Genomic DNA, 71,393 nt, shown 5'->3' with positions numbered 1-71,393 from the left:
CTAGTTAAGTCCACTTGTTTTGCAAAGTAATCTAAACTAACATTTGCTTGCATAACGAAACTGGTTTGTCTGCTCAGGGAATTTTCAAGTCTGATCTCCATTTTGTCTTTGACTTTAACAATTCACCATTTTGGTCATGTTCTCAGCCTGCTCCACCAGTGTAATGTTACTCTCACTTACCACTATTGATGTAGTCAGGCCTAAGATTCACATATTCGCTGTTTCCCCTGGTTGAGTCATCAGGATCGAGGGTCCTGTAGTCACATTATCATAATTTATGTGGTTATTGCTGAGTTCTTCCAGTTGTCCGATCCTGATGGATACCATTTGGCTTGTGAGTGGCTGCTGACAGGCATTTAAAATCCTTGAGTGTACACAACACAGAGAGGTTAATAGATGGCCCTAAGGAGAACCATAGCCAAGGACTGAAAAAGTCCCCGGAGCACAGATTCCCGGGAGCCAAAATTTAACCAGATAACAGGTCTACAGAAGATGTGTCTCTTCCCTTTTGAAATATTTTACCTGGTCTTTAAGATCTTTTAGATTTTGAGTAACACAGAAACAGTATTTTTCATCAATTGTGCCACTGAGCCTCCTGCTGAGCGGTCAGGGCATCAACCACGGGAGCGGAGACCGTCCCCATCCCCATGTTAGCGCACAAGAGCTGCTCCCTGGCCCCCAGGTAAGGGGCTCAGCCCCGTGCAGGATTCAATGCATAGTAAAAGCAAAACACCAGGCATGACAGACAACAGTGCCGTGACTCGGATTCGAGCCGAGGTTGCTGCGGCCGCAACGCAGAGTACTAACCACTATACGATCACGGCGCGCCACAGTCCCAGGGACAGTCTCCACCCTTGCCCTATGCATTTTCACGTAATATCATTCCAATTACATCTCTGCTTTGTCTTTGCACAACTGCAGGTACTCCTATTCTTCTCTCCTCCATGCACGTTTTTCGTTTTTCCCTCCCTTCCTTCCAATTCTGATATATGATTTTCAAAAAACAACCCAATCAAACAAAAAAAATTCTCATCTCTCCAAAGCCGGCCCACGCCTCTCCACAGGCCTCCTGGGAAGTCTCCTTGTCCTCCGTCCACGCCTCCCCCACATCTTTCCCGCCTCTTCGCTTTTGCCCCTTTCGGCCACCCCCACTCCCTCCTTCCGGCTCCCTCCCCCCATCGACCGCAGCCGAGCCGAGTGGAGTGAGCGGAGCGCCGGCGTCAGATGGTCGTGTGAAGACGGAGCAAACGGCACGAGCCATCACCCGCGCCCACCTGGCATTCAGCTTCCCTTGGGCCCCACTCGGCCCAGGCCCGGGGGGTCGCGGCCCCAGGCGTCTCCGTGGTGCTGGCAGCTGAGGCGGGTGTGGAGCAAGGCGGGGCGAGGCCGCTTGGCTGCCCTTCTGCCTCCGGAATCACGCAACGCGCGGGTCTCAAAGGCGATCAACACGCTGCGCCGACTCCGCCTGTCGGGTTTTCCGAGGTTCTGGAGCCGGCACTGCTGTCCTGCAAGGGCGGGTGGCTCGGCCTGGCGTTGAATCAGTACCTGCTCCCTGAGGGGGGCAGGCGTAGGCCTTTTGTGTGTCTCTGTGGCGCAATCGGTTAGCGCGTTCGGCTGTTAACCGAAAGGTTGGTGGTTCGAGCCCACCCAGGGACGAGCTTCCTAATTTTAGGTTGTCCCTACTTCACATATCATCTCGGGTAAAGGTGGAGAGAGGCCTCCTCCACTGGTACCCTCCTGTTCTCTGTGTCTTGCGCACAAAAGGGGACCTAAGTCAACATAAAAGGTCCTCACAGATCCTCGCAGAAGAGCTCTGGAGGAAAACAGGTCTCTGGGAGTACGGAAATCCTTGAGAGAGTACACACATCGTCGTGACTCGAAGTTCTTTTTCACAATGTAGTTTCTTCCATCATTGGTTTGGACTAGTATTTAACCCTTTCCATACACTTTTTAAATTCACGAACTCTTCCAGCCTGGGCGACGCTTTGGGCTCTGAGGCCTGACCACAGGGGAACTGGTCTGTCTTCCCTTCTGGTGTAGCTTTAGCACTGTGTGCGGCAGAGCCAAGGACGTGCTCTTTCCGAACCTCGGTTTCCTTCTGAGTAAGGGGCGCCCTTGGCTCTGAGGGGGTGAGGAGGGGAGCCGGTCTGCGCCCTGATCGCTGAACTGGCTCAAGCGGCTCTCCTGACAACGGCACGTGTACAGGCTCCTTTTCGTGCCCAGACCAGCTTGACCGGGGGAGCACGAGGCTCCATCTACGTGCCTTTGGCTGGAGACCCGACTTCTTCGGTTGGTTTTCTTTTGCTCCGTCAGGCAAATGAACCTGTTGTCCAAGTGTACTGGGAGGGGGAAAGCCAAGTGTGCTTCACAGGAAAGAAGTTCTTGGTTTTTAGAGACATGATACTTGTCAGCCTGTAGAGAATACTTCAGAGACAGATGAGAAGGTTAGGGACTGTCTGGATCTCAAGGTAAGCGAAGCCAGCCTAGTCCTGCGCCCGCCTTGGACTCACTGACTGTGTCCCGGTCTCCATTGTGACTGAGAGCAGACAACCGAGGCCGAGTAACTGGCCTAGGGCTGAGTAACTGAAGTTGTGCCACGTTTCTTGTGAATGGAAAATGTAGTTGCGGCCGCACCTCCACGCCCGGTCCCTTCGTTTTGTTTTTCAAACGAGAAGGTAACTTCTGGGAAAAATGAGAATGTTTTTGCCCGTTTTCGAGCTGGGGACCTTCCGCGTGTGAGGCGAACGTGATAACCACTACACTACGGAAACAAGAACTGTGACAAGACACATGATATATCCATGAAAACCTTAGGTCCCGCCACAACCATTCTAGACACACTATTTTACCTGAAAAATGTTCTGGAAGCACCAGCGACCCCTCAGGCAAGGAGACTGCTGCTCCGGAGAGGCCCTGGCGTTCCGCGCCTTCCTCCGAAGCGAGGGCCCTGGGACCCCACAGTTTGACTTTGGGATCCAGGATCACACGCAGGGTTTCCACTTTCAGGACTAAGCGCCCCTGTGCAGGAGTCACCCGCGTAGATCGCAGCTCCTGGAAGCTGCAGGAGCCGGTGGGTTAGGTGTGTCTGAGCCCCGGGAGCCCGCCGCCTCCCAGCATTATGGACTTCGCCCCTGCGGGGCTGTGGACCTGCACCTCGGTGCCCTTTTCACAGCCCCAGTGGTCAGTGCTCTCGGCTTCACCCAGTGAGGTTTGCAAATGACCGGTGCTTCGAATTCACCCAGAAACCCTAGGACCCGCTCTCTCCTCTGCTCTGATGCGCCGGACCTGCGCGTTCTTTCTTCGCAAGCCCTGTCGCCAGAGCCCTTCTCTGCTGTCCTCTTGGCAAAAGGGGATCTCTTTGATATCCTGTGGGCAAAAGAGGTCCCTCTGGTTCCTGCCTGGGCTGATTTAAAGCCATTGAGAGAGGCCTGTGGCCATGATGGCCATGACTATCTAAGAAAGTGCATAGAATAAAATCTAGGCCATGGAATGGAGCGACGGCAAGCACGCCCAGGAAATCGCTTTTAGTGGCACAGAGCTGAAGAGCGGCACTGTGGAGGGAGGAATCACCTGACCCTCCTCATTTCATGGGCATCTATTCCTACCTGACGTCCGTGAGTCTGAGACTTGGGTGGGCTGCCTTGGAGTATCTCTCCATGGCTTTGCTGCCAGACCTGAATAGCCTGGTGGTGACACTTGGTGTGACCTCAGCCACCTTCATAGCTGCCATTAAGTATATGGAAGAAAGTGAAAAAGAGAAATCTCGAAAAATAGATTTTTTTAAATTACTGTTATGATAGATTACAACCTTGTGAGATTTCAGTTGTACATTTTTGTTAGTCATGTTGTGGGTACACCACTTCCCCCTTTGTGGCCTCCCCCCATCCCCCCTTTTCCCTGGTAACCACTGATCAGATCTCCTTGTCAATATACTAACTTCCACCTATGAGTGGAGTCATATTCAAAAAATAGATTTTTAAAGTTGTTTTCTCCGTCCTCCCCCATCTTAGTGTGTATGACATGACTGTGTGACATTGGCTGTAATTTAGCACAAACACTTTCCTAATATTTGACAGTTTCTCATGAAGTTAAAAGTATCCCTACCTTGTTACCTACTAATGTAGGTGCTTCTATTTACTCCCCAAGGAAAATGAATGCATACATCCGAAAAGGCTTCTACAAAACTGTTCATAGCAATGTCATTTATGCTAGGCAAAAACTGGACAAAATCCAAATGTCCATGGGCAGGAGAAGTGGTATACAAACCGTTGTCTATTCATATAAGGGATTAATACTCCACAGTAAAAACAACCAAACTGTAGAAGAGGCAATAACAGGAATAATCCCCCCCAAACAGTACCTTCAGCAAAAGATGCCTATCAAAAAAATGCTTTTCAACTCCTGAAACATATCTCTTTTAAGGTACTTTTCTGATACTCCTGCAGAAGTCGACTTCCATGAAGCGTCAGAACAGAAGAGTAGTTCCCTCTGAGAAAATTTGAAGGGAAATTTCCTGGGTTGATGGAAATGTTCTATACATTCGTCAGGCTGGTAATTACAAGGGTTTATACATTTATCACATTTCACTGTGTGCTGCTTACATTTTTAACATCAAAAATAAAGTTATTTTTTCAGACTACAGAATTATTTAAAAGAATAATTGTTTTAGTTCTTTATTTTACTCTGATATACATATATATATATATATATTCACTTTTATGTATTTTGTAAAGTCTGTGCAAAAGACTCCGATATGAATTAGAAATTTTTACATCTCTTAGACAGTGCTAGAACTCTGGAAAATCTTAATTCCATTTACTCTCCTCCTGATTTTTGAGTAATTGGCATTAATTTTACTTCAACACCTATTTTAAATCACGTAGACATTGTTATTTGCATAGTAATATTTATTTGACTTAACCACGTATTTAACTTATCCATTTCTCTTCATTCCTTCCTTCATTTTCCACATTTCCCTGGGGATCATTTAACTTCTGCCTAAAGAGTGACCTTTTGCATTTCCTTTGGTTAGGGTCTGCTGCTTATGTGGTCAGGTCTTCACTTCACTTTCCCTTGAAAGATATTCTGTCAGGGATTAGCAGTGCATAGTGGGTTGGAAATTACAGCCTTAGCCATTCAATAGTGTCTTTTTTTTTTTTTTTCTGCTGAGAATTCAGCTCCCAGTCTTTGGTCAGTGTAGTAGGAATTTCTCCCCTCTGGGTGCTGCTATGAATTTTTCATCTGTCTTTGATGTTCAGCCATTTGGGGTGTAGTTGTCTTGTCCTTATCTTAGTTGGAGTTCACAGATCTTCTTGCACAGATGGTTTGATAGATCATACTGTTTTTTCCTTACCTGTCAGTAATATCTTTCAATATTGTTTCTATCTCATTTTCTGACTGCTCCAACCTCTGACTTTAATTACATTCATGTTAGGCCTTTATGACAAAACCCATACCTTTCTTACACTGTTTTCTTAATTTTTATCCCTTTTAGATCTCTATGATTCAACTCTGTGGAGAGTTTCTTGCTAGGTACCTATTTTCAGGTTAATAATCAATCTGCAAGTGAGTCCAAACTGCTATACACTGATCCGTTGACTTTTTAAAATGCTATTATATGTATTATTTCTATAATTTCCATTGATTTTAAAAATAGATTCTCTTTCTCTAGTGAAAGAGAATTTTTATCATGTCATCTGTTTTCTGAACAGCTAAAATGAGTCATTTCATGTTTCTGTCTGATAGCTTCAACACCTCAATCACTTGTGAGTCAGTTTCCATGGTTTGCTTTTTCTCTCTAGCTTCTGTTCCTTTAGAGTCCTGGAATAGTGATTGAATGATGAACCTGTTGTGTGAAAAAATGATGGATAGTTTGAATGATGTCAACTTTCTCTGAAGATTATTCACCCTCTCCCCCAGCAGACAGCAGAAGGGCAGATCACCTCAGTCCAATCCAATCCTTGAATAAGCCGATTTGCACCTTATTTGCACTCACGGGAAGCATCAGCCTACAGCTAGTTTGCTCACACTGCTGTTCTGTACACAGCCAGGGCTCCTACCTGAGACCTTGGGGTGTTTCCTCGGCCCCTCCTCTTTGATGAATCCTGAACTTCAATTTTTATCCCCGAGCAGCATGATACTGCTGAAAATTCCACTCTTTTTCAGTCACCCTCTGCTTGCCTTTGTAGCCTCTTACATGCATGTTGTTTAATTTGCAAATGTCATCCAGCTCACTTACCAACCCACTCCAGGATCTTGACTCCTCAAGTCTGAATACTTGGACAACTCCAAGTAGTTTCTTCTTCTTTTCTCTCCAGATCCCTGCGATGACTTAATGTGCTGCTGTTTTCTCTGACTCTCAGCAGGTGCCCTCTCCCCAGCTTCTCAGTCTCTTGTTCCTTGCCAAAAAATGACAAATGCCCTAAGGGGAAAAGGTAGAGAAATAGTTTCACTCCAATGAGCTCCTTTCTTTCTCTGGAGCTGATCCTGTGGGTCCTAGCTGCATTGGGATTTCTCCAAAGGCTTCAACCAGAATTCCTTTAAGCCAGACTTTATTTAGTTGTTTTCAGGATGAATGCTGATTAACTACAAACACTCCATCATAACTGAAAGAAGAAATCTTCTATAACTTCCAGATCAGTTATATTTTCTTCCTTTGGTTTCTTAAAAATAAAATGAAACCAAAAAAAAAAAAAAATCAAAACATGGGATCACTGGTACATAGTTGGACATTTCTTATAACACTTGCAGTAATGTGACTGGATAGTAAAAGCTCTTGCTAGAAGCATGTGCAAAAGATAGTCTACTGTGAGCTAAACAATCAGCATATCTGTGTAAGGTCCATGAATCTGATGAAGCTGGATCCAGTCCCCTGCTGCGGTGTCACCACTGTTAGTCAAATCACCATCAAAATCATCAAGTAACCAGTTTTCCAGATGCTGGTTGCTAATATGGTCCTAATTTATTCTGGGGAATGTTGAAAGTCAACAGTGGTACAGTTAGAAGTGGAAACAAAACACAAAATAATAACAATAATAATAGCTTTCTCAGAGCTGTACTGTGTGACCAGCATAGTTACTCAGTCGTTCACCATGTAATAATTTATTTAGTCCACATAACAATCCTGAGATAGTATAGGTTATGAAGATCTCTAGTTGCAGAGAAGAACACAGAGGCACTGTCAGGTTGAGCCCTGTGATGGTGAGAGGCAGCACTCAGACCCAGGCAGTGTGCCTCAGAGCCCTTGCTCTTGGTCATTATGCTCAGTGGTAGCTGGGAAGACTTCACTAAGATTTGCATCCCCTCCAGCTTGCTCATCCTCCAAGATTTTAAAGAGAAAAAGAAGCTTAAAAGTAAGGCCTACAAAACACTCAGAACTGAGACTGCTGGGAAGATGGCTGCATAGGAGGACTCTGAACTCACCTCCTCCCACGGACTCAACAGACTTACAACTACTCTTGTAACAATTACCACTGAGAGAGAACTGAAAACTGCGTAAGAAGAACCCCCACAACAAGGGACAGTACTGACTGAGGTGGAAGGGACAGAAATTCCATTCTGCAGAAGAAAAAGCCACATTCTAGCTGTGGCACTTCATGACCAGGAGCAATCTTAATGTACAAAGCTTTTCCTTGAGGAGTGGGGGATCTGAGTGGAAGAGCTTTACCACAATAAGCAGCTTTTGGACTCAGCACAACTGAGACGAGTGTCATAATATCTTGCTTTGCTGGCTGTTAACAACAATGAGGAATACCTCCCCCCAAAATTATTGGACATAAAGGAAAGAAAAGCCTGCTCTTGAAGGGTCCACACACAAATTCACCCATTTCAGAAAGCAATGTAAAATCACCAGAAAGAAAGGGGCAGAGTCCTTTGGTGGAAAGAGATTTACTTGATAGGCTCTGGGCATGTCTTGGTGAGAGGCGAGACCTCCCCAGGACCACCTCCCCAGGAAATGAGTCATTGGTGGCAGCCATTGTTGTGACCTCGTACAGGAATGCTGACACAGCTGCTGGAAGACACCATTGGGGTTCTTCCCCTGGCCTGTTAGCACAATCCGTATCAAAGTGCCAAGGACATTTTTCACAGAAATAGAAAAAAAAATCCTAAAATTTAAATAGACCCCATAAAACCCTGAATAGCCAAAGTAATCCTGAGAAAAAAGAACAAAGCTAGGGGCCGGCCCAGTGACATAGTGGTTAAGTTCCCATGCTCCACTTTGGCAGCTCAAGGTTTGCTGGTTCGGATCCTGGGCTGTGACCCACACACTGGACCTATACATCGCTCATCAAGCCAAGCTTGGCAGCATCCAACATAGAAGAAGTAGAAGGACTTACAATTAGGATATACAACTATGTACTGGGGCTTTGGGGAGAAAAAAAAACAAGAGAAAGATTGGAAACAGATGTTAGCTCAGGGCCGATCTTTCTCACAAAAACAAACAAAAAAACCCCCCAAAAAACAAAGGTAGAGGTCACAGTCCTTGATTTCAAAATATACTACAAAGCTATAGTAATCAAAACAGTATGATACTGGCACAAAAACAGACACACAGATCAATGGAACAAAACTGAGAGCCCAGAAATAAACCCACACATCTATGGACAGCTAATTTTTAGTAAAGGAGCCAAGAACATACCATAGAGAAAAGAAAGTCTCTTCAATAAATGATGTTGGGAAAACAGGACAGCCACATGCAAAAGAATGAAAGTAGGCCATTATCTTTCAGCATACACAAGAATTAAAGCAAAATGGATTAAAGATTTGAATGTAAGACCTGAAACCATAAAAATTATAGAAGAAAACATAAACAGTATGCTCTTCAACATTGGTCTTAGCAGCAGATTTTCAAGTCACATGTCTGACCAGGCAAGGGAAACAAATAGAAAAAATAAACAAATGGGACTACATCAAACTAAAAAGCTTCTGCACAGCAAAGGAAACAACCAACAAAACAAAAGAAAACCTAACAATTAGGAGAAGATATTTTCAAATTGTATATCTGATAAGGGGTTAAAATCCAAAATATATAAAGAACACATACATCTCAACAACAACAAAACTAACAACCCAATTAAAAAATAGGCAAAAGATCTGAAGAGATGTTTTTCCAAAGATGGCCAGGAGGCACATGAAAAGATGTTCAACATCAATAATTATTAGGGAAATGCAAATCAAAACTACAATGAGATACCGCCTCACACCCATCAGAGCGGCTATAATTAACAAGAAAAGAAATAATAAGTCTTGGAGAGGATATGGAGAAAAGGGAACTCTGATACACTGGTGGTGGGAGTGCAAACTGGTCCAGCCACTATAAAAAACAGTATGGAGATTCCTCAAAAAATGAAGAATAGAGCAATCATAAGATCCAGCTATTCCACTGCTGGGTATTTATCCAAAGAACATGACAACGTGAATGCATGAAGATATATGCATCTCTATGTTCATTGTGGCATTATTCACAATAGCCAAGACTTTGAAGCAACCTAGGTGACCATCAAGGGGCGAATGGATAAAGAACATGTGGTACATATACAGAATGGAATACTACTCATTCATAAAAAAAGATGAAATCTTGGCATTTGCGACAATGTGGATGGACCTTGACGGTATTACACTAAGTGAAATAAGTCAGAGGGAGAAAGTCAAACACTGTATGATCTTGCTCACTAATAGAAGATAAACCAATAACAAACAAACACATAGAGACACATTGGATTGGTGGTTACCAGAGGGGAAGGGGGGAGGGAGAAAGGGGTATTTAGGCACGTGTGTATAGTGATGGATGGTAACTAGCCTTTGAGTGGTGAACATGATGTAATCTATAAAGAAACTGAAATATAATTATGTACACCTGAAGTTTATATAAAGTTATAAACATATGTTACCTCAATAAACAATAAAAATTAAAAATAAAAACGTACTCAAGGCCAACTCCAGTGTCCTAGTGGTTAAGTTTCCACTTCAACAACTGGCTTGGGTTCTTGGCTGTGGACCTACATCACTGATAAAGGCCATGCTGTGCTGGCGGCCCACATATGAAGAAATAGAGGAAGACTGGCATAGACGTTAGCTCAGGGCGAATCTTCTTCAGGAAAAAAAAAAAACCCCACTCAGAACTAATTAGTGAAATAGAGAAGAAGAGGAGAATGAGCAAACAAAACCACTTAGTCTTCCCCAGAATCAAACTCCAGGCTCCAGGGATGATGCAATCACATCTCCTAACCAGAAGAGTTTATGTGCCTTGATTCTTCTTTTTTAATTTTTTTGAGGTGTGGTTGACATACAACATATATTAACTTCAGATGTACGACATAATGATCTGATGCTGGTATATGTTGCAAAATGATCACCAGACATAGTTAGAGAATTTTTTCTTGTCATGAGAACTTTTAAGATCCACTCTTTTAGCAACTTTCAAATATGCAATACAGTGTTGTTAACCACAGTCACCATGTTGTACATTACATCTTTGTGACATTTATTTTGTAGCTAGGAGTTTGTACCTTTCAATTCCCTTCACCACTTCACCCACCTGCACTCCTCTGGCAACTGCCAATCTGTTCTCTGTATCTAAGAGCTTGGATTTGGGTTTTTTTTTGTTGTTGCTGTTGTTTGTTTGTTTTTAGATTTCACATATAAGTGAGGTTATATCATATTTGTGTTTTTTGTCTGACTTATTTCACTTAGCAGAATGCCCTCAAAGTCCATCCATGTTGTTGGAAGTGGCAAGATTTCATCACTTTTTCTGTCTGAATAATATTCCATTGTACATATATATCACATTTCCTTTAACCATCATCTGTCGATGGACACTAAGGTGGTTGCCTTATCTTGGCTATTGTAAATAAGACCTCAATTAATACAGGGTTGCATATATCTTTTTGATTTAGTGTTTTCATTATTTAAGATAAATACCCAGAAGCAGAATTCCTGGATCCTATGGGAGCTACAGTTTTAATTTTTTGAGGAAACTCCATACTGTTTTCCATAGTGGCTGCACCAATTTATGTTCCCACCAACAGTGCACAAGGGTTCTCTTCTCTCTACATCCTCAGCAACACTTGCTATTTCTTGTCTTTTTCATAATAGCTATTCTAACTGGTGTGAAGTGATAGCTCATTGTAATTTTGATTTGCATTTCCTTGATAATTAGTGATGTGGAGCATCTTTTCAAATACCTGCAGGCCATCCATATGCCCTTTTCAGAAAAATGTCTGTTCAGATCCTCTGCCCATTTTAAAATCAGATTGTTTGTCTTTTTTTTGTTCAGTTTTTATATATTTTGGATATTAGCCCCTTATCAGAGATATGATTTGCAAATATTTTCTCCCATTCAGTAGGTTGCCTTCTCATTTTGTTGATGGTTTCCTTTGCTGTGCAGAAGTTTTTTAGTTTGATGTAGTCCCATCTGTTTATTTTTACTTTTGTTGCCTTTGCTTTAGGTGTTGAATCCAAAAAAATCATCTCTAAGACCGATGTCAAGGTCTTGATTTTTCTTAATGGTCTGAACAAGGGAGTTGCCGAGAGGGGCCCACAGGAGAAGGTGACAGTGCCTTTGTGTTCAAAGTGCAGAGGGGACAGCTGAGCACTCCTGCCTTCTTGACTTACAGCAGGTGGGATCGTTCCTGGACTGACAGGGTGGGGGAGGGAGGTAGTACCGTCAAAATGAGTCCAAATCATGTTTTCCAAAGTTCATTAATGAACATAGCATTTTCACATTTAGTTATATCCATGTGCCTGTATCATTGGCTACCTAATACTTTCATTGCATTGATTTACACTTTTATGTAGAAAATTCATTTTTAAAATTAATTGTGTATCACTACCACAACAGAAACACCAGGATGAATTGCCAAAGCAGGACACAACTATAAAATTAGACAAAAGGGAGAAAAAAACAGTGTTGTTAGAGTTAATAAGCAGAGTTCATGAGCTTCCACAAGCATTCCCTGAGGCCTGGGCAGCGGCAGCCTTTAGAGCAGCCTAGAGCAATGCTGCAGCTGCAGTGATCGATATAAGAAAATCCTCATTATGCCCAGTTTACCACTGCCCCAAAGAAGCCAGGGCATGGAATGGTTCTTTACCCACCAAGGGGAAACACTACAGGCCCCCTCTCAGTCAAAGCTCAGGAAGCATCTAGAGATGAGTACAGACTCAGGAGCTGCTGGCACTGGGGATCAAATAAATGGGCTAATATGAATCTCATGTCAAGCGAGAAGTCAGAAACTTGAAACAAAACTTCTCACATGTAATTGTCTGGGTGAAAGAGCTAGATCTGCATTGTCTAAACAGTATTCACCAGACACGTGTGGCGATTAAGTGCTTGAAATGTGGCTAGTGCTGAGAAACAGTTATTTATTTATTTATTTACTTAATTTTAAGTAATTTGAATTTTAATAGCCACATGTAGCTAGTGGCTACAGTATACGACAGCACATGTTAGAGAATAACCAGTATACCATAAAATCATCTGCTTTCTTTCCTTGTGGCAATAAACAAATTTAATCTTGCACTTAATAACAATTTGAATGGCTTTCTCCACCTGCTTAGATACAGTCGAATGTCAGTTCAGTCCCGGGGGCCATCTCTTCTGCTGCCTTTGCCTCCTCATTGGATTGGAAGCCTCAGCCAGTGCTGATCTCACAGATGGGGTCTTGGCTGTCTTGGCTGGTCACAGAGCTCTACCCAAGTGATGGCTTCATGCCTTCCCTCCCAAGTTTGACTGATATCGCTGTAGCACTGTGTTGGCCCAAATGTTGTGCACTGAGGAGTCTCTGTGTTTTTGAAGGCATGGGGCAAGTGAGTGAATCCAGGCTCTGGTTGTCGGGAGACCACAAAGAGCTCTGCAATCTTTGTGTGGATTAGGTGATGTAGGAGTAAGACGGTCACATCAGCAACTGCTTGACGCGGGTAGAAGATTTGTCTCATCCCGAGGACACTGTGTTTGATTCCCAAGAACGGCATTTTACTGACTTTTGCAAAGCTAATTTCTCTACTGCACAGACAAGACTTCAGTATAAGAATGAGAGTCCCAGAAACAATGGCCTTAGAGGACAGGTAGGGAAAAAGTTTTGAGGTAGGACTTGAACGGTGATGGAGAGGTCTTGACCCTCCATGGGAGCCAAACAGCCGAGCCCAGAGAAGCTCTGGCACCTCAGGGGCTCCGATCTGGACGCTATTACCCTTCATCCCCAAGTCCCTCTTGAGAGCAAAAGAGCATCCTGGAGCAAAGCAAAAGCACAACAGGTTTCCCAGTTACACCAGAAACAGAGGGTGAGACACAACTGTTACAGGCTCTTAACATCAGCCCTGATATCAGTTGCCCCACATTGAACCCAGGGTATATGGGTTAAAACTAAAACCCACCACCCCCTTTCCTGCTTCTCTAGCTACACTCACATGTAAATACCTGTTTCTTTAACCTTGGACTCCTTGAGCTTTACAACTAAATGGGAGTTATAAATTGTTAAAAGCCCAGGTGGCCTGGAGTTGGAGGCACACTAAAGTTCAGCTAATCATGTGTCCTTGAAGTTTGCCAGGAAAGCTGCTGTCTCAAGAATATCAAGGAGCAGAGACTTCCCAGACCTCAACTCCTTGACTCCCGGTGAAGGATGCCCACCTGCCACCCTCCTATCACGCCCCCTGCCCCCCACCCCTTGCTGCAAGCAGCCTCTCAAGGCCAAACGCAGGCTGGTTAAAAAAGCACCGACCCGCACAAGCTACATGCGCCCCCTCCCCTACCCAAAACCCCAAATAAAAATCCCTACCCATTCCTCAACGGGGAGCTAGCAATTTTTAAGTCATGAGCCCTTTCTTTGCTCCCTGTGCCTGGCATAGTAAAAACTTTCCTCTCCACGCAAGACTCTGTTCTCGTTATTTGGATTGGCATCGGGTTCAGGGACCGAACTTTCGGTTACACAAGGACCAGAATGGAGGAGCAAAGAGGTTTAGACACACAGAGAATTGCAACAGACTTGTTAACTATATACCAACGGGCAACTGGCTTTATTTAAAGACTGAGAAAGACCTGTCTTCCAACGGTTCAAGGGCTAAATTTTCCATGGAAGAGTGTCCACCTATGACTGTGCTTTAAAGCCCCCATCATGTGTATACAGATGTTAATATTAAAATTATGTTTAAATGGTAGTAGTAAATGAGAGAGACTTTGAGTTATCTCACGTTTACTCATAAAAATTGGAAACAGTTATTAGAATGTTGTCATTAAAGAAAGACAAAACAGAATTTGTAAAAGACACAGAAGAGAGGAAAAAGAAAAAAATAAAGACAGCTTGGGAATGGGGAACGGTATTTTTCTTTTCCTGGATGAGCAGAAAGGCATCAAATGGCTCGTCTGACGGCTTGTTCTGGTTAAGCTGACAATTTCATCAGGTGAACAATTTTGGCTATTAGTAGATGCTCCAAAAATTCTTGAAGGCCTGGCTGTGGAATGAGTGGGGCGACTTTCTTTGTGTAATACCTGCCAGTGTCTTTCCTTTGGCACCTCTGAGTTAGTTAAGCCTAATTACGCTATTTTCCTCATCAGGATTTCTCAGTCTCATCTCTCCCTATTTTGGGTTGTAATTATTCATAAAAGAGCAGTGTTGACCATGAACACTTCAATCTCTCTTTGACACAATTAACAGTTGGATATCAGCTTAAAGTAACACTTGTGAGCAACATTTAGGTAATCAGATATTAGACAGTGAAGGAAAGTAAAAAACCTGAGGACAGCAAGAAGATCAAAATAAATATTTTGACCTTACTTTGCATCCCAGCGTAGGTCAAACCAGAAGAATAAGTATCAACATCACTTTAGCAAAAACCAAGAGACTTCCAACATTCATTATTGAGGCATAATAAAGGACGAAACATGTACAGTTCAAACCTTTACCGACATAAACCGACCTGAATAACTACTGATGTAGCTCAGGCCATGCTGAGGTGTAGAACGTTTCCAGACCCCAGAAAGCTTCCTCATGACTCTTTCCACGCAAGAGCTCACAGAGTCATCTCCACTCTCACCACCTGCTGACTTCTATCAATAAATGTTAGTTTTTCCTGCCTTTTATTTTGATATAGATGGAATCATAAAGTATGTACTGGCTTTTTTGTGGGAGAGGGGCATAAGTCTGACTTCTTTCATTCAACATTACGTCTTTGAAATTTATCGGTGTTTTTCATGTAGTTCTTTGTTTCTGTGTGTGTTCCTTGTATGAATATATCTCAACATATTTATTTATTCTGCTGTTGTTGGGCACATGGGTTATTTCCAGTTTAGGATATTTTGAATTGGTATGAACATTCTTTTATATGTCTTTTGGTGGACATACACATTTCTCTAGGGCAGCCCATTCTAATGGAAATATTATACCAGTCACAGGAATTTTAAATTTCTAGTAGATACATTTTAAAAAGTAAACTGAAAGAGGTGAAATCAATTTTACTAATATTTTATGAGACCTACTATATGCCAAAAATATTGCCATTGCAACATGTGACACTAGCAACATTTCAAGTGTTCAATGGCTACATGCAGCTACCATATTGGACGGCACAGGACTAAGGTATAGAGCTAAAAGTAGAATTTCTGGGCCACAGCACACAACTGTGTATGTATGACCCTTAGTTGATACTTCCAAAAATTTTTCCAACATTGTTGAACTTATTTATACTCTTACCAGAAATGAATGAGAGTTTCCAGGGCTCCCCAGCATGTCAACATTTGGAATGGTCAGTCCAAATGTTGGACTGACATTTTTTTTGGGCAGGTTTACTGAGGTGAGAGTTACATACAGTAAAATTCACCAACATTAGATTACACTACATATTTTTCAATGATATTTCTTTGCAAAGCTGGATTTTGGTGGTTGCTGTGATAAAAAGAAAGTACCATGCAAAAAAATCCATGTCAAATAGGAAATGAAGGTGGTAATCTGAGAAGCTGTGTAGTGCACAACACCAAGGTATACGATTTTGAAATGTCAGAACACTGAAAACAACAAACCGCTCTATTGGGCTTTTGCAGAGAGTCAAGAGAACCCGTAAGAACATCCACAGTGCCAGCCACATACCCACAAAGTATGGAAATCTATGGGAACTCAGCAAACAGCAGCATTCCCCAAGTAAAGTGATACTTTTGTTGTCAGTCAATATATCAGGACTTCAGTGCAAACAGGAAAGAAAGAGAGAAAGAGAATTTGCAGGCAAAGATTGATCATTAATTAAATGAATTTAATATTAATCAAATGTTTAAAGTTAACTATATATCTTGAAACTATAACTTAAGCTGACACAAGTTGGAACATGAGAATTTTGGAATCATATATTGGTAAATATGGAATCATAGAGCATATCTAAAAATATTTACCAAAAATTGTAAGTGAAACAATTAAGCCCCTCTGGTTTCTAGAATTACAAGAATTTGCCCACTTTTAGAAATATTGTCTGTTATATTTAATCTACTTGAACACATGAATTTAAAATTTTATCAATTGAAATACTTGTATATTCTCTCCAGAGGAAGATAAAGTATTCTGATTTGTTTCTGAGGAAATATATTCCCAAAAGAGAAAAATTCCATCGATCTACCGGGCATTCTAAAGGAACTAACTGTGGTAAGTAACATTATTTAAGGTGGAAACAGAGGAAATTATACCTATTAACGCTTACTGGTGAGGGAAACAAAAGGGAATAATTTTGCAACATGAGGTCCTTGAAGGACCCTCACTGCTAAAAATTGGAGTAATTCCATGATACCCTTTTGAGTCACACAAGACATTATCTTTTCCAGGGTATATACCTGTGCATGAAGTCATTGTTCTTTATCCATTTTATTAAGGGCTGAAGTTGCTTACAGTTCTGGAAATTATTAAATCTTGATTTGTATAGTTGTCAGAAGTGCTCATGTTGCTGCTTTAATTGCTTGTTTGTAATGTGAATGTCTTTCCTCTCCTTTCTGTAATCTGACTTAAACAATCCTTAAAGGACATTAAATTTTTTTTTTTAGCTATTTAGAAACTTGAGTATACCAGTCAAAGTAAATTCCTCTTTGCATGTTAGAAATTCAGTTTTCTTACTGTGCTAAGACCCCCTTTAATTGTAGAAATTGATTAAAGCTGAGAGTTCCTGTGGAGGGACCATGTGTATTCAGATGATCCTTATTTATAAATACTCCACTTTTTGCAGAAATTGACAACATCGCGCCCATAAAGTTCTCTCACTGGAGAGGCAAGATGTGAACAACTTCTCATTGCGACAGTCTCAAGTACCAGGAAAGAATCCACAGCACAACAGGCAATCAAAAAAGATTCACAGGGGCACCCCCGTGGTCTAGCGGTTAAGTTTGTGCAGTCCTCTTCAGCGGCCTGGGGTTCGCTGGTTTGAATCCTGGGCGTGGACCTACACACCGCTCATCAGGCCATGCTGAGGTGGCGTCCCACGTAGAAGAACTACACGGACCTACAACTAGGATATACAACTATGTACTGGGTCTTTGGGGAGAAAAAACAAAAGAGGAAGATTGGCAACAGATGTTAGCTCAGGGCCAATCTTCCTCACAAAAACAAAAAACAAAAGACTCTCAGACTGGATTAGCTGTCATCTACTAACTAACAGGAAAAGGATCCCTGTGAACCACTATTAGCTGTCCAACATATGCAGTAGAATATCTCTGTGTAATGTTCAAACATCCTTCTGTTGTGTCTCCCCCTTTGTTAAGTCAGAAGGGCACCACTCCCCTTATTAGAGTATCACAGATAGATGTATAGAAAGATTGTGGTGTTGGCAAGTAAATGAAGAAAGGGACATTGACAGAGTTGGAAAATAAATTGGAATGTAATTTGGTACCCCTTCAGTGGAAGGCAAATTTGCAGGATATACTAAAATTAGAAGCATGTAAACACTACAATATAGTAATTGCACTTGGGGTGGTCCACACTCTAGAAATACCTGCATAAGTAGCCAAAGATATTTGAACAAGAATGAGGGTTGCATCATTACTTGTAATCATAAAACCATGAAACCAACTTAATTTAAAAAGCAATATGAGGTGCCGGCCTGGTGGAACACCGATCAAGTTCCCACATTCCACTTCGGCTGCCTGGGGTTCGCTGGTTCAGATGCCGGGTTCAGACATGGCACCGCTTGGCAAGCCATGCTGTGGCAGGTGTCCCACATATAAAGTAGTAAAGTGGAGGAAGATGGGCATGGATGTTAGCTCAGGGCCAGTCTTCTTCAGCAAAAAGAGGAGGATTAACAGCAGATGTTAGCTCAGGGCTAATCTTCCTCAAAAAAAAAAGAGAAAGAATTGCTAGCTCTCCATTGAAAAGTGGACAGGGGTTTTTAAAGGTTGGGGAATGTGGCTGCTTGTAGGGAGGGGGGTCTGTGGCCTTGCTGGTCAGCACTTTCTCACTGGCCTGTGTTTGGGGCTGCTTGCATGGGGGAGGAGGATATAAGAGATTCTGCAGATAAGTGTACTTAGTTTTCTGTCTCCATGGTGGATGGTGGATTCTGGTGCCAGGAAGACAAGGAGTTGGGGTCTGGGAAGCTTTAGTTTCTCGACATTCTCTGGATATTATCAGTTTCCCTGTAATAAACTTCAAGGACTTGTGATTAGCCACAACTTTAGCAGGAGCCCAGCTTGACACTAACCCAGCTTTAACAATTTGTAACTTCTTTGCAGTTGTAAAGCTCAGGGAGTCAAAGGTTAAAGAAACAGATATTTACATATGAGTGTAACTAAAGAGGCAGGGGAAGGGGTGAGTGCTTTTAGTTTTAACTCTATATATGCTTGGTTCAATGTAGGGGAACTGATATCAGGGCCAGTATTAACTAAAAGCCTGTAACAAATCCAATACTAAGGGCCCAGACCCTTCAGGAATGAAGGTTTTGGTCACCTCACCTGGTAAAAAGCAACAACCAGCTGAGGTGCTTGCCAAGGGCAAAGGGAATACGGAATGGGCAGGTGGAAGAAGATAATTATAAATACCAGCTATCACCATGTGGCCAGTTACAGAAACAAGGACTATAACTGTCATGAGAATTTCTTCCTTATCATGTAACATAAGACGTAGTGACTTTCTAACACAGTATCCAAGTTTTGTTCGCTTTATATCATAGTATTTAAGTTATAGGATATCAAAGGGAAGAGTAATATCATCCAAGAACTATGCATCCTTTTCTGGGGAAAAGAGTTAGTGCTTTTCAGCTGTATGCAGGATAGTTGTATCACGTTAGGCAAGAGTATGACCTTGTTATTGCCTTTATTCTGAAATTAAGTATGGTTTTAGGAGACATATATGGGTGTCAAATTGACAAGGGGTGGACTTGTGATGGTTACTTTCATGTGTCAACTTGACTGGGCCATGGTGCCCAGATATTTGGTCAAACATTTTTCTGGATGTTTCTGTGAAGGCGTTTTTTGGATGAGATTAAAATTTAAATCAAAGAACTTTGGGTGAAGCAGGTTGCCCTCCATAATATGAGTAGGCGTCATCAAATCAGCTGGAGGTCTGAATAGAACAGGAAGACTGGCCTCTTCTAGTAAGAGGGAATTCTCCAGCACCTTGCCTTTGGATTTCATCTCCACCATCAGCTGTCCTGGCTCTCCAGCCTGCTAGCCTGCACTGCAGATTTTGGACTTCCCAGGCTTCATAATTGTGTGAGTCAATTCTTTATTACATAGATAGATAGGTCCAATTAGATCTGTTTCTCTGGAGAATGCTGACTACTACTCTTTCTTCCTTTCTTTCCTTCTTTCCTTCCCTTCTTCCTTCCTTCCTTCCTTTCTTCCTCCCTCCCTCCTTCCCTCCCTTCCTTCCTTCACCTTATATTCTCGTTTCATGCATGTTATACTTTTTGTAATTGCCCCACAGCTCTTGGATATTCTGTTCTAGTTTTTCCTTCATTTTTTCTTTCCTTTTCATTTTGAGGAGTTTCTATTGATGTATCTTCAAGCTCATTAATGCTTTCCTGGGCCATATCTACTCCACTGATTAGCCCATCAAAGGCGTTCTTCTTTTCTGTTTCTGATTTATATCACTTCCTTTTGATTCTTTCTTAGACTTTCCATCTCTCCGCTTAAATTACCCATCTGGTCTTGTATGTTGTCCACTTTTTCCATCAGAGCCCTTATAACATTCAGCATAGTTATTTTAAATTCCTGGTCTGAGAATTCCAAGTTTCTGTCATATCTGAGTCTGGTTCTGATACTCGCTTTGCCTCTTCATACTGTCTTTCTTGCATTTTAGCATGTCCTGTAATTTTTTTGTTGAAAGCTGGAAATGATGTATTGGGTAAAAGGAACCAAGGTATATAGGCCTTTAGTGTGAGGTATTATGGTTATCTAGCTAGGAGTTAGGCTGTGTACTGTTTGCTGTAGCTGTAGGTGTCAGAGACTTAAATTTCCTCTAGTGTCCTTGTTTTTGCCTTCCCAGTTGTCTTTGGGTTTTCCTAGAGACTGCTTTAAACGAGTCTGAGCCTTGTCATTCTTTCCATGGCTGTCCCCCATTATTATACAGGAGCCCTAATGATATGGTGGTAAGGTGTTGGGGAAGGGAAGTGCGCTGTAGTCCTATATGAGGTCTTGATCTTTTAGTGGCCTGTGCCCCTGGACTGTGATCTTCACAAGAGCTTCTCAGGTTTTTTACCCCCTTATGTGAAATGGAATGGCTACAGGGGGCTGGAATTGGGTATTTCCTTCCCCTACACTGGTTAGGCTCTGGAAAACTACTTTTCCTTGAGGGCAGCCTTTTAAGAAGGACAGAATGTACTGGGCATATTCGTAAATGGTTACTTTCCCTTCCACCTCCGGAAGCAAGAGGGGGTTTTTCTCTGATCCTCACCCTGACAGTCTCTTGAGAGTCCTAGAGATAAAACTCATGAAAGTATGGGAGCCTCCCTAAAGCTGGGCCCCCAGGAGTTTTTACCTCTCAAGCCATCCCCACTCAGCTCCAGCAAGTGGTCAATTACCCTTTAAGTGTTAATACCCAATGCTGCTGGCTCTAGTGATGTGGTTTCTGATCCAGGCACTTTGTGATTCCTTGTCTCTCCAGTTTTGGGGGTGTTGGCTTGCCTGTGACCTCAATTCTCTGATGGAACTAAGAAGAGTTGTTGATTTTTAGTTTATTCAGCTGTTTTTCAGCTGTTTCTTTCTTTCTTTCTTTCTTTTTTTTTTGCTTGGGGAACATTCACCCTGACCTAATATCTGTTACCACTCTGCCTCTTTTTTTTCTCCTCCCCAAAGCCCCAGAGCATAGTTGTATATTCCAGTTGCAAGTCCTTCTAGTTCTTGGGTGGGAGCCGCCACTGCAGCATGGCAGCTGACAGAACAGTGCTGTGGTTCTGTGACTGGGAACCGAACCCGAGCCGCCCAAGCAGTGCGAGCTTGGAACTTTAACCACTAGGCCATCAGGGCTGGCTCTATTCAGCTGTTTTCTTGTTGTGAGCGTGGTAGTGATGAGTTTTAAGCTCTTCTTACATCTGTTTGGAATTCCTGGGTCATTTGTATTTCCTAAACTGTCAATAAATATCACATAAACCCTCAGTTTTATTATTTTTTTTGAGACCCCTCGCGTGGAGTTCTCCATCCTGTTCACATCTGTGATTCCTCTTTAGGCTAACTGCATACCTGTCATCCTGAAGCTTCCTTTCCCTCTTCTATTATTTTGAATCTCCTGTTTCTTGGATGTAATGTCTTCCTTTTTCTTGGTTTTTGCTCTCATTTTACTCTAAGCAAACATCTGTAATATACCCTCACACATGTTTGACGGTTTTTCTGTGAGTAAAATTGTAAATTAAAAGTCGTTTTAGGGGCCGGCCGGTGGTGCAGCAGTTAAGTTCGCAAGTTCCGCTTCTCGGTGGCCCGGGGTTCACCGGTTCGGATCCCGGGTGCAGGCATGGCACTGCTTGGCAAAAGCCATGCTGTGGGAGGTGTCCACACATAAAGTAGAGGAACATGGGCATGGATGTTAGCTCAGGGCCAGTCTTCCCCCGCAAAAAGAGGAGGATTGGCAGTAGTTAGCTCAGGGCTAATCTTCCTCAAAAAGAAAAAAGTAGTTTTACTGGATTTTTCCCCTAACATTAATGTTATCAAGTATTTCAATGACATTCTGAGACCTAACCTTTTCTACAGAGCCTTTTTTTCTCTAGAGGTGGTTAGGATCTTTTCTTAATTCCTGAAGTTCTGGTAGTCCTATCTGATGTATCTTACTGTGGTTCCTTTCTCCTCCTTTGGTTGGGCACACCATCAGCCTTTCAATAAGAGACAGTATGTCTGTAAGGTGCAGGATATTTTCTTATCATGATTAGTGAATAATTTCCTCTCCTTTGTTTTCTCAGCAGGTGAGAGAATCGGTTTCCATTGGTAGTGGTTTATTATACCCTATTCACAAGAAACCATGTTTCTTTCATGAGAAATATTCATTTGCTGTCCTATGGAAATTATTGCCAGATACCAAATTATAAAACATGCACATAGAGTAACACCCCAAAGTCTGAAGAGACAGCAAAGGAGGGATCCCAATAGAGAAGCTCATTTTCACCCTCATTCCCTAATTTTCTAGGAGTTATTTCCAGAAATGCTAACCTATCCCAATACCCTGCCAGAAGAAAGAGAAATGTCATATTTTGTTATAGATAACGAGTTTCAGGATTGTTTCTTTCACACTCTTGAGTCCTTGGAACTTGCTGAAGTCAGTACACTTGTGCACCAGGAGAGAGTGGACAGTGTTTTCTACCTTTCAAGAGATGTGGAAGAGGCTTTTTACTCGGAGCTTTTGTGGACCATCTGTCAGTGCACATTGTGCACTGGAATCTATGATATCACTGCTCCCCCTGACTGCAAATTAGCCTTAATGTGCTTGCCATTAAAGAATAACATCACTACAGGAGCAGTAAAGCAATGTGAGACTCTTCTGGCACCTGCAGCCTCTGCATATTTCAGAAAACAAAATACTTCAAACAATGGATCAAATCTCCCAGCATCTCTGACTCCTAAAATTCAGTTTGGGTGGACATAACCCTTTGAGTTTTATTTCTTCGTTGGAGTTTGAAAAACTTGTTCTAGAAATGAATCAGTTTTTCTTTTATATGCTACATGTACTTTCTCCAATTTTACACTTTCCCTGCAATTGGGTATGCAGTTTTATATGTGCATAGACACATTTTCATATAGTCAAATAATTTTCCTTAAAAAATCTTACCTACAATTTGCTTATGGGCATGTGTCAAAGGTTCATTTCAAGCCTTTCTCAAGAGAAGAAGTTTATAGCTAAGCCAATTCAAATATTTCTGTGTTGATAGATAGAAACTATGAAGAGGTTCATTGCTAATCATCGTTAAACTGAATACAGAAGAAGAATGTCTGGGTAAAGACAATTACATTTCTTGTGAAAATGCTTCAAGGCTATTTGGTTCCATCCCAAATGAATAATCAGCTGAGTAGGGTTTCCAGAAGGAACTCTTAAACTTATTTATTTTACTTAGTATGTATTAATGTTTTATTGCAAATGACAACAAACCAAATACTAATGATCTCAAGCCAAGAAATGGAATTTATTGGTTCTCAGGAGAATCACCCAGAATGCAGAAGCCCCACCAACAAGGCCCAGCACTCTGCAGGACAGTGATGTGTGATGATGTAAGCCACATCCAAAGTCCCAGTCCTGGAGCGAGTTGTCTCTTCCTGGCGGTACCTTAGAACTGACATGGAGAGGATCCTTCGTGAGGTGCCCAAGTGCAGAGAAGGTCATCTGTCAGAGAGTGGACCAGGTTTCCTGGAGGAGGTGGGAGGGAAGGCACCTAGGGTGACAAGGGACCGAGCACCAGGACCCAGGCATCTCCAAACACCAAAAGGACTCAAGGATGCAGGAATAGAGAAATGCAGGAGGGTGAACACTTTCAAGCAAGGCTTCTGGGACCCTTAACTGGATAATGGATTTTCTCCCCATGACTTGCTGCACTTGCAATTTTCCCACCTTACTTGATGCTAACTCCATCTTTTCAAGTGCTCAGGCCAATAAATCTTAGAGTTTTCCTTGACTGATGTTCTTTCTCTCACACTCTACGTCCAATTAGTCAGGGACTCCAGTCTTCCTGAACACTCAGGTGCCAACTCTGATCTGTACAATCTCTTTTTCTGCTCTCTGAAATTTGGTAAACAATTCTGATAAAGGCAAATAGATAAATTCAACTCAGGACCCTGGGTTCACTCAGCCTTTAGGGTTTGACAGCCTTAATCACAGGATCATTGGGCTGGGCCCCCTCTGTGCCTTTTCTTTGGCTCAAAGTGAAGCCTTTTGAAGCCTATCCTCAAGATCAAAGTAGAGGGCTGGACAAGATTCACCAGGCAGGGCTGCTCTTGCTCCTTCCGGAGATTTTTAGGCACTCTTCCTAAATCCTCAAGAATCTAATTTTTCTTTTCCAGACATAAAGCTCTATAGGTTTCTCCCAGCATTAATCAGTGCCAGATCTGGAAGAGATCATCTAGGAGCATTATTCGCTTGGTCCAATACACTTTTCTAGAAATAGTGTGATGACAATTTACCTGGAATCACAACTCTTTTATGAGCATACTTTTTGTTGCCTAAAATATTCCCGTTGTCATTTATTACCTGTGTGACTTACACTCTTTTCTGTATGGTCATGCTTTCCAGCTCAGGGGTGCTTTTCTAATCATAGAACTAGCGATAACAGTGGCCTTGCTAACACTTTTTGCTAACACTTAGCCCCATCACCAGGAAAATGTCATAGGATTTGACAGGTAAAGGATCATAGGACTGTCCCTGTTGCTTGATGTTATGGATTGAATTGTGTCCCCTGCCAAAATCTTATGTTGAAGGCCCAACCTCAATGTGACTGTATTTGGAGGTAGGGCCTTTATGGTGGTGATTATGGTTCAGTGAGGTAATAAGGACGGGGCCCTAATCAAATAGGACTGGTGTCCATATAAGAAGAGGAAGAGACACCAGCGATCTCTCTCCAGGCACAGAGAAAAGCCTCTGCAAGGACAATGAGAGAAGGCAGCCTTCTCCAAATACCAGGAAGAGAGGCCCACCGGGAACTAATTCTACCAGCACCTTGATCTTGGACTTCTGGCCTCCAGAACTGTGAGCAAATAAGTGTCTGTTGTTTAAGCCGCCTAATCTGTAGTCATGCCAGCCCAAGCAGACTAATATAATTGATAATTGGGCTGCGTTCACCTATCTGGCTACATAATGGGAAGTGAAAGTACCTTTAGGAATAAGCACTATCAAATTGGATGGTATAAACATTGTGTCTTTTGCACTGATATTGCCTTCCTTAGTTACATGTACATTTAAGCCTGGGCCTGGGACCACAAGATCAGGCAAAATGAAAAAACCTGGAAGATGGGAAAGATATAAATTTGCATAATTGCATCCTGTCCTCACCTTCACATCTCAGCAACTTTTTCAGTGGAGTCTGCACCTTATATACCTTCAGACTCAATCTGAGTACACAATCATTTAAACAATGAAGCCAATTTTTCCAATTTTCGCCATGACGTGCTTGGAGAAACGAGTATTTCAGTTACCCGGTCCCATTTTCATCGAGAGCACTTCTCTGAGGGTGATAAAGATGTGGTGTGTCCATGTAATATTATGTTTCTTTGTCTTTTCTCCATGCCCAGAGTGTCTTCTTCACTCCGCTAGTCCACATTTGACCACAAACTGGAATCTCAGAAAATCTTAACTGCCTCTGGAAAATCTCACCTAACTTAACCCCAATTGCCAACTTGTACAAACATTACTATGGTAGTCAAGGAGGAAGAGCCCCATTACAATAATTCAGCTAGAGCTGTGGATGATAATTGTGTCAACTGGCCATACCAAGGTTTCTCTTCAGCACTAAGTGTATAGGGCTAGGCTAATTGGCAGGGATCTTCAGGGTGCTCATTACCCCCACCTAAAGCCCTCTTAAGAAGCTGTCATCTGTTAAAGGGATTTATGTGGTGTGCTGAGGGGAAATTAGTCCCAAAGTAGGTGAAAAGATAAGGATTCTATAAAACAGAAGTGTAATTCCATATATGCTTAAGATAGGGAAAGTTGTAAGTAAAAGAAAGTTGTTTCTGCTCTAACAACAAGATAAAAGCTGGGTGACCTACAAAATAATATCTATTTTGAGCCCACCAGAGAGCTGAGGTTGTAAGACCACTGGGTAAACTGAAGTCCAAAGCATCATTAAACCCCTCCAGGGAGGAACATGCACATGAACCACTTCATCTTTGGCAGTAACTGAAAGGGAAAGAGGGTGTCCATGTAAGTTAAGGAGAAAATAACGGAAATTTTAACCATTTCTTAAAGACCAAGTGTGGGCTATCATGATAGCCCCTCTCTCTGAGAGGCCCAGATACTAGGCAAGTTTTTGCCCATTTGCCAGGTTTTCTCCTCAGGCCTCTACCAGAGGCTCACACATATACAAAAAGTGGGGCAGAGCAAGTGACTCCCTCGAGGTCGCCTCAGTGTTGCAGGCATGCAGATCATGATCAGTCACCACTGTGGCAGAGGTACAAAACCTGGTCACTTCTCTCATATGACTTGAAAGTCATCTACCATTGGTGTTGGAGCTAGGAGCCCTGCCAACCTTTGGTCCCATGCATAGGTCAGCTGCTGCTGGGGCAGGGTTAGAAGCAAAAGCTGTTGACCAATGGATAAGGGGCAGGAGACCTGTTCTTGCCCAAGTCTTGCCATGACTGAGTGGCGGAGGCCCATTACCACAAGAGGGAGATCACAGAAACACTGGGGTTCAGGCACGCGTGGCCTTAGCTTGCTACACAGGGCCTGCCTAAGACTGAGGCTAAAACAGGAGAACTGAACCCTCCCTTTTCCTCCATGAGCCTTGGACTGAGAAATGAGCAAAGGCAGTCTAATCTACTTCTAGAGGAGAGGCAAGAATACAGCAAGAGACCCCTCTATGATGCAGGCGTATCAGAGCTGAGTGCAGCAGAAATGCCGAGAAAAATCCCTGCAGCACCTCAGATCTCACACTAAGCCCACAGTAAAAGCCATACACTGAAGAAGGAACTAGAAGCCTGTGGTGCACAGCAGCTAACTAGGGCAGCAATAAAATCCAACACCAGCTCAACTGCTTGCTTGATTTATTCAAATACCTGTACTAATGGCCTGACAGAAGAATAGGCACAATTACTTACAGGTGTAAATACTGTTAACATAATTCAATTGTTCTTTTTACACACAGTGTCTAGCATTCAGTCAAAGCTTATAATACACATATACACATAGAAATTACTATTGTCATGAGTTAAAGCAGTCATCAGAATGAGGCACCTAGTAGTTGGACAGGAATTGTAAAATACTGTACATTAACATCTAGAATCTAATGCTGTTCTTCTTAAGCAGGGTGATTGCACTCTTCAGCTGTACATTTGGCAATGCATGGAGACATTTTCAATTGTCATGACTGGAAGGAGTGCTACTGGCATTTAATAGGTTGACTTCAAGGATGCTTCAAAATATCCTGTAATGCAGAGGACAGTTCCCTGCAATAAAGAAGCGTCTGATCAAAAATGTCAAAAAGGCCATTGATTATAAATGCTGAGGGAGCAGAAAAGGTTGACCATGTGCATGAACAGTTGAAGAATTTCATCTGAGAGATGGAAAATATTAAAAAGAAGCAAATGCTAGTAACTTTTTCAATGACTTTAGAGATGAAGAACTTCTTCACCAGACTTACCTACAGAGTGGACACAGCAGAGGAAAGAATTAGTTACCCTAAAGATAGGCAATAAAAATCAACCAAATTATGATGCAAGGGAAAAAAGTTAGTGACAAAAAAGTAGAGAGTGCAAAAGATGTTCACCAACATTATATGGTTCCACGTTTGTATAATTGGAGTTCCGGAAAGAGAAGAGAGAAAATGGGGCAGAAAAAATATTTGAAGAATTCTCCAGAATTAATGAAAGACAAAATAAATCACACATCTAGAAAGCACAAAGAACCCAAAGTACAAAAATAGAAGGAGAACACACTGAGACACGTCCTAATAAAGCTGTGAACACCAAAAAAAAAAAAAAGAAAAGAAAAGAAAGAAAAAAGAAAATCTTGAAGATTGTCACTGAAAAGGAAACATGTAGATGAACAAAAATAAGGTAGACTACAGACTTCTCATCTGAAACTATGCAATCCAGAAGACATTGGAGCAATATTGTGAAAATACTGACCAGAAAAAATACCGTCAACCCAGAATTCTATACCCAGTGAAAATATCTTTCAAAAGTGAGGATGAAAGGAAGACTTTACAGACTAACATGGGCTGAAGGAATCCACTTCCATCAGACCTTCACTATGAGAAACGTTATCAGAAGTTCATCAGCTAGAAGGAACATGATACCAGATAAAAAGTATGGATTTACCCAAGGAAATGATGAGCACAGAGATGGTAATAATGTGCATAAACATGAAAAGCACTTTTTCTTTTTAAAATCTCTTTAAAAGTAATTGACTGGATAAAGCAAAATATTTTAAAGTATAATAGGGGGGTTATACTGAACGTAAAAATGAAATATATGATGGCAACAACAGCAAAAAGGGTGAGACAGAGAGAATGGAAGCATTCTGTTGTAAAATGCTTACCCAGCACAGAGACAAAGAAGGACACTACTTTGTGATATGGAGATCATTTTTCAAGAAGATATACCCATTCTGGGAAGGTATCTAACCCAATAACAGAGCTTCAGATTATGTAAAGCAAAAAATTAATAGAACAGAAAGGAGAATTAGGTAAGTCCAAAATTATGATTGGAGACATCAATGCTCCTATCTCAGTAATGAACAGAACAAGTAATCAGTAAGCATATAGAAGACCTGAACAACACTGTCAACCAGCTTGACTTATGGAATGGCCCATCAGCTACAGAAAAATACATTTTGCACATGAACCATTTACCAAGATAGACCACATTCGGAGTTGTCCAAAAAAAATCTAAAAAATCGTAAAAGGATTGAAATCATGCCAAGTATGTTCTCTGATGACAAAGAAACAACTGGAAACCAATGATGAAAAGTTTTTAGGAAATCTTCAAATACGTGTAAATTAAACAACATTTCTTAAATAACTACGGTCAAAGATGAACTTGCCTTGTGGTTTTCAAGGAAAATTTTAAAATATTTTGAAGTGAATGAAAAAGAAAGCACAAACTAGCCCAATTTTTCTGATACATTCCCTAGCAGTCTTAGAGGAAAATTAAAGCAGAAAGTGCTTATGTTGAGGGGGAGGGAGGAAGAAAGTTCTCCAATCAAGGATCTATGTGTCCACTTTAGGAGACTGGAAAAAGAAGAGGAAATTAAATCTAAAGCAAGCAGAACAAAATAATAACATGAGAACAGGAAAAATGGAAATGGAATATAGAAAAACAATAGAGATAAAACTAAAAGCCTATTCTTTGAAGAGATTAATAACATTGATTAACATCTAGCTAGATTTCTCCAGAAAAAAAGAGAAACAGCACAAATAATCAACATCAGGAATGTAAAAGGGTAAACTAATAGAGATCCTACAGACCTGCATTGTCCAATACAGTAACCACCAGCCACATGTGACTAATAAGCACTTGAAATGTAGCTAATCTGAGTTGAAATGTGCTGCATGTGTAAAATACATACTAAACTTTGAAGAGTTAACATGAAAAAATATGTAAAATATCTGACTGATAACTTTTATATTGATTACATGCTAAAATGATAATATTTTAGATGTATTGGATTAAATAAAATATGTCGTTAGTTTCATCTGGGTTTCAAAAGGGTTTTCATGTAGCTACTGGAAAAATTATATGTGGCTCATATTATATTTATACTGGACAGGGATGCTGTTGACCTTAAAAAAATAATACTGGAATATCATAAACAGCTTTATGCCAACAAAATCAATGACATGAAATAGACAGATTTGTTGAAAGACATAAACTACCAAAGTTCACTCAAGAAGAAATAGAAAAGAAAAATAGTGCTATATTTATTTTAAAATTTTGATTTGCTGTTAAAAGCCTTCTCACAAAGAAAATTCCAGGCCCAGATTATCGCAGTGGTGAAATCTATCAAACATGCAACCAATTAATAATAACAGCTCTATGCAAACTCTTCCAAAACTAGAAGAGGAAGAAATACTTCCCAATTCATTCTTTGAGGCCAGCATTCTGCTGATACCAAAAGCAGACAAAGACATTACAAGAAAACTACAGATCAATATTCCTCGTAAACGTAGATTCAAAAATTCTAAACGAAATCTTAGCAAATTGAATTCAACAATATATAAAAAGGATAATGGCTCATGTGGAACTTGGGTATATCTCAAGAATGCAAGGTTGGTTTAACATTTAAAAATCAATCACTTTCATTGATTGACATATTGAAAAACAAAAAAATTACATATCTATCATTATATATACATATATAATCATTTCAACAAATGCAGAAGAAGCAGTTGACAAATTACAACATCCACTCCTAATGACAGTTTTCAGCAAACTAAGAAGACAAGGGAAATGCCTCAACCTCATAAAGGATATCTATGAGAAACCTACAGTTAATATTTTACTTAACTGTAAAAGACTAAATGCTATCTGTCTAAGATTAGGAAGAACACAGGGATGTCTGCCCTCACTAATTTAGTCAAGATTTTCCTGAAGTTCTGGCCAGTGCAATCAGGCAGGAAAAAGAAATAAAAGGCACGTAGATTGGAAAGGAAGAAGTAAAACTGCCTTTATTCACAGACAACCTGATCCGCTATGCAGATCGTCCAAAGGAATGCAGAAAACAAAAACCTACTACAACTAGTAACTGGTTTTAGCAAGGCTGCGGGATACACAATCAATATATAAAAATTAATTTTACTTCTATATGCTAGCAACAAACAATCAGAAAATGGAATTCTTTTAAATGCCAGTTACAACAGAGTCAAAATTTAAGAAAACCTATGTGCTAAACCCTACAGAACATTGCCAAGGGAAACTAAAGAAGACTTAAATAAATGGACTGATGTCCTTTGCTCATCGTTCAGAAGACTCAATATTATTACGATGTCAGTTGTCCTCAAATTGATCTATAGAAGCAATGCAATCCCAATCAAAATTCCAGCAAAATTGTTTGTAGAAATTGACAAACAGCTTCTAAAATTCATACGGAAATGCGAAGGACTTAGGAAAACAACTTTGACAAGTGAGAACAAAGTTTGAAGGCTAACACTACCTAACTTCAAGACTTACAGTGCTACAATAATCAAGAAAATGTGATGTTTGCATCAAAGAAGATAAATGAATGCAAGGAAAAGAACAAAGTGTCCTGAAAGAGACCCACACATATAAGGACAACTGATTTTTGAGAAAGGTGCGTAGGCAATTCAGTAGAGAAAGGACAATCTATACAGCAAAGGGTGCTGAAACAACTCTCTGTCTATCTCCCTCTCTATCTCTCTCTCTCTATTTACCTACCTACCTATCCGTGTATCCATCTACCTATGCGTCTATCTGTAAAAAGAACTTTGACCCGTATCTCACAATATATGCAAAAATTAACTCAAGATGGATCATGAACTTAAAAGTATAAACTCTACGATTATAAAACTTCTAGAAGAATGCACAGGAGAAAAATCTTTCTTAACTCCTACACCAAAAACACGATCCATAAAAGAACAAATCGGTAAACTGGACTTCATCAAAGCTGAAACTTTCTGTTCTTTAAGAGACATTGTTAACAGAACGAAAAGACGAGCCACGGACTGGGAGAAAAGATTTTCAAAGCATATGTCTGATGAAAGACTTGTATCCAAAATATATTTTTAGAAAACTCTTAAAAGTCTGTAGCAAGAAAAAAACCCCCACAATATTTAAAGGTGGACAAAAGGTTTGAGCAAATGCTTCACAAAGTAGATATACATGTGTCAAACAAGCACATGTAAAGACACCCAACATCATTAGTCATTAGGGAAATGAAAATTAAAACCACAGTGAAACATCCCACAAACCTACTAGAGGGGCTGACATTTAAAAGAGCGACCGTGCCGAGTGTTGACAACGCTGTCGAGGAACTAGAACTTCCCGACCCTGCTACTGGGAATGTGGCATGGCATAACCACCTGGGAAAACAGTTTGGCAGTTTCTTTAAAAGTTGATCATACACCTAACATAGTGGCTGGACTCCAGCCGTTCCACTCCTACGTGGAGAAAAGAAAGCATACGTCCATGCTAAGACCTGTGCACAGGTATTTCTAGCAGCTTTATTTTTAATAGCCCCAAACTGGAAACAAACGAAATGCCCATCAACGAGCAAAGGGATAAACAAACTGTGGTACAGCCACACGTTGGAATTCTAGCAGTTAAAAGGAATGAACCGTTATTGATACATGCAACGAAATGAATGATTTTCAAGATAATTATGCTCAGTGAAATAAGCCAAATAAAGAAGTCCATGACGTATCATTACATCTATATAAAAGCATTAATATTTTAAACTAATCTCTAGCGACAGAAAGCAGCTGAGTGGCCACCCGGGGAGAAGCAGAGGGAGGCACTACAAAGGCGCGTAAGGTGGCTTCTGGGGTGACGGACATGCTCACCATCTTGGCGGTGATGGTTTCACTGGTGTATATTTATGTCGAAACTTACCAAATGATACATTTTTAATAGGTGCAGTCCATAGGGCGCGTATTACACCTCACGAAGGTAATATTTTCAAGGAATAGGAAATAGATCGGGGTGGGAGAATGCTTTCCTTGAAAAATGTCCTCTCCTTCCTGCTCCCTCCTACTTTCCTTCCTACTACACCATGTTTTTATGTGTGCCTGTTTGGTTTTCTTTGGAACCGACCTTGTCTCGCATCCCCGGTCCCTGCAGCTTCTGCGTCTGTGCGGATCCCTGTGCGCCGTTCCCGAGGTGGCCACGAGGGGGCGAGGTGGTCCCGCCCGAGAACCCAGCGCCTTTTTCTTCCTGGAGTTAGTAGCAGGGAAGGATTCCAGCCGAATCACATTTCCGCAAACTTGGGTGGTCAGATGTAAGTGGTGCTGGAACAGAGGTTCCTTACGTTTAGTCGCTGCCGCCTCGGGGTCGTCCTGGGTCATCCTGAGGCCCACGCTGTCCGGACCCCAAGGAACCGGCTGTGGACGCTCAGTCGCCCCACTTCGGGGCCACCTCACTCAGCCTCCCAAAGACCCGCGAAGAGTCCTGACCAGAGAGAAAAGCATTCGTGCTTCTCGCGTGGGTGGAAACTGTTCCCTCTCCTTCCTCTCAACTGCGGAAACCCATCGCGAAGTTCTGGCGGCGTTCATTCCGGGCGAGGGGAGGAGCAGCGCGGAGGGGCGATCGCGAAGGAAGAAGGAGATGCGGGAGGACCAGAAGGCCGGGGAAAGGGGACGAGGGGAGAGAGAGCCAGGAAGACGGAGAGCCGAGGAGAGAGGGCTGGAGCAGTAGAACGGGAGGAGGAACAGAACGGGCGAAGGAGGGAGCGCGGAGAGGCAGAGGAGGAGCGGGAAGGGGAGGGGGAGGAGTCACATTCCCAGGCGAGTTCGGTTCACCGGCCGCCCTCACTCCAGCTGCCGCCAGCCACGACCGCCACAGCCCCACCGCTGGCCTCGGGCTCTCAGCCCCAACGTGCATTCGCCCCTCAAGGACAGTCTCTCCGCCCGTCGTGGTTCTAACGTCGTTTGATTCTCTCCCTGCCCCTCGTCAGAGCCCGGTGCTCGGTTCTCCGGGTTTCCCGGCCTTTCCTTCTGTGTGATCTCCCAGCGTCCTTTCAAACAGATTCCTTTCCTTCTTAAGTCGGCCGGAGTCCGTTTCTGTTCCTTGCAGTCATAGACCTTGGCTGATCTTCCCGTCCTGCTGGAGGAGTGCTCTGTGGTGTTTGTTACCGCTCGACGTCTTGGTTTTCCAGGAGGACGCGTCGGCGTCCCCTCACACTCTGAGGAGGACAACTTCCTCCCCAGAACCAGAGCAGCCCCTTTGCCTCCTTCCTCCTTCATTCAACCCTCACCTAGTCTCTTGGGACAAACTACCTCTTCCAGCGACGCTGGGCGTCTCTCGGACTCTGTTCTTTAGTCAGCCGCTTTCTTTTCGCTCCGGTTAATGCTAGTTTTTCTGTTCCGTGTATTGGATCAGGGGAGAGACGGCTTTGGGACACAGTGAAGAAATAAAGGGGAAGATGAAATACACAGATTGTGGTTTTGGCGTATAATATGAATTTATATCTATTACCCGTGTAAATATGTAGTGTGGTGGTATTTTGAGTACATAAAAGCTGCATACACTGTGAAGGCAACTTGGGTCCACATCCCCTACGACCCAGCGATGAAGCGCTCTTGGGTGCCCTGATAGTGTACATGTTTTAAATCCGTGCAGTTTCCGGGTCGTGATATATTGAGAAGGTGGGATGGAATTGACTTGGCCAAGCTCTCAGAAGAGAGTCTGTGGCTGTATAATTGTCAGGGCCCTGCCTCGTGGCCTCCACGGTGGGCGGTTGATTTTGAGTCACCGCAGGCGAGTATGGTCTGGTTGGTCTGAGTGTTTGATATAAACGTTAAACACGGTTGATAACTCTGTATCGTGAATGTAACAACTATGCGTTTGTTGTAAGAAAGAATTACAACGACCACAACAAATCCCCCAGAGGTGCATGAAGAAGAAAAGGAAAGCTCCCCCGCCTCCCCACCCCGCTCCACTGCGGCCACACCGTCGTATATATATATATGACGTGGAGGAGGCGGTGGCGGCTTTGGGACGTGCTGGGTGCTGCGCGGCCAAGGGACCCAGGAAGTCCCAAGTCCCGCCCTGACAACCGTCTGCCCTCTCTGGGCCATGGGAAAAGTGAGAAGGCAACGAAGAGGAAAGCAAGGCTACTGTTTGCAGAAATGTCACCTCAGGACAGGAGACTCTGGTAAACTGAGGCGGAATAGGCGGCTTAGGAGGGAGGCGTCAAGGGCTCCTCTTCCCGGGCCCGAAGCCCAAGAGTGGATCTCACCTCCTTTTCCGAGGTGCGAGTGAAGTGAGGAGAAGTCAATCAAAGGAGGGGGGCGCAGAGAGAAAGCGAGGCGGACGGCCACGCACGCAGCTCCACTGTCCCGGGAAGGGAAGCCTTGGGAGTGTGCGCGGGAGCCGCGGGCGCCCGGGGAGGACTCACCCGCCCGCTCTGGCGAGCGCGGAAGGCGCGGCTCCCGCGGGGGTTCCATGGTGTAATGGTGAGCACTCTGGACTCTGAATCCAGCGATCCGAGTTCAAATCTCGGTGGGACCTTGCCCATCCCTTCAGGATGAACGCCACTTTTTACCCTTCAAACCGCGTGCGGTGTCGCCCTCGCGCCCCGCTGTCGCAGAGGAAGGTGCGGGGCCCCGGAAAGGAAGCTCCTCGGCCCGCGCTGCTCCCGGTCCCTCGCCCCTCCCGCTCCTGCCGCCGCGTCCCCCGCGCTCTCCCGCCTCCTCCGCGGGAGTCGGGGTCCCGGACACCGGGTTCTGTGCGGGCGCGTCCACACGGACAGGGCCGGCGTGGCGGGGTCCCTCCCAGCCTGCGGTGCCCCCCGCTGGCCCCGCGCAGCTCTGCCCGTCGCGGCGCCTCGGAGGCCCCGGCCCCGCCGCCCAGGGTCCCGGCGACCGAGCCAGGGCCAGCCCCTCGGCAGGGTCGCCCTCGGGCCTCGGGGCCAAAGGCAGAGGCGGCGTCCGCTCCGTCCCGCACCACGAGGGGCCCCCGCGCGGCCCGTCTTGTCTTCGGACCCGCGGGCTCCTGGTGGGAGAGAGAGGGGTCCGCGGGAGACGCGGGGAGGGAGGCGGCGGCCGGCGCGGCCCTCGGCCAGGGTGTCTGGGTTTCGGGGTCGACGCTTCGAGACCCGGCCTGGAGGCGCCGTCTTTTCTTTAAAGGACCCGTTTCATTCAGAGTGTTCATTTGTTCTAAGTCTGACGCACTCAGGCTGCGGTCAGAACGTCCAGCTCCTAAGTCCCCGCGGGACGCTCAAGGCCGCTGTCACACTCGACTTCGGAGCCCGACCCGCGGGGGTCTCCTCCCTCCGCCCCCAGCTGCGCCGGAACCAGGACTCCGGGCCGCGGAGCCCGGCGTCGGTGGAGACCAGGGGTCCCCGAGCGCCGGCCGCCCCGGCCCGGGCTCCTCCGGGGCCGCGGGTGAGCCGAGCGCGGGCAGCTCCGAGGCGCGGGCCCGCGGGCTCCCCGTGCGTCCTGCCGCCCCCTGGCTCCGCGGAGAAGACGCCCGAGGCCGGCAGCGGGCGGAGGCGCGCCCCAGCTCTCCCGCCCCGTGGGCACGCGCGGGGCGGGGCGACCGCGGGCTTCCCGCGCTGCGGACGGCGTCCTCCTCCGGGCGCCTTTCGCTCAGAAGCTCCTCGACCAGGGCTCCGGGGCACAGCAGGGCTGACGGCCTCAAGGCTGGGGAAGTCCGTTAGGCACTCTAAAAACCCAAGCTTTCCCGTCAGTAAGGCACTGAGAGTTGGCTTCGGTCTTGGTTCGGATATTCCCCTTTTGAGCAAGGAGACCTCCCGCTGCCGGGGAGAAGAGAGGTTCACGGCTCTTGTTCATCGAACCGGATCCGTCCGTAGGACGTGCCACCTCTGCTTTCAACGTCCTGAACGCTCCCTCGGCATCCTGTGCTTTTCAGTCGGTTTTCTTTGGACGCGCCCTTGTGTCCCGCCCGCACCCCGCCGCCGCCAGCCCGGCGCGGGTCTCGGTAGCTTCTGCGGCCGAGCGGGTCTGCGGGCGCCGGCCACGAGGGGGCGCGATCGTCCACCCCGCCTCGGTCCCCGCCTTTTCTCTTTGGCCGGGGAGTTTCTGTCCGCCAGGACGTTGGGGATCAGAAGCGAGGATGAGGGAGGTACGAGAACAGACACGTCCTGGGAAAGGGGTCGGCCAAATGCCCACGACTCCCAACACCGGATCTGGGGTTTTCTTCCGGATTGTAGTTCAGTTGTTAGCGAACACCGACACAGGATCGTTTCGCCACCGCACACGAGGGCCAGTCGCTGGAACGCCAGGCTTGTGGCAAGAGAAGAGGTTTATTATCCAAAGGCGGCCAGACGTGGAGATGAGAGTGAAAACTTAGATCCGTCTCCTCGAAGGGAAAAAGGTAGGGGTTTTAGGTAGGGGAGGGGGCGTGGGTGGCCACCAGCCTGGGTTTGGCCTTGAAGACTGAATTTGTCTTCCCCTAACTGTCTGGACTTTTCTGGTTAGTTTTCATCTTCAGCCTGCTTGGGCTTGTGAGGCAGAATCTTGATGTCTGGACCTTGACTTTCCGGGAAAGACAGCTCCCTGCCATACTAAGGAGGGACAGAAAGACCTGGTTGTTTTCGAACCACAGTTGATTATGCTGAGTATGCACAGCTGCAGTTAGCAAAGCTTATCTCGAAGTTTTGTTTTTCTCTCTCTTCTTCTAGGCCAGGGAAGAGTCTTTTCAACTTCTTCGTTCTCGGTTTCACAATATCCCGGCACTTTGGGACAGGGGAAAAACTAAAGTTACTTCTGACGGTGGGGTGGGCATGGGGGTGGGAGTGGGGAGGTTGTGTTGTTTACGATTCCTACTCCCACTTAAGGAGAAGGGATATCAAGGAGGATTCCTAATTCTCCAGGCTACTGAAGCATGGCAGGTGCAAACTGGAGGCTGAGAGCTCGCTCCTGCTGTGTGCCTGTGGAGGTAAGAAGAGAGGGCTGAGAGAAGAGGTGGGGGGGGGGGGAGAGGAAGCTGGAGGCCGACATAGGAAGAGGCTGCTTTGGGGTGGGGAGGATGGGTGGGATGGTGTCTTGGGAAGTGGCCAGCAACGGTGTAAGGTGCAGAAGCAAGACATCAAGCACGGCAGCTGACACTCAAGAAACGAAGTCTGAGGAAAGAGTCGATATTGAAAGGGCAGGAGATGGGTAGGAAGGCTGCGCAGTTGCGGCCTCTCAGTAGCTGGGCACATGGGAAACTGGTCACGGCTCCTCCCAAGACTTCCTATGGTCCATTCCTGGGAGGATGACAGGCAGGCTATCCTGGCAAGACTCAGGTCCGACTGCGGTTCTGACTTGCGTGGCCTATACGTGCAAGATGTCCCAGGCACCAGGACGGCGCCGTTTCCCCACACAAAACAAGCGTGTCATGCCTTCAACTCAACGGGGACAACACCTGGAACAGTTGTAGGCAGCTCCTACCTCAGACCATGACAAGGGCGAGCACACGCCCTCGCCGCCCACAGGAGGATGCCCCAGCGCCGTTCTCCTGAAAGCTTCGGCGTCGAGTAGGGCGCGGAGCAAGACCTTATCCGTCCCTGTGCGCCAACGCAGCAGAGACTCGCTGACGCCGAGAAGCGGGCCGCGCTGGGACACCAAGAGAACAAGCACCTACGCCCAGCTAAGCAAAACGCAGACGCCCTGTTCCGAAGCCGCCACGACGCTGGAGAACGCTGCAGACTGCTGAGAAAAAAAAAGCGGAAAACCGCAGATACTTAACTCCGAAGCCTCCGTCCTTCTGCTTTTCAGACAGCGACGAAAACCAGGGGAAAGCGCGAACGCAGTCCCCCGCTACCACAAATTATGCAGTCGAGTTTCCCACACTTGGGGAAATCGCAGGGGTCAGCACATCCGGAGTGCAGTGGATAAGCCTCGCCCTGGGAAAACCACCTTCGTGATCATGGTATCTCCCCTGCCAGGTAAGTATGAGAACGCGACCTCCCTCCCCGGCCCACGCTCAGACGCCTCGCACTGTACACACAGGGTCACTTTGCTCCCCGAGCCTCCCTAGCCCTTCCACACCGCTCGCACACGCGGTTTCAAGCAACAGCCCTGGACTCGCTCCCACACCACGGGAGAGCATATTGTGTTTAAGCGGCAGATCACGACACAGCAGCCCCTGCGCTGCCATATCTGCATGGGTCCCGCCCTGTCCGTGACGTCACGACAAACAGCCCTTCCCTCCAGCCCACGCCCCGCCGCCACCGTCTCCTCCCTCCTCCCGCGACCTCCAGCCGGTCAGCCGGCGAACCGGCGGCCGGTGGGGGAAGTCACGTCGGCCTCTCCCTCCTTCCTCCCACTCCGACCTGTTGGGGCGGCGCGCGCGGCTTCCTAACTCTAGCCCTGCCCAGCGCCTGTCTGGCGGTCGGCTCAACCCCTGCGCCCTTCTGGAAGTAATGGCTTCCCGTTACAGAGGAAACCGGTTCCTTTCAAATCCACTTATCTTTGTGATGTAGCGCTGTGTGTGTGTGTGTGTGTGTGTGTGTGTGTGTGTGTGTGTGTCTATTTGATGCGGGCTCGGTGAGTCCAGGAGTCGAAAGAAAGATTTCTTGGACTCTCAAGGTCTGGCAGTAGTGCTCTTTTATTCAGAGAATAGTATGGAATGGCATAGGGACAGGACCCATGGGCAGTGAAGAGCTGCTGCAGTGTGTTGAGAGTTGGGGCTAAACTTATAAGGCATGGGTACCTGACTTATTTCTACCACACAAAGAAAAGATGACGTAAAAAGTCATTAAATGGTTTCAGTGCAGATGGGGTCTGGTTACTGTGTGGTCTATAACTTTAGATATGAATCTGGTCATAGAGATGGGCATGTAGGCCAGGATGCCCTGGGCTTCTCTCCCTGGGGCAACCCTAATCCACACCGTAAAATCCATTGGGTCCTATAGATCGGCATGTAGGCCAGGACACCTTGGGCTTCTCTCCCTGGGGCAGCCTTGATCTGTGGATCATATTGAATCATATTGAAACGCATTAAGCATCACGACTGCCAGCGAAAGCTGTTCCGTTCTTGAAAGTTCAGTTTCGTCCATCGAAAATTTCATTCAGGTTACTTTCAATCTTTAGGTGTGCAAAAGCGTTTTGGATGCTTTTTTCCCCATCCCCTTTCTGGGACACGTGTTATGGTGAACGACTAATCAGGACCCCTCTCCCCGGTCTAACAGGCAAAACTGGCAAGCAAGCCGCATAGGCTTAGAGTCAGTGCAAAATCTAGGCTGTACAGCGAGGCGGCCTTGGAGGTCATCTTAAGCCTGTGTCAGAATGACCTTGCAACCCTTCACCTCGTGACGGAAGACGCCAGCGAGAAAAGATCTGCAACCAGAAGAGAGAAAGGGTACCCAGCTCTCATACCCTCTCGCTACGTCTTTAGGTTCGGGGGGTACCTCGCCACCCTGGGACTTGCCTCCCTCCCCACATAGATGACATCAGCATTCCAGGGTACGTAACCAAGAAATTCTTACTTTATAAACGAGAGAAAAACCAGATGTACCCTGCCACGGAGGGAGGGTTTCGCCGTTTGATTGTTGGCGTATAGGACTGTTCATGAGTAAGCCCCTTTCTGCTCTTATGGACGGCCTCGTAAGAAGGCACATAAACTGTGCTCAGATCTGTAGACCTCCGTCAGAGCAGTTCCTGCAGGACGCTCTGTTGAGCTGTTTCCCAGGCTCGAGTCCTCACCTTTGGTTATTGAACGAACTCTTTCAAGTAACTTTTATCACGATTCTTTATTTCAGTTGACATTATTCATGTTTGCACCTCCTGGGCTCATCCACTTTCCTGAACTTGAACCCGGGGGCCCGAGGGTCACCGTCAATAGTCAATGTGACCTTTCGACCTTGTCCCCAACACAGACCTAGCTGAAAGGAAGTCAGTCTTGTCAATTTGCCGTTTTCTTGTTTAACCAGAGGGGTGACTCAAGGCTCACAAGGATTTATGAGCTTGTTTCACAGAAGGAAGAGAATGCCTTCAAGGAAGTTACGATCACCAATCACCAGAGATCACCACTCAGCAGATAACCGGCCCTCAGCTGCTGTTGATGCCCAGAAGTGAGACTGCCCAAGGGCTTATCAGGAGTGAAAGAAACACGCGTGACCCCTTGGTTTCTCCTGAGAAACTGCTCCTGCCAAGCCCCTTAGCTCTGTAAAACCCCCTGCTTTCTTCTCTCGTTCAGGTGGATTTGAGAGAACCTATCCTCCCGCCTTCTCCGCCAATTCGAATAAACCTTTCTCCATCTCCAAGCGCTGGTGTCTCAGTGATTGGCTTAGTGTGCACACGAACTTGAGATTAAGGGGTTTGGCATCAAACTGAATGCCTGTTTTTACTTCCTTGCTCTTGCTTTGCTTTCTGGGAAACGCTCTTGACGTTATCCTCCAACTCTAATTGTTTTGTCCTGTTTCTACTATTATGGCTTTAATAGCCAACTGTTATGTTTTTCTCTTAAGTGTTCCTTTCTTTCTTGCAACCAGTTCTTGTTTCATAGTTTCATCACCTCTGAGACTGTTAAACTATAGGGTGTCTTGTTGTTGTTGTTGTCGTCGTTGTTAAGTTGTCTCCTGGAGAAAAAAAAATTTGTTTCCAAGGAGAAGTAAGCGTCTGCTACAGCACATCCTTCCAGGTTATCAGATTCTAGCTCTGTACATTGACCTTGAGCTTTTTAGTAATTCTTTGGAAATTGTGGGTTACTGATGGATATGTAAATTTGTCCTTCCTGGCAGTTATCATAATTTACTTCCTCCAGCCAGAGAATGAAAGAGTTCAGTCTCCATTTGCAATTCCTCTCCGTAGTCCTTTACTCCCAAGCACTTTACTTTGTGTTGTTTTGACTCTCCCTTTGGACGGATTTTTAACATCCGTCTGCTACCCTCTATCTTATGAGTAAAATACATCCTTTAACATGTGTTCATCGTTGTAACTATGCGAGTCATGGTTTTACCTTTCCCTGAAAATTGCTTTTCAAACACTTCTCCTTGCATGTGTTCCCTATGTTACCAGCTGCACGTTTTGGAAAGTTCTCTCTGTCGTATTACACATACTACATTTGTACTGGATATTCTCTGCCCTTCCGGATTCCCTCTCTACCTTTCTCCTCTGATCTGAGTGCCTGAGGCTGACCCCCACAGCCAGCATTTCCTGGTCTTCCTTGTCCTCTGGATCCAGGTGCGTGCAGCCAGTGCAAGGAGATCAGAGAGGAGGGGAGAGAAGCCAGGGCATTTTTAAAGCCCCCAGCAACCTCCCTGCCAGGCCTCAGGTTGGTGTCACTCGTAGATTCCTCCTCCAAAGACCGTGGTCCTGTCTAGTGATCCTCCCTGAGATGGCAGGTCTCCTTGGGTCTGGTGGCTACTTCCCATTGCTATGGACTCAAATGTATCCCCCTAACGTTCATACAGAGGCCCTCCCCTCCCCCAGTGTAACAGTATTTGTAGATAGGGCCTTTGGGAGGTGATCAGAATTAGATGAGGTCTGGAAGGTGGGGCACTCATGATGGGATTCGTGCCCTTGTAAGAGACACCAGAGAACTCCCTCTCCCCTTGTCTCTGCCCCTTGAAAGGGAATGTTACCGAACCCTAAGGGATTGGTGACTTGGAGTCCCTGCTGCCAATAGAACTAGACCAGGTTCGGAATAGCAGAGCAGAAACTTTATTTATTGATTAATGAATGGAGGAGGCAGAGTTCATGCTCTAAAACACCTTTTCCTCAAAGGGAAGCTGAGCAGGGTTCTTATGGGGTATGAAGGGAGAGGAGGTCTCTGCATCATCACTCAGGGCGGGGGCATTTGGGGCATGGGCAGATCTTCCCTACTTGCAGACAGCACCTTTGCACACATTTCCTCTTGCTCCCGGCCCCCCATTACTATCTTGGACCTTTCTGGTTTGGACCGGTTCTGCGGTTTGGCCATCTGGCAGTGTTCTGCCTTAGCTCCTATAAGCAAGCACAACTTGAAAACACAGCATTAGACATGGAAAATGTTTTAGGGACTTCTCTGGGCGACAGGGGCAGAGTGTGCCACTCTAAAATGTGCCACTCTGGCATGTGGATTGTTTTGAGCTGAAGGCAGTTGTTGCTCAGCAGACTCAGGAGAAACCTACCTCTCCCTTAACTGCCTAAAAGAATTTAAATAGGGGCCTGTACCAGAAAGAGAGCTATTACCAGAGAGAACTGTTTTATCTGAAAGACTTATCTGTATGGCAGGGCAAACAACTGATTAATAAACATGTGCTCTTATTGTCCTCTGAATGATGCTCCTCTCCTTTGAAGCCCCAGGCCCCCTATCCTGTTCCTTAGCTGTAGATGACACGTAAGCCTCAATTCTCGACTGCCTTTAGTCTCATATTTTTATGGGGCTCCTGAAAGTGCAAAATTTATATTCCCCCTGTTAATCTGTCTTGTGTGAATTTAATCATTGATCAGCTGAATGACCTAGAAAGGAAGAGGGGAAATCTTTTCCTTCCCCCCCCCACCATATCTCCCTCCTCCTCCACCTTAAAGAAGAGGTCCTAAGAGCACAGAGCAAAATGGCGGCTGCCTTCAAGTCAAGGGAAGAGGATTCAGAATGAAACTGCAGGGGAGACTAAACTTTTCCTCTACCTTCTCGTTGTCTGTGGCTGGGCCTGAGAATTGAGTCGACATAAGACAAAGCATTGAACAGTTGAAAAGCATACAACTATTCTTACATGTACATGGGAGCTTTCAAGGAAAATAAGAACCCAAAAGTGCATAGGCCTAAGTGCTTATGTGCTAGGTTGAGCAAAGTGAAGTAATTGTGAAAAAGTACCCAAAACGTCTGGAGAGGGTAAAGGAAGATAAGAGTTATTTCAACTAGAACCTTTTGTCATTGGTTTCTAACTATCTTTGTTATCAGAGAACATACTTGGCATGATTTCAATCCTTTTAAAACTTTTGAGTTTTTTTCGACAGCTCAGAGTATGGTCTGTCTTGGTAAATGGTTCACATGCAAAATGTATCCTGTTGTAGCTGGTGGACCATTCCACAAATCAAGTTGGTTGATAGTGTTGTTCAGGTCTTCCATATGCTTATTAACTTTTTTGATTACTTGTTCTATTCATTACTAAGGAGAACTTACGTTTCCAATCATAATGTTGGACTTACCTAATTCTCCTTTCTGTTCTATTAATTTTTTGTTTTATATAATCTGAAGCTCTGTTATTGGATTAGATACCTACTCAGAATGTTTATATCTTCTTGAAAAATGATCCCTGTATCACAAAGTAATGTCCTTGTCTCTGTGCAGGGTAAGAATTTACAACATAATGCTTCCATTTTCTCCCTCTTATCCTTTTTGCTGTGGTTGTCTTCACACATCTCATTTTTACATGCAATACAAACACCGTGTTATACTTTAAAATCTTCTGCTTTATCCAGTCAATAACTTTTAAAAATATTTTGTGTGTGAGGAAGATTGGCCCTGAGCTAACACCTGTTGCCAATCTTCCTCTTTTTTAGCTTGAGGAAGATTAGCCCTGATCTAACATCTGTGCTAGTCTTCCTCTACTTTGTATGTGGGTCACCATCACAGCATGGCTGATGAGTTGTGTATGTCCACACCCAGGATCTAAACCCGCGAACCTGGGCCACTGAAGTAGAGCGTGCCAAACTTACCCACTACAACGTGGGGCTGGCCACTAGCAGCTTTATTAGGACATGTCTCAGTGTGTTTTCCTTTATTTTTGTGCTTTGGGTTCATTGTTTAGGTGTCTGATTTTTTTTTTTTTTTTTGTCTTTCATTAATATTGTAGAATTCTTCAGATATTTCTTCTGCTCTAAACTCCTGCTTCTCTTTCTGGAACTTCAAGTACACAAATGCGGAACTACAGAATATTGGTTGACATCTTTTACACTCCATTTTTTGGGTCACTAATTATTTTTCATTTTATGTTAGTATCATCAATTTTTATTGACCTGTCTTCAGGATAGCTGATTCTTTCCTCTGCTGTGTCCAGTCTGTGGGTAAGTCCAGTGAAGAAGTTCTTCATCTCCAGAGTCATTAAAAAAATTACTAGCATTTGCTTCTTTTTAATATTTTCCATCTCTGATGAAATTCTTCCTCTTGTTCATGCATGTCGTCCACCTTTCCCACTCCATCAGCATTTATGATCAATGGCTTTTTTGGCATTTTGGATGGGACAATTCTTTGTTGCAGGGGACAGTCCTCTGCATTATAGGATGTTTTGAGGCATCCTTGGAGTCTACCTATTAAACGCCAATAGCACCCTTTCCAGTTATGACAATTGAAAATGTCTCTAGACATTGCCAAATGTTCCAACAGAGAGCATGCTCACTCTGCTTAAGAACGACAGTATTAGAGTCTTAAAATATTATTGTATAGTATTTTAAAATCCCTGTCCAACATCTAGGCATCTCATTCTAATGACTGCTTTCCCTCATGACATAGTAATCTCTGTGTGTATGTGTGTGTGTATTATAAGTTTTTATAGAATGCTAAACGCTGTGTGTAAAAAGAAAATTGAGAGCTATGTTAACAGTATTTATACCTGTAAGTAATTGTGCCTATTCTTCTGTCAGGCCTTTAGTATAGGTGTTTGAATAAATCAAGCAAGCAGTTGAGATGGCATTGGATTTTATTGCTGCCCTAGTTAGCTGCTGTGCACCACAGGCTTCTAGTTCCTTCTTCAGTGCATGGCTTTTACTGTGGGCTTAGTGTGAGACCGGAGGTACTGCAGGGCTTTTTCTCGGCATTTCTGCTCCACTCAGCTCTAATACGCCTGCATTATAGAGGGATCTCTTGCTGCACTCTTGCCTCTCCTCTAGAAGTAGATTTGATTACTTTTGCTTGTTTTTCAGTCCAAGGCTTCTGCAGGAAAGGGGAGGATTCAGTTCTCCTGTTTTAGCCTCGGTCTTGGGCAGGCTCTGTGTACCAAAACCAAGGCACGTGTGCCTGAACCTCAGAGTTTCTGTGACCTCCCTCTTGTAGTAATAGCCCTCCACCTTTCAAAGATTGGAAGACTTGAGCAAGAACAAGTCTCCTGCCCCTTATCCAGTGGTAGACAGCTTTTACTTCTAACCCTGCCCCAAGAGCAGCTGACCTATACTTGGGACCAAGGGTTGGTAGAGTTTCTTGCTCCAGCATCAATGGTAGATGACTTTCATGTCATATGAGAGAAATGGCCAGGTTTTGTACCTCTACCACAGTGGTGGCTGATAACGATCTGCATGCGTGCACCACTGAGGCAACCTTGAGAGAGTCTCTTGCCCTGCCCCACTTTTTTTGTGTGTGTGAGCCCTTGGTGGAGGCCTGAGAGAAAGCCCTGGTAAATGGGCAGAAACCTACCTAGTAGCTGGGCCTCTCAGAGATTGTAAACTGTCATGATAGCCCACACTTGCTCTTTAGAAAATAGTTAAAATTCCAGTTATTTTCTCCTTAATAACTTATATAGCCACCATCTTTTACTTCCATTATCTGCCAAAGATGAAACGGTTCATGTGTGTGTCCCTCCTTGGAGAGGTTTGTCATGCTTTGGACTTCAGTTTACCCAGTGGCCTTCCAACCTCAGCCATCTGGTGGGCTCGAAATGGGTATGATTTTGTAGCTCATCCAGCTTTTGTCTTGTTTAGAGTGGAAACAACTTTCTCTTACTTACAACTTTCCATATCTTAAGCACATGTGGAATTACACTTCTGTTTCATAGAATGCTCACCTTTTCATCTACTTCAGGACTGATTTTCCCTCAGTACACCACTTAAATCCCTTTAACTCATGACAACTTTTTAGGAGTTTCTTGGGTGGGGATAATGAGCACCTTGAAGATCCCTGCCAATTAGCCTAGCCCTATACACTTAGTGTGGAAGAGAAACCTTGGTACAAGCCAGTCAACAGTTACAATTATCACCCATGGCTCTCATTGAGTTTGTGTAATGGGGCTCTTTCTCCTTAATTACCATACTAATCTTTGTACATGGGCAATTGGGGTTAGGTTAGGTGAGATTTTCCAGAGGCAGTTGAGATTTTCTGAGATTCCAGTTTGTGGTCAAATGCGGACTAGCAGAATGAAGAGGACACTCTGGGCATGGAGAAAAGACAAAGAAACATAATATTACATGGACACACCACATCTTTATCATCCTCAGAGAAGTGGTCTCGATGAAAATGGGACTGGTTAAGTGAAATACTCGTTTCTCCAAGCGCGTGATGGTGAAAATTGGAAAAATTGGCTTCATTGTTTAAATGATTGTGCACTCAGATTGCATCTGAAGGTACACATAAGGTGCAGACTCCACTGAAAAAGTTGCTGAGATGTGAAGGTGAGGACAGGATGCAATTATGCAAATTTATATCTTTCCCATCTTCCAGGCTTTTTCATTTTGCCTGGTCTTATGGTCCCAGGCCCAGGCTTAAATGTACATGTAACTAAGGAAGGCAGTATCAGTGCAAAAGACACAGTATTCACACCAGCCAATTTGATAGTGCTTATTCCTAAAGGTACTTTCACTTCCCATTATGTAGCCAAATTAGGTGAATGCAGTGCAATTATCAATTATATTAGTCTGCGTGGGCTGCATGACAAGAAGCCACAGATTAGGTGGCTTAAACAACAGACATTTATTTGCTCACAGTTCTAGAGACCAGACATCCAACATCAACGTTCTGGTAGAGTTGATTTCTGGTGGGCCTCTCTTTCTGGCATTTGGAGAAGGGTGCCATCTCACTGTATGCTTGCAGGGCCTTTTCTCTGTGTGTGGAGGTCTCTGGTGTCCCTTAGTCTTCTTATATTGACACCAGTCCTATTGGATTAGGGCCCCATCCTTATCACCTCATTGAACCATGATCACCTACTTAAAGGCACTACCTCCAAATGCAGACACATTGAGAATTAGAGCTGCAACATAGGAATTTGAAAGGGGACACAATTCAGTCCATAACGCCAAGGAATGGGGACAGTGCTATGATCCTTTACCTGTCAAATCCTATGAGATTTGCCTGGTGATGTGTCCAAGAGTTAGCAAAAAGTCTTAGCAAGGCTGCTGTTATTGCTAGTTTTATGTTTAGAAAAGCATCCCTGAGCTGAAAAGCACGGCCATACAGAAAAGAGTGTAGGTCACATAGGTAACAAATGGCAATAGGAAGATTGTAGCCAATAAATGGTGCTCATAAATGGATTGTGATTCCCGGGAAAATTGTCATCACGCTATTTCTAGAAAAGTGTATTTGAGGAAGGGAATAATGCTCTTAGATGATCTCTTTCAGATCTGGCACTGATTAATGCTGGGAGAAACCTATGGACCTTTTTGTCTGGAAAACAAAAATTAGATTCTTGGGGATTTAGGAACAATGCCTAAAATCTCCGGAAGGAGCAAGAGCAGCCCTGCCTGGTGAATCTTGTCCATACCTCTACTTTGATCTTGAGGATAAGCCTGGAAAGGCTCACTTTGAGCCAAGGAAAAGGCACAGAGGATGTCCAACCCAACGATCCTGTGATCAAGAGTGTCAAACCCTAAAGGCTGAGTGAACCCAGAGTCCTGAGTTGAATTAATCTCTTGGCCTTTATCAGAATTGTTTACCAAACTTCAGAGAGCAGGAAAAGAGATTGTACAGGTCAAAGTCGGCACCTGAGGGCCCAGGAAGACAGAAATCCCTGACTAATTGGATGTAGAGTGTGACAGAAAGACCAGTCGTCAAGGAAAATTGTAACATTTTTTGGCCTGAGTGTATGGAAGTGTGTAATTGGCATCAAGTAGGGTGGGAAAGTTGCAGGTGCAGCAGGCTGCAGGGAGGAAATTGAGAGTCCGGTTGAGGGCCAGGGAGCCTTGCTTGAAAGCTTTCTCTCTCCAGACATCTCCATTCCTGCATCTGCCTGAATCCTTTTGGAGGTTGGAGATGCCTTGATCTCTGTGTTTGGCCCCTTGTCGCCCTGGACGCCTCCCCTCCCACCTCCTCCAGGCAACTTGGTCCACCCCATGATGGGCCCTCCACACGTGGAGGCCTCGCAAAGGTGTGTCTCTAGGGCAGTTTTGAGGTGCTGTGGGGATGTGGCAACTCGCTCTGGGAGTGGGACTGGTGGACTTGGTGGGCCTCTTGGCATGTCACTGTCCTGCAGAGCACAGGGTCTTTCGTGTGGGACTCCCTTTTGGAGAAAGCAAGGAAAGAATGGCCTGTGTGGAGGGAAGAGGGGTTGGCACCAGGGAGCCCAGACAAGCAGGATAGTGCCAACTTCTGATGCAACGGACTCAGTTTTTAGGGTTAATTTTGAATTTTATAGATAAAAACTACATGAAAATATGATTTCTTTCTCGTTATGTAAAGATCTACATAGTATCCTTGATTTTGCCTCTTGGCCCACAAGCCTGCTTTGTTCACTATCTGGCCCTTACAATCACATTTGCTGAACTCTGCACTAAACAATGCCCAACACTTCCGAGAAAGGACACCCAGGAATCTCTTTTACTCACTTCTGTGTCTTGGACCACTGACCTGACAGCTAGTAAATTCTCTTTCTTGGCTTGAGATGATTAGTATTTGGATTGCTGTCATCTGCAATGAAACATTAATACATACTAGGTAAAATAAATATGTACTTAAAGTGTTTGATTATTAGACATAAAGGGCAATATTGAGATAGAAAATCGTACTGAATCTGAGCTGGGGAAGAACTTTTGTGATCTGGTGTGATCATCTACCTCTTCTGGGAATACATCAGCATTCTTGATAAAACGCTGACAGAGTACAATAAGTTTAAGAGTTCCATCTGGAAACCCTGCTCAGTTGATTATTAATTTTGGGTGGAACCAAATAACCTTGAAGCATTTTCACAAGAAACGTAATTGTCTTTACCCAGACATTCTTCTGCTGTATTCAGGTTCATAATGATTTGCAATGAATCTTTTCATAGTCTCTATCTATCAAAACAGAAATATTTGAATTGGCTTAGGTATAAATTTCTTCTCTTGAGATAGGCTTGAAATAAACCTTTGACACATGCCCGTAACCAAATTGTAGGTGAGACTTTTTAAGGAAAAATATTTGACTATATGAAAATGGAGAATGAATCTATGCACATTTAAAACTGGATACCCATTTACAGGGAAAGTACATGTAGCATATAAAAGAAAAACTAATTCGCATCTAGAATAAGTTTTTCAAACTCCAACAAATCAATAAAACCCAAAGGCTTATATCCACTCAAACTGAAATTTAGGAGTTAGAGATGCTGGGTGATTTGATCTGTTGTTTGAAGTATTTCGTCTTCTGACATATGCCAGAGGCTGCAGGTGCCAGAAGAGCCCCACATTGCTTTACTGCTCCTGTAGTGATGTTATTCCTTAAAGGCAAGCACATTAAGGCTAATTTTCAGTCAGGGAAAGCAGTGGTATCATAGATTCCATTGCACAATGTGCACAGACAGATGATGCCTCAAAAACTCCATTAAAAGAAATTTTCCAACATCTCTTGAAGGGTAGGAAACACATTCCACTTTCTGCTGTCTGCACAAGTGTACTGATTTCAGCAAGTTCCAAGGACACAAGAGGGTGAGAGAAAAAACACTGAAATCTTGTCCAGAACTAAATATGACACTTTTAGCAGGGTATTGGGATTGGTTAACATTTCTGGAAACAACCCTTGGAAAATTATGGAGTGAGGGTGAAAATGAGCTCCTCCGTTACAATCCCTCCTTCGGTTTCTCTTCAGAGTTTGGGGTGTTTCTCTGTGTGCATGTTCTATAATTTGGTTTCTTGTAATAATTTCCATAGGACAGCAAATCAATATTTCTCATGGAAAAAAACATGGTTTCTTGTTACGAGGGTATAATAAACCACTCCCAATGGAAACCGATTCTCTCACCTGCTGAGAAAAAAAAGGAGAGGAAATTATCCACTAATCATGATGAGAAAATATCCTGCACCTTAAACACATACGGTCTCTCATTGAAAGGCTGATGGTGTGCCCAACCAAAGGAGGAGAAAGGAGTCAGAGTAAAATACATCACATAGGACTATCAGAACTTCAGGGATGAAGAAAAGATCCTAACAGCCTCTAGAGAAAAACAAGACTCCACAGAAAAGTTTAGGTCTCAGAATGTCATCAAAATACTTGATAACGTTAATGCTAGGAAACAAAATCTAGGAATATGACTATTCAGTTACAGTTTTACCCACAGCAGAACTGTCAGACATGTGTCAGGGTGTATGACAGATGTTTACTTAAAGTAAAATGAGAGTGGGAACAAAGAAAAAGGAAGATGTGACATCTAGTGTTTAGTATTCTCAAGCCTGCTGTGTTCAGGAAATGAATCTGAGATGAACCATAGGTCTAAAAGTGGAAATTAACTATCTATGGCTCCCAGAATTAAATGCAGGATATATATTTATGATCCTGAGGCAGGAGAGATTTCTCAGAGACGAAGGCCTTAACAATAAAAGAAAAAACTGTATAGGTCAATTGGATTTCACAAAAATAATAAAAACTTACACTCATAAAAAATCATGATAAGAAAGTGAAAAGGCGGGGCCGGCTCCGTGGCCGAGTGGATAAGTTTGCACGTTCCGCTGCGGCGGCCCAAGGTTCGGATCCTGGGCGCGGACATGGCACCACTCCTCAGGCCACCTTGAGGCGGCGTCCCACATCCCACAACTAGAAGGACCTGCAACTAAGATATACAACTGTGTACGGGGGGGGGGGGTTGGGGAGATAAAGCAGGAAAAAAAAAAAAAAGCTTGGCAACAATTGTTAACCCAGGTGCCAAGTCTTTAAAAAAAAAAAAAAGAAGAAGAAAGTGAAAAGGCAAGCCAGACTGGAAGAAATTATTTGTATTACATTTATCTAACAAATGACTCAAGTTCTGAATATAAAATATTTTCAGACACCAATAATAAAAAATCAAGCCACCAATAAAAGGAATCAGGCCTCTTTGGAGGAGTGGCTGAATCTAAGATTGGGGCAGGAAATACACAAGGTCAGCCCGGAGCATCTTGCAGTGCCAGAAAGCAGACAGAAGAAAACCAAACTCAACCAACAAAAAAACCTCTCCACTACAAAGGGAGTATGTCTAAGGGACACAGAAGGCAACTGAAAGAGCCCATAGTGCCCGAAACTGGAACAATTTGAGCAAGAAAATAAATAAAATAGTATAGATGACGAATGAAATATGCCAATTGTCCATCAACTGTAGTGTATTCACATATTGGTGTAACACTCATCAGTAATACCAAAATGAGGTATTGACACATACAACAAAATGGATGCATCTCAAAAGTGTTATGTTGCAGAAAAAGAAAAAATGAAGCCAGGCAAAAAAGCATATTCATTTACGGGAAGTTCAAGGACAGGCAAATCAGACAGAAATCAGAATATCAATTGCCTAAGTGAGGGTGGTGTGAAGATTGCCGAGAAAGGAGGTCTAATTTTTGGACTGACGTAAATCTTCTACAAATTGACCTAGATAATGGTAACTTTCATGAAAATTCATCAGGTTGTGCACTTAAGATTTGTGCACTTTACCTGAAGTATACTTCCATCACTTACTTGGAGTCAAAAACTTGCAGGAGGGTGATGTTATCAAGTTTCTATTTTACTACATTCTATTTAAAGGATTCAGTTGGAGTGCGAACTGTGTGTGAAGATTGTCTCTGAGCTAACACCTGTGCCAATCTTCCTCTACTTTATGTGGGACGCTGCCACAGCGTGGCTTGATGAGCGGTGCTAGGTCCGCTATATTTGTTATATTTTATTTAAAGTATCCAGGTTGAGTGGGAACTGTCATTTAATCTCATTTGGTCTAAAAAGGCCCTACTGATATTTGAAATATATCAACCAGAAAAATGGGTGTGGAAAGATGCCAATACAAGGTGGCACCATTTGGCATAGGTCCTGTCCATATTCAGACTTGGAGCAAGTTCAGCGTTTCTCATGAATACTCAAGGTGGGCGCACGGTGGGGTTTCCTTTCTGTTCTCAGTGCAGAGAGCCCCGGTGTCACAAGTAACTGCTCTCTCGCCTCAGGTAAACAGGTAGGGCTTTTTAAAGGTTAGGAATGCGGCTGTTTGTAGGGGGCCAGGGGGCCAGGGCCATGGCCTTGCTGGTCAGCATTTTGCCATTGGCCTGTGTCTGGGGTTGCTTCCAGCCCCAGCAGAGGAGATAAAGGATTTCGAAGATGAGCGTTCTTGGCTGTTTATCTCCATGGTGGATGGCAGACTCTGGCATCAGGAAGCTGAGGAGTTGGGGCCTGGGAAGCTTTAGTTTCTCGATATTCTCTGGACCTTAGGTTCCCTGTAATAGACTTCAAGGTCCTGTGACTAGTTACAACTTTAGTGGGGGCCCAGCGTGAGGCCACCTGAGCTTTTAACAATTTGTAATTTCTATTTGGTTGTAAAGCTCAGGGAGTCAGAGGTTAAAGAAACAAATATTTACATATGAGTGTAACTAAAGAAGCAGGGAATGGGTTGTGCTTTTGGTTTTAATCCCATATTTGCAGGGTTCAGTGTAGGGGAACCCATATCGGGGCTGGTATTAATTAAGTCTGTAATATCAGGAATTCAACAAGACCTAATAGAGTGCCCTGGTGAGTGCCAGCCCCTGTGTTCAGCAAGGGGGCCCACGGGTGACCATCACCATGACCTTTGCACTCAAGGAGCTCTGTGCTGGACCCAGGAATCTGAAGAAGGAAGCGGCAGCACCCCACTGGCCCGAAGCCCTCTGGGAAGGGTGGGCAAATGCTCCTTCTCTGACTGCTGTATGTCCTTCCCACTCATTCCAGCCCACACATCCACCCCGGGCCTGGGGAGTGCTGGCAATGAAGGGCAGTCGGGTGAAGACGGGAAGAGCCATCACAGGAGCCCACAGGGTGTTCAGATTTCCTTGGGGCCCACTCGGCTCAGTCCCGGGAGTGTCGTGGTCCTGGGTGACCCCAGGGGTGCCAGCTTTTGAGTCAAGTCATGGGCAAGGAGAGTTCAGGGGAGGCTATTCAGCTGCCCTTCTGCCTTCGCATGGTGGAAGGCACAGGTGTCAAATGAGACGAACAACGCGATTCATTATGGTAGTCTGTGTGGTTTTCTGAGCCTTGGAGCTTGAGGTTTCCCCCTCTTCCCTTCTAGGTTCTTTGGCTGGTCTAATGATTAAATTGACACAAGACAGATTAACAGGGGGAAAAACAAATTTTGTACTTTCAGGAGACCCTTAAAAATATGAGACTCAAAGGCAGTTGGGCAACTGAGGCTTATATGTCATCCTGAGCTAAGGAATGGGATGGGGCCAGGGGCTTCAAAGGAGAGGAGGCTCATTCACAAGACAGTAAGAAGAACAGATGTTTGGTAATCAGTTGTTTGCCCTGCCATACAGATAAGTCTTTCAGATAAAACAGTTCTCTCTGGTAATAGCTCTCTTTCTGGTACAGGCCCCTATTTAAATTCTTTTAGGCAGTTAAGGGAGAGGTAGGTTTCTCCTGAGTCTGCTGAGCAACAACTGCCTTCAGCTCAAAACAATCCACATGCCAGAGTGGCACATTTTAGAGTGGCACACTCTGCCCCTGTCGCCCAGAGAAGTCCCTAAAACATTTTCCATGTCTAATGCTGTGTTTTCAAGTTGTGCTTGCTTATAGGAGCTAAGGCAGAACACTGCCAGATGGCCAAACCGCAGAACCGGTCCAAACCAGAAAGGTCCAAGATAGTAATGGGGGGCCGGGAGCAAGAGGAAATGTGTGCAAAGGTGCTGTCTGCAAGTAGGGAAGATCTGCCCATGCCCCAAATGCCCCCGCCCTGAGTGATGATGCAGAGACCTCCTCTCCCTTCATACCCCATAAGAACCCTGCTCAGCTTCCCTTTGAGGAAAAGGTGTTTTAGAGCATGAACTCTGCCTCCTCCATTCATTAATCAATAAATAAAGTTTCTGCTCTGCTATTCCGAACCTGGTCTAGTTCTATTGGCAGCAGGGACTCCAAGTCACCAATCCCTTAGGGTTCGGTAACATTCCCTTTCAAGGGGCAGAGACAAGGGGAGAGGGAGTTCTCTGGTGTCTCTTACAAGGGCACGAATCCCATCATGAGTGCCCCACCTTCCAGACCTCATCTAATTCTGATCACCTCCCAAAGGCCCTATCTACAAATACTGTTACACTGGGGGAGGGGAGGGCCTCTGTATGAACGTTAGGGGGATACATTTGAGTCCATAGCAATGGGAAGTAGCCACCAGACCCAAGGAGACCTGCCATCTCAGGGAGGATCACTAGACAGGACCACGGTCTTTGGAGGAGGAATCTACGAGTGACACCAACCTGAGGCCTGGCAGGGAGGTTGCTGGGGGCTTTAAAAATGCCCTGGCTTCTCTCCCCTCCTCTCTGATCTCCTTGCACTGGCTGCACGCACCTGGATCCAGAGGACAAGGAAGACCAGGAAATGCTGGCTGTGGGGGTCAGCCTCAGGCACTCAGATCAGAGGAGAAAGGTAGAGAGGGAATCCGGAAGGGCAGAGAATATCCAGTACAAATGTAGTATGTGTAATACGACAGAGAGAACTTTCCAAAACGTGCAGCTGGTAACATAGGGAACACATGCAAGGAGAAGTGTTTGAAAAGCAATTTTCAGGGAAAGGTAAAACCATGACTCGCATAGTTACAACGATGAACACATGTTAAAGGATGTATTTTACTCATAAGATAGAGGGTAGCAGACGGATGTTAAAAATCCGTCCAAAGGGAGAGTCAAAACAACACAAAGTAAAGTGCTTGGGAGTAAAGGACTACGGAGAGGAATTGCAAATGGAGACTGAACTCTTTCATTCTCTGGCTGGAGGAAGTAAATTATGATAACTGCCAGGAAGGACAAATTTACATATCCATCAGTAACCCACAATTTCCAAAGAATTACTAAAAAGCTCAAGGTCAATGTACAGAGCTAGAATCTGATAACCTGGAAGGATGTGCTGTAGCAGACGCTTACTTCTCCTTGGAAACAAATTTTTTTTTCTCCAGGAGACAACTTAACAACGACGACAACAACAACAACAAGACACCCTATAGTTTAACAGTCTCAGAGGTGATGAAACTATGAAACAAGAACTGGTTGCAAGAAAGAAAGGAACACTTAAGAGAAAAACATAACAGTTGGCTATTAAAGCCATAATAGTAGAAACAGGACAAAACAATTAGAGTTGGAGGATAACGTCAAGAGCGTTTCCCAGAAAGCAAAGCAAGAGCAAGGAAGTAAAAACAGGCATTCAGTTTGATGCCAAACCCCTTAATCTCAAGTTCGTGTGCACACTAAGCCAATCACTGAGACACCAGCGCTTGGAGATGGAGAAAGGTTTATTCGAATTGGCGGAGAAGGCGGGAGGATAGGTTCTCTCAAATCCACCTGAACGAGAGAAGAAAGCAGGGGGTTTTACAGAGCTAAGGGGCTTGGCAGGAGCAGTTTCTCAGGAGAAACCAAGGGGTCACGCGTGTTTCTTTCACTCCTGATAAGCCCTTGGGCAGTCTCACTTCTGGGCATCAACAGCAGCTGAGGGCCGGTTATCTGCTGAGTGGTGATCTCTGGTGATTGGTGATCGTAACTTCCTTGAAGGCATTCTCTTCCTTCTGTGAAACAAGCTCATAAATCCTTGTGAGCCTTGAGTCACCCCTCTGGTTAAACAAGAAAACGGCAAATTGACAAGACTGACTTCCTTTCAGCTAGGTCTGTGTTGGGGACAAGGTCGAAAGGTCACATTGACTATTGACGGTGACCCTCGGGCCCCCGGGTTCAAGTTCAGGAAAGTGGATGAGCCCAGGAGGTGCAAACATGAATAATGTCAACTGAAATAAAGAATCGTGATAAAAGTTACTTGAAAGAGTTCGTTCAATAACCAAAGGTGAGGACTCGAGCCTGGGAAACAGCTCAACAGAGCGTCCTGCAGGAACTGCTCTGACGGAGGTCTACAGATCTGAGCACAGTTTATGTGCCTTCTTACGAGGCCGTCCATAAGAGCAGAAAGGGGCTTACTCATGAACAGTCCTATACGCCAACAATCAAACGGCGAAACCCTCCCTCCGTGGCAGGGTACATCTGGTTTTTCTCTCGTTTATAAAGTAAGAATTTCTTGGTTACGTACCCTGGAATGCTGATGTCATCTATGTGGGGAGGGAGGCAAGTCCCAGGGTGGCGAGGTACCCCCCGAACCTAAAGACGTAGCGAGAGGGTATGAGAGCTGGGTACCCTTTCTCTCTTCTGGTTGCAGATCTTTTCTCGCTGGCGTCTTCCGTCACGAGGTGAAGGGTTGCAAGGTCATTCTGACACAGGCTTAAGATGACCTCCAAGGCCGCCTCGCTGTACAGCCTAGATTTTGCACTGACTCTAAGCCTATGCGGCTTGCTTGCCAGTTTTGCCTGTTAGACCGGGGAGAGGGGTCCTGATTAGTCGTTCACCATAACACGTGTCCCAGAAAGGGGATGGGGAAAAAAGCATCCAAAACGCTTTTGCACACCTAAAGATTGAAAGTAACCTGAATGAAATTTTCGATGGACGAAACTGAACTTTCAAGAACGGAACAGCTTTCGCTGGCAGTCGTGATGCTTAATGCGTTTCAATATGATTCAATATGATCCACAGATCAAGGCTGCCCCAGGGAGAGAAGCCCAAGGTGTCCTGGCCTACATGCCGATCTATAGGACCCAATGGATTTTACGGTGTGGATTAGGGTTGCCCCAGGGAGAGAAGCCCAGGGCATCCTGGCCTACATGCCCATCTCTATGACCAGATTCATATCTAAAGTTATAGACCACACAGTAACCAGACCCCATCTGCACTGAAACCATTTAATGACTTTTTACGTCATCTTTTCTTTGTGTGGTAGAAATAAGTCAGGTACCCATGCCTTATAAGTTTAGCCCCAACTCTCAACACACTGCAGCAGCTCTTCACTGCCCATGGGTCCTGTCCCTATGCCATTCCATACTATTCTCTGAATAAAAGAGCACTACTGCCAGACCTTGAGAGTCCAAGAAATCTTTCTTTCGACTCCTGGACTCACCGAGCCCGCATCAAATAGACACACACACACACACACACACACACACACACACACACACACAGCGCTACATCACAAAGATAAGTGGATTTGAAAGGAACCGGTTTCCTCTGTAACGGGAAGCCATTACTTCCAGAAGGGCGCAGGGGTTGAGCCGACCGCCAGACAGGCGCTGGGCAGGGCTAGAGTTAGGAAGCCGCGCGCGCCGCCCCAACAGGTCGGAGTGGGAGGAAGGAGGGAGAGGCCGACGTGACTTCCCCCACCGGCCGCCGGTTCGCCGGCTGACCGGCTGGAGGTCGCGGGAGGAGGGAGGAGACGGTGGCGGCGGGGCGTGGGCTGGAGGGAAGGGCTGTTTGTCGTGACGTCACGGACAGGGCGGGACCCATGCAGATATGGCAGCGCAGGGGCTGCTGTGTCGTGATCTGCCGCTTAAACACAATATGCTCTCCCGTGGTGTGGGAGCGAGTCCAGGGCTGTTGCTTGAAACCGCGTGTGCGAGCGGTGTGGAAGGGCTAGGGAGGCTCGGGGAGCAAAGTGACCCTGTGTGTACAGTGCGAGGCGTCTGAGCGTGGGCCGGGGAGGGAGGTCGCGTTCTCATACTTACCTGGCAGGGGAGATACCATGATCACGAAGGTGGTTTTCCCAGGGCGAGGCTTATCCACTGCACTCCGGATGTGCTGACCCCTGCGATTTCCCCAAGTGTGGGAAACTCGACTGCATAATTTGTGGTAGCGGGGGACTGCGTTCGCGCTTTCCCCTGGTTTTCGTCGCTGTCTGAAAAGCAGAAGGACGGAGGCTTCGGAGTTAAGTATCTGCGGTTTTCCGCTTTTTTTTTTCTCAGCAGTCTGCAGCGTTCTCCAGCGTCGTGGCGGCTTCGGAACAGGGCGTCTGCGTTTTGCTTAGCTGGGCGTAGGTGCTTGTTCTCTTGGTGTCCCAGCGCGGCCCGCTTCTCGGCGTCAGCGAGTCTCTGCTGCGTTGGCGCACAGGGACGGATAAGGTCTTGCTCCGCGCCCTACTCGACGCCGAAGCTTTCAGGAGAACGGCGCTGGGGCATCCTCCTGTGGGCGGCGAGGGCGTGTGCTCGCCCTTGTCATGGTCTGAGGTAGGAGCTGCCTACAACTGTTCCAGGTGTTGTCCCCGTTGAGTTGAAGGCATGACACGCTTGTTTTGTGTGGGGAAACGGCGCCGTCCTGGTGCCTGGGACACCTTGCACGTATAGGCCACGCAAGTCAGAACCGCAGTCGGACCTGAGTCTTGCCAGGATAGCCTGCCTGTCATCCTCCCAGGAATGGACCATAGGAAGTCTTGGGAGGAGCCGTGACCAGTTTCCCATGTGCCCAGCTACTGAGAGGCCGCAACTGCGCAGCCTTCCTACCCATCTCCTGCCCTTTCAATATCGACTCTTTCCTCAGACTTCGTTTCTTGAGTGTCAGCTGCCGTGCTTGATGTCTTGCTTCTGCACCTTACACCGTTGCTGGCCACTTCCCAAGACACCATCCCACCCATCCTCCCCACCCCAAAGCAGCCTCTTCCTATGTCGGCCTCCAGCTTCCTCTCCCCCCCCCCCCCACCTCTTCTCTCAGCCCTCTCTTCTTACCTCCACAGGCACACAGCAGGAGCGAGCTCTCAGCCTCCAGTTTGCACCTGCCATGCTTCAGTAGCCTGGAGAATTAGGAATCCTCCTTGATATCCCTTCTCCTTAAGTGGGAGTAGGAATCGTAAACAACACAACCTCCCCACTCCCACCCCCATGCCCACCCCACCGTCAGAAGTAACTTTAGTTTTTCCCCTGTCCCAAAGTGCCGGGATATTGTGAAACCGAGAACGAAGAAGTTGAAAAGACTCTTCCCTGGCCTAGAAGAAGAGAGAGAAAAACAAAACTTCGAGATAAGCTTTGCTAACTGCAGCTGTGCATACTCAGCATAATCAACTGTGGTTCGAAAACAACCAGGTCTTTCTGTCCCTCCTTAGTATGGCAGGGAGCTGTCTTTCCCGGAAAGTCAAGGTCCAGACATCAAGATTCTGCCTCACAAGCCCAAGCAGGCTGAAGATGAAAACTAACCAGAAAAGTCCAGACAGTTAGGGGAAGACAAATTCAGTCTTCAAGGCCAAACCCAGGCTGGTGGCCACCCACGCCCCCTCCCCTACCTAAAACCCCTACCTTTTTCCCTTCGAGGAGACGGATCTAAGTTTTCACTCTCATCTCCACGTCTGGCCGCCTTTGGATAATAAACCTCTTCTCTTGCCACAAGCCTGGCGTTCCAGCGACTGGCCCTCGTGTGCGGTGGCGAAACGATCCTGTGTCGGTGTTCGCTAACAACTGAACTACAATCCGGAAGAAAACCCCAGATCCGGTGTTGGGAGTCGTGGGCATTTGGCCGACCCCTTTCCCAGGACGTGTCTGTTCTCGTACCTCCCTCATCCTCGCTTCTGATCCCCAACGTCCTGGCGGACAGAAACTCCCCGGCCAAAGAGAAAAGGCGGGGACCGAGGCGGGGTGGACGATCGCGCCCCCTCGTGGCCGGCGCCCGCAGACCCGCTCGGCCGCAGAAGCTACCGAGACCCGCGCCGGGCTGGCGGCGGCGGGGTGCGGGCGGGACACAAGGGCGCGTCCAAAGAAAACCGACTGAAAAGCACAGGATGCCGAGGGAGCGTTCAGGACGTTGAAAGCAGAGGTGGCACGTCCTACGGACGGATCCGGTTCGATGAACAAGAGCCGTGAACCTCTCTTCTCCCCGGCAGCGGGAGGTCTCCTTGCTCAAAAGGGGAATATCCGAACCAAGACCGAAGCCAACTCTCAGTGCCTTACTGACGGGAAAGCTTGGGTTTTTAGAGTGCCTAACGGACTTCCCCAGCCTTGAGGCCGTCAGCCCTGCTGTGCCCCGGAGCCCTGGTCGAGGAGCTTCTGAGCGAAAGGCGCCCGGAGGAGGACGCCGTCCGCAGCGCGGGAGGCCCGCGGTCGCCCCGCCCCGCGCGTGCCCACGGGGCGGGAGAGCTGGGGCGCGCCTCCGCCCGCTGCCGGCCTCGGGCGTCTTCTCCGCGGAGCCAGGGGGCGGCAGGACGCACGGGGAGCCCGCGGGCCCGCGCCTCGGAGCTGCCCGCGCTCGGCTCACCCGCGGCCCCGGAGGAGCCCGGGCCGGGGCGGCCGGCGCTCGGGGACCCCTGGTCTCCACCGACGCCGGGCTCCGCGGCCCGGAGTCCTGGTTCCGGCGCAGCTGGGGGCGGAGGGAGGAGACCCCCGGGGGTCGGGCTCCGAAGTCGAGTGTGACAGCGGCCTTGAGCGTCCCGCGGGGACTTAGGAGCTGGACGTTCTGACCGCAGCCTGAGTGCGTCAGACTTAGAACAAATGAACACTCTGAATGAAACGGGTCGTTTAAAGAAAAGACGGCGCCTCCAGGCCGGGTCTCGAAGCGTCGACCCCGAAACCCAGACACCCTGGCCGAGGGCCGCGCCGGCCGCCGCCTCCCTCCCCGCGTCTCCCGCGGACCCCTCTCTCTCCCACCAGGAGCCCGCGGGTCCGAAGACAAGACGGGCCGCGCGGGGGCCCCTCGTGGTGCGGGACGGAGCGGACGCCGCCTCTGCCTTTGGCCCCGAGGCCCGAGGGCGACCCTGCCGAGGGGCTGGCCCTGGCTCGGTCGCCGGGACCCTGGGCGGCGGGGCCGGGGCCTCCGAGGCGCCGCGACGGGCAGAGCTGCGCGGGGCCAGCGGGGGGCACCGCAGGCTGGGAGGGACCCCGCCACGCCGGCCCTGTCCGTGTGGACGCGCCCGCACAGAACCCGGTGTCCGGGACCCCGACTCCCGCGGAGGAGGCGGGAGAGCGCGGGGGACGCGGCGGCAGGAGCGGGAGGGGCGAGGGACCGGGAGCAGCGCGGGCCGAGGAGCTTCCTTTCCGGGGCCCCGCACCTTCCTCTGCGACAGCGGGGCGCGAGGGCGACACCGCACGCGGTTTGAAGGGTAAAAAGTGGCGTTCATCCTGAAGGGATGGGCAAGGTCCCACCGAGATTTGAACTCGGATCGCTGGATTCAGAGTCCAGAGTGCTCACCATTACACCATGGAACCCCCGCGGGAGCCGCGCCTTCCGCGCTCGCCAGAGCGGGCGGGTGAGTCCTCCCCGGGCGCCCGCGGCTCCCGCGCACACTCCCAAGGCTTCCCTTCCCGGGACAGTGGAGCTGCGTGCGTGGCCGTCCGCCTCGCTTTCTCTCTGCGCCCCCCTCCTTTGATTGACTTCTCCTCACTTCACTCGCACCTCGGAAAAGGAGGTGAGATCCACTCTTGGGCTTCGGGCCCGGGAAGAGGAGCCCTTGACGCCTCCCTCCTAAGCCGCCTATTCCGCCTCAGTTTACCAGAGTCTCCTGTCCTGAGGTGACATTTCTGCAAACAGTAGCCTTGCTTTCCTCTTCGTTGCCTTCTCACTTTTCCCATGGCCCAGAGAGGGCAGACGGTTGTCAGGGCGGGACTTGGGACTTCCTGGGTCCCTTGGCCGCGCAGCACCCAGCACGTCCCAAAGCCGCCACCGCCTCCTCCACGTCATATATATATATACGACGGTGTGGCCGCAGTGGAGCGGGGTGGGGAGGCGGGGGAGCTTTCCTTTTCTTCTTCATGCACCTCTGGGGGATTTGTTGTGGTCGTTGTAATTCTTTCTTACAACAAACGCATAGTTGTTACATTCACGATACAGAGTTATCAACCGTGTTTAACGTTTATATCAAACACTCAGACCAACCAGACCATACTCGCCTGCGGTGACTCAAAATCAACCGCCCACCGTGGAGGCCACGAGGCAGGGCCCTGACAATTATACAGCCACAGACTCTCTTCTGAGAGCTTGGCCAAGTCAATTCCATCCCACCTTCTCAATATATCACGACCCGGAAACTGCACGGATTTAAAACATGTACACTATCAGGGCACCCAAGAGCGCTTCATCGCTGGGTCGTAGGGGATGTGGACCCAAGTTGCCTTCACAGTGTATGCAGCTTTTATGTACTCAAAATACCACCACACTACATATTTACACGGGTAATAGATATAAATTCATATTATACGCCAAAACCACAATCTGTGTATTTCATCTTCCCCTTTATTTCTTCACTGTGTCCCAAAGCCGTCTCTCCCCTGATCCAATACACGGAACAGAAAAACTAGCATTAACCGGAGCGAAAAGAAAGCGGCTGACTAAAGAACAGAGTCCGAGAGACGCCCAGCGTCGCTGGAAGAGGTAGTTTGTCCCAAGAGACTAGGTGAGGGTTGAATGAAGGAGGAAGGAGGCAAAGGGGCTGCTCTGGTTCTGGGGAGGAAGTTGTCCTCCTCAGAGTGTGAGGGGACGCCGACGCGTCCTCCTGGAAAACCAAGACGTCGAGCGGTAACAAACACCACAGAGCACTCCTCCAGCAGGACGGGAAGATCAGCCAAGGTCTATGACTGCAAGGAACAGAAACGGACTCCGGCCGACTTAAGAAGGAAAGGAATCTGTTTGAAAGGACGCTGGGAGATCACACAGAAGGAAAGGCCGGGAAACCCGGAGAACCGAGCACCGGGCTCTGACGAGGGGCAGGGAGAGAATCAAACGACGTTAGAACCACGACGGGCGGAGAGACTGTCCTTGAGGGGCGAATGCACGTTGGGGCTGAGAGCCCGAGGCCAGCGGTGGGGCTGTGGCGGTCGTGGCTGGCGGCAGCTGGAGTGAGGGCGGCCGGTGAACCGAACTCGCCTGGGAATGTGACTCCTCCCCCTCCCCTTCCCGCTCCTCCTCTGCCTCTCCGCGCTCCCTCCTTCGCCCGTTCTGTTCCTCCTCCCGTTCTACTGCTCCAGCCCTCTCTCCTCGGCTCTCCGTCTTCCTGGCTCTCTCTCCCCTCGTCCCCTTTCCCCGGCCTTCTGGTCCTCCCGCATCTCCTTCTTCCTTCGCGATCGCCCCTCCGCGCTGCTCCTCCCCTCGCCCGGAATGAACGCCGCCAGAACTTCGCGATGGGTTTCCGCAGTTGAGAGGAAGGAGAGGGAACAGTTTCCACCCACGCGAGAAGCACGAATGCTTTTCTCTCTGGTCAGGACTCTTCGCGGGTCTTTGGGAGGCTGAGTGAGGTGGCCCCGAAGTGGGGCGACTGAGCGTCCACAGCCGGTTCCTTGGGGTCCGGACAGCGTGGGCCTCAGGATGACCCAGGACGACCCCGAGGCGGCAGCGACTAAACGTAAGGAACCTCTGTTCCAGCACCACTTACATCTGACCACCCAAGTTTGCGGAAATGTGATTCGGCTGGAATCCTTCCCTGCTACTAACTCCAGGAAGAAAAAGGCGCTGGGTTCTCGGGCGGGACCACCTCGCCCCCTCGTGGCCACCTCGGGAACGGCGCACAGGGATCCGCACAGACGCAGAAGCTGCAGGGACCGGGGATGCGAGACAAGGTCGGTTCCAAAGAAAACCAAACAGGCACACATAAAAACATGGTGTAGTAGGAAGGAAAGTAGGAGGGAGCAGGAAGGAGAGGACATTTTTCAAGGAAAGCATTCTCCCACCCCGATCTATTTCCTATTCCTTGAAAATATTACCTTCGTGAGGTGTAATACGCGCCCTATGGACTGCACCTATTAAAAATGTATCATTTGGTAAGTTTCGACATAAATATACACCAGTGAAACCATCACCGCCAAGATGGTGAGCATGTCCGTCACCCCAGAAGCCACCTTACGCGCCTTTGTAGTGCCTCCCTCTGCTTCTCCCCGGGTGGCCACTCAGCTGCTTTCTGTCGCTAGAGATTAGTTTAAAATATTAATGCTTTTATATAGATGTAATGATACGTCATGGACTTCTTTATTTGGCTTATTTCACTGAGCATAATTATCTTGAAAATCATTCATTTCGTTGCATGTATCAATAACGGTTCATTCCTTTTAACTGCTAGAATTCCAACGTGTGGCTGTACCACAGTTTGTTTATCCCTTTGCTCGTTGATGGGCATTTCGTTTGTTTCCAGTTTGGGGCTATTAAAAATAAAGCTGCTAGAAATACCTGTGCACAGGTCTTAGCATGGACGTATGCTTTCTTTTCTCCACGTAGGAGTGGAACGGCTGGAGTCCAGCCACTATGTTAGGTGTATGATCAACTTTTAAAGAAACTGCCAAACTGTTTTCCCAGGTGGTTATGCCATGCCACATTCCCAGTAGCAGGGTTGGGAAGTTCTAGTTCCTCGACAGCGTTGTCAACACTCGGCACGGTCGCTCTTTTAAATGTCAGCCCCTCTAGTAGGTTTGTGGGATGTTTCACTGTGGTTTTAATTTTCATTTCCCTAATGACTAATGATGTTGGGTGTCTTTACATGTGCTTGTTTGACACATGTATATCTACTTTGTGAAGCATTTGCTCAAACCTTTTGTCCACCTTTAAATATTGTGGGGTTTTTTTTCTTGCTACAGACTTTTAAGAGTTTTCTAAAAATATATTTTGGATACAAGTCTTTCATCAGACATATGCTTTGAAAATCTTTTCTCCCAGTCCGTGGCTCGTCTTTTCGTTCTGTTAACAATGTCTCTTAAAGAACAGAAAGTTTCAGCTTTGATGAAGTCCAGTTTACCGATTTGTTCTTTTATGGATCGTGTTTTTGGTGTAGGAGTTAAGAAAGATTTTTCTCCTGTGCATTCTTCTAGAAGTTTTATAATCGTAGAGTTTATACTTTTAAGTTCATGATCCATCTTGAGTTAATTTTTGCATATATTGTGAGATACGGGTCAAAGTTCTTTTTACAGATAGACGCATAGGTAGATGGATACACGGATAGGTAGGTAGGTAAATAGAGAGAGAGAGATAGAGAGGGAGATAGACAGAGAGTTGTTTCAGCACCCTTTGCTGTATAGATTGTCCTTTCTCTACTGAATTGCCTACGCACCTTTCTCAAAAATCAGTTGTCCTTATATGTGTGGGTCTCTTTCAGGACACTTTGTTCTTTTCCTTGCATTCATTTATCTTCTTTGATGCAAACATCACATTTTCTTGATTATTGTAGCACTGTAAGTCTTGAAGTTAGGTAGTGTTAGCCTTCAAACTTTGTTCTCACTTGTCAAAGTTGTTTTCCTAAGTCCTTCGCATTTCCGTATGAATTTTAGAAGCTGTTTGTCAATTTCTACAAACAATTTTGCTGGAATTTTGATTGGGATTGCATTGCTTCTATAGATCAATTTGAGGACAACTGACATCGTAATAATATTGAGTCTTCTGAACGATGAGCAAAGGACATCAGTCCATTTATTTAAGTCTTCTTTAGTTTCCCTTGGCAATGTTCTGTAGGGTTTAGCACATAGGTTTTCTTAAATTTTGACTCTGTTGTAACTGGCATTTAAAAGAATTCCATTTTCTGATTGTTTGTTGCTAGCATATAGAAGTAAAATTAATTTTTATATATTGATTGTGTATCCCGCAGCCTTGCTAAAACCAGTTACTAGTTGTAGTAGGTTTTTGTTTTCTGCATTCCTTTGGACGATCTGCATAGCGGATCAGGTTGTCTGTGAATAAAGGCAGTTTTACTTCTTCCTTTCCAATCTACGTGCCTTTTATTTCTTTTTCCTGCCTGATTGCACTGGCCAGAACTTCAGGAAAATCTTGACTAAATTAGTGAGGGCAGACATCCCTGTGTTCTTCCTAATCTTAGACAGATAGCATTTAGTCTTTTACAGTTAAGTAAAATATTAACTGTAGGTTTCTCATAGATATCCTTTATGAGGTTGAGGCATTTCCCTTGTCTTCTTAGTTTGCTGAAAACTGTCATTAGGAGTGGATGTTGTAATTTGTCAACTGCTTCTTCTGCATTTGTTGAAATGATTATATATGTATATATAATGATAGATATGTAATTTTTTTGTTTTTCAATATGTCAATCAATGAAAGTGATTGATTTTTAAATGTTAAACCAACCTTGCATTCTTGAGATATACCCAAGTTCCACATGAGCCATTATCCTTTTATATATAGTTGGGTTCAATTTGCTGAAATTTCATTTAGAGCTTTTGCATCTGTGTTTATGAGGAATATTGATCTTTTGTTTTCTTTTCTTGTCATCCCTTTGTGTGCTTTTGGTATTAACAAAACGCCAGCCTCAAAGAATGAATTGGGAAGTATTTCTTCTTCTTCTAGTTTTGGAAGCGTTTGCATAGAATTGTTATTATTTATTCATTGCATGTTTGATAGATTTCACCAACGAAATAAGCTGGCCCTGGAATTTTCTTTGTGGGAGAGCTTTTCACAGCAAATCTAATCTCTTTAATAAATATAGGACTATTTTTCTCTTCTATTTCTTCTTGAGTAAGCTTTGGTAGTTTATGTCTGTCAACAAATTGTCTGTTTCGTGTCATTGATTTTATTGGCATGAAGTTGTTTATGATATTCCGGTGTTATTCTTTTAAGGTCAGTTGCCTCTCTGTCCCACGACAGAAACAGTTGGAAATATGGTAGATATCGATCCAAATATATAAATCACCACTTCAAATGTGAATGGTCTAAAAGATGTCTCTTAAAAAGCAGAGACCACTAGAGTGGAAAACAAGACCCAACTATACATTGCCTGTATGAAACTTGTGTGTGTTACATGCCAACAAGTCAGTTCCGACTCCTGGCTACTCTGTGAATGAGTATTGTCCTTAATCTGCTGTCCTCAACAGCCCTACTCAGCTCCTGTAGACTCATGCCTATGGCTTCCTTCATGGAGTGAATCCATAGCATATTTTCTCTTCCTCTTTTCCTGCTGCCTTCTTCTTTTCCCAGCATTATTGTCTTTTACAAAGAATCCTGCCTTCTCATGATGTGCCCAAAGTAGGACAGCCTCGGTTTTATCATGTTTTCCTCCAGCAATACTTGAGGATTAATTTGCCCTAGGATCCATGTGCTCATCTTTCTGGCAGCCCATGGTATCCATAGACCTCTCCTCCAACACCGTATTACAAGTAAGGAACTCACCTTAAATATAAAGACACAGATAAATTAAAAGTAAAGACGTAGAGAAAGATATACCCTGCTAATATTAATCGAAAGAAAACTGGAGTGTTAGTTATATTAACTTCAGACAGAGCAGACATCAGAGCAAGAAAAATGATCAGGAATAAAGAGGGGCATTACACAATGAGAAAGGGGTCAGCTCTCCAAAAGATGTAACAATATTTGATGAACAGGCACCTAACAGCAGAACATCAAAATATGTGAGGCAAAAAGTGATAGAACTGCAAAGAGAAATAGACAAATTCATTATTGTAGTTGAAGACTTCAACACCTATCTATCAGTAATTGACAAAGCCAATGGCCAGAAAATCGGTGAGGATATAGTGAGTTGAATAGCACCATCAATCAGCAGGATCGCCCAGACATTTATACGTTACTTCATCCTACAACAGCAGAATACACATTCTTTTCAAACTTACACAGAATGTTCACCAAGATTGACCACATTCTGGACCATAAAACACATCTCAACAAATTTCGAAGAAGAGATATCATACAATACATGCTCTCAGGTCACAATGGAATTAAGCCTGAAATCAATAACAGAAAGATAGTGGGAAAACTCCAAACTTTGGAGATTATACAACACTCCAAATGCCACATGGGTCAAAGAAAATTCTCAAGAGAAATTAATTATTTTGAGCTCAATGAACATGAAATTACAATTTATAAAAATGTGTGGCATGCAACAAAAGTAGTGCTTAGAAGTTCGTGGCACTGAAAGCATATGTTAGCAAAGAAGAAAGATCTGAAGTCAATAATCTAAGCTTCCACTTTAGGAAACTCCAAAAAAGGAAAACGAGTAAAGAAACAAAAGAGAAGAATGAATTAAATCCAAAGTAAGTATAAGAAACGAAATAATGAAAACTAGAGCAGAAATCAACAAAATTGAAAACAGGAAGTTAATGGGGAGAAAAATCAGTGAAACCAAAAGTTAGTTCTTTGAAATGATCAATAAAATTGATAAACCTCTAGGCTGGCTGAGCAAGAGAAAAAGAGAGAAGATACAAATTACTGACAGCAGGACTGAAAGAAGGACCCTCAGTACTGATCTCATGGACATTAAACGATAACAAAGGAATGTTATCAACAACTCTCTGCTCACAAATTTGATAACTTAGATGAAATGGACCAAATCCTTGAAAGACACAATTTACCACAATTCACACAAAGAGAAATTGATAATCTAACTAGGCCTATATCTATTAAATAAATTGTGTCAACAATTAGTAACCTTCTGAGACAAAGCACCAGACTTAGATGGTTTCTCTGGTGAATTCTACCAAACATTTAAGGAAGAAATGATACCAGTTCTCTACAATCGCTTCCAGGAAATAGAAGCCAAGGGAACACTTCTTAAGTCATTTTATGAGGCCGACTTTACCTTAATACCAAGAGCAGAGAAATGATCCAGGATGTTGAACTAGTTTGAGCTGCTGACCAGCTCCCCCAAATCAACACTAGAAGCCAGAAGGAAACCCGGCCTACAGGAATTACGAACAGTTATAAACCTCCATAGGGATTGAAGGCCATTTGGAACTGGTGTGTGTGGAAGATTGAGGTTCAGAGGTAGCAGAGAGAGGACAAGATGGAGAGAAGCATTTTATGTCTGCTCTTCCATCTCCCTCTCATGGCTCTGGGTCAGTCACTTCTTATCCCTTCGAGAAAGAAATTAGCAGTGACGCTTCCTCAACCCGCCAATGTGGCAGCTGCGATTTGATATCTGGGACCCACATAAGCTTTGCTGAGGAGAATAGTTGATGAAAACAGTGTGGACAAACCAGATGATCCCTGGGCCTTCGTTTTCCAGAGTCTCCTCCTCCAAACCTCCAGAGCTAGTGATTGTCACGGCCTCCCCTCAGTGCTGCTTATTCTTAAACATACAAATGATCCCCTAAACAGAAGATTTCCCTGGTGGAGTGTAAAACAAGCAGGGGTGCTAAAAATGATTTTCTTGTACGTGCGGCTCTCCACTTGGAGCTCATCCTTAGTTTTACCAAGACCAGCAAACGACTGAGTCCTACCTCCCCTGGAAAGCTTGAGGCCGGTCTACCCAATTCCCCTCATCTCCCTGTGGATTCTCCCCCACACGTCTCTCCCTTCCCTGGGCCCCTCACTACTCCTTCTCCACAGGGGATTTTCAGCAATTTCATTTCTTGATCCCCACTCCACAGTGAGACACGGCCCAGGGGTCTGTCCAAGATCCAGGGTGCAAATCTGTGACCAGATGACTCTTTGGATTCCAGGGCTCCAACAGGAGAAAGGATAAAAGTAGCGCTGATTTTAGGCCCACATATGCAAAACCGCAGAGACCCATCAGTCACACTCACCACTTCAAAGACATAGTCTCTGCAAAGTCCCTGTACACGCAAGTGCCTTGATGTCTTCTGCTTGGGAGTAACCTGAGAAGTTTTAGTTCCTATTTTCCCCAATTTATCTCGAGGCTGTTCCTGGAGGTCAGAACCTTGAAACCACCTAAACTGCCTGAGCAATAGAGTGTTCAGAGTAAGATTGTTGTGCACACTGCATTGTGCCGGGAATTGAATCTGGATCTCCAGCATGGGAGGCGAGAACACTACCACTGAGACACCAGTGCTTCCCAGCAGCTTGGCACACTAGCTCAGATCAGAAAGAGTCACTGGAAAAACTTGGATAAAATGGTTCCAAAATAGATGTTCTCAGTGTTCTTTTTGGAAGATATAATCAATGAACAAAAAGGACACCCAGAGCAAAGGCTCACGTAGGAGGTTTATGTCAGGCAGCACTCAGGTTTTGACACTCAAATCCAAATACCAGATTTGAAAAAGCCTAATTTTGAAGTAGGCTCTTGACAACTGCATAAACTATCTCTGTAGAAAAATATCAGAAATTCATCCAGTTTCTTGTCTCTGGTCCATATATAGCGTGTACCGATGGAAAGTTCATTCCCTCAGTTGCTGACACATTCTCTTTGCCCTCCCATTGCTTGGTGCGTCCCAAACGCTTTCCTCTCAACCTGGACAGAAACACCAGTTCTTTTCCCCAAACAGGCACCCACGACCTGGTGACAGTTCAGGAGGCTGGACTAGTGGGGATGTGTCTCAGTGACTCCAGAAGATCTGGATGATCACTGAGTTTCTCTCCTTTGTATGCCTCTTTCGAGTCCCTGGAAAAAGCCAAGGGTCGAATCTTGCTTTTGAATTCTTAGGCCTTACAGAGACCTATATAAAAGTGAATAAATGGAAATTTCACTCCCAGATCTCTTCCCCTCACCACACCCTCTGCAGCCACCCAAGGAGGCCAGGTCAGGGAAAAACAGTAAGATGAGATTCTAGGTAGTTGCAAGGATTTTGCTCCTCTCCTTTAAAGTTTTCTTTAGCTGTTTACCTTTGTCTGATATTCATGTTTTCACTCTTTTATTCTTGTTGTGGACACTTAGTCTGGTACAGATTTGTAGTGCTCTTAATATTTAACCCTTTTCTGTGTAATAAACCCCCACATCTGGAGTTTAGTTTTATTTACAAGGTGAGAAGATTAGATCCACTATAATAAGCAGATATTAGCGTGTTGGGGATTCCTGACATAGTCTCATTTCTACCGCTTCCTTGTGTGGTTTCTCTCTGCTGGGTTTCTTAAAAAAGTTTCTTCTTGCCTTTGTTAGTACGCTGGTCTGCTTGGATAAATTGTCTGTTTTCCTGTAGCAGTTTTGGAATTCCCTCTCACTGATCAGTCAGTATATTTTCTTAGATCCCAGG

At 45.5% G+C, this 71,393-nt stretch overlaps 2 long non-coding RNA genes and 5 other non-coding genes across 8 annotated transcripts; 4 read left to right on the top strand and 3 right to left on the bottom strand.

Moving 5' to 3' along the window:
• The first annotated feature begins 1,582 nt into the window (after nt 1-1,582).
• TRNAN-GUU (transfer RNA asparagine (anticodon GUU)) lies at nt 1,583-1,656 on the top strand. The gene has a single exon. It is a non-coding gene; the product is annotated as a tRNA-Asn (tRNA).
• A 33,529-nt stretch (nt 1,657-35,185) lies between these two features.
• Nucleotides 35,186-35,257, top strand: TRNAQ-CUG (transfer RNA glutamine (anticodon CUG)). Its single transcript has one exon. It is a non-coding gene; the product is annotated as a tRNA-Gln (tRNA).
• A 1,546-nt stretch (nt 35,258-36,803) lies between these two features.
• Nucleotides 36,804-40,958, top strand: LOC138924094 (uncharacterized). Its single transcript, XR_011438720.1, has 4 exons — nt 36,804-37,084; nt 37,584-37,648; nt 39,885-40,158; nt 40,626-40,958. It is a non-coding gene; the product is annotated as an uncharacterized lncRNA (long non-coding RNA).
• LOC138924391 (U1 spliceosomal RNA) lies at nt 38,484-38,647 on the bottom strand. The gene has a single exon (XR_011439438.1). It is a non-coding gene; the product is annotated as a U1 spliceosomal RNA (small nuclear RNA).
• Nucleotides 40,959-55,964: 15,006 nt separating the features above from the next.
• Nucleotides 55,965-60,121, bottom strand: LOC138924093 (uncharacterized). Of its 2 annotated transcripts, none has more exons than XR_011438718.1 (4): nt 59,841-60,121; nt 59,277-59,341; nt 56,765-57,038; nt 55,965-56,297 (listed from the first exon to the last, which is right to left on the bottom strand). It is a non-coding gene; the product is annotated as an uncharacterized lncRNA (long non-coding RNA). The 2 variants fall into 2 exon arrangements; XR_011438719.1 differs by having other exon boundaries at nt 55,965-56,252; nt 59,841-60,110.
• LOC138924390 (U1 spliceosomal RNA) lies at nt 58,276-58,439 on the top strand. Its single transcript, XR_011439437.1, has one exon. It is a non-coding gene; the product is annotated as a U1 spliceosomal RNA (small nuclear RNA).
• Nucleotides 60,122-61,667: 1,546 nt separating the features above from the next.
• TRNAQ-CUG (transfer RNA glutamine (anticodon CUG)) lies at nt 61,668-61,739 on the bottom strand. The gene has a single exon. It is a non-coding gene; the product is annotated as a tRNA-Gln (tRNA).
• Between the last annotated feature and the right edge of the window lie 9,654 nt (nt 61,740-71,393).

This window comes from Equus caballus, chromosome 5 (assembly GCF_041296265.1).
Source record: "Equus caballus isolate H_3958 breed thoroughbred chromosome 5, TB-T2T, whole genome shotgun sequence".
Lineage (NCBI taxonomy): Eukaryota > Metazoa > Chordata > Mammalia > Perissodactyla > Equidae > Equus > Equus caballus.
The sequence above is the reverse complement of the archived record's forward strand: the minus strand, read 5'-3'. Positions and strand labels throughout refer to the sequence as shown.